We start from the raw sequence: 72,089 nt of genomic DNA on the forward strand, positions 1-72,089 counted from the left end.
GTTCGTCAGTATCATGCATGAATGAGTTCTAAAGAGCGAATTTTATTCCTTTTTCTTATCGGTTTGACTTCACAATGCAAAATCATTACAGCTGAAGGAAATTGGTCCGGCAGTGGATGATGGTGGTCCTTCGGAGCAACTCAAACAGGGGGTCTCTATAGATTCTACTCCGCCATCCTCCCAACAAGATTCGCAAGACAACACAAGGCTGGATAGTCAACATAGCTGTGTAGATGATGAGCACATCTCCCCTACTCCACCATCACAGGTGCTTGCTCTAACTTGACACTATTATATGTGGTTGCATGTTGCGTATGATGTCTAGCTTGTATTGCTTCTAACTTGAATTGCATCTGCTTACTTTACACATAATGCCTGTGAATATGACACGTTGTTGGTGTCAAAACCGGCGGATCTCGGGTAGGGGGTCCCGAACTGTGCGTCTAGGCGGATGGTAACAGGAGACAAGGGACACGATGTTTTTACCCAGGTTCGGGCCCTCTCGATGGAGGTAAAACTCTACTCTTGCTTGATTAATATTGATGATATGGGTAGTACAAGAGTAGATCTACCACGAGATCAAGGAGGCTAAACCCTAGAAGCTAGCCTATGGTATGATTGTTGTTCTTGTTGTGTCCTACGGACTAAAACCCTCCGGTTTATATAGACACCGGAGAGGGCTAGGGTTACATAGAGTCGGTTACAATGGTAGGAGATCTACATATCCGTATCACCAAGATTGCCTTCCACGCCAGGGAAAGTCCCTTCCGGACACGGGACAAAGTCTTCAATCTTGTATCTTCATAGTCCAGGAGTCCGGCCGAAGGTATAGTCCGGCTATCGGGACACCTCCTAATCCAGGACTCCCTCAGTAGCCCCTGAACCAGGCTTCAATGACGACGAGTCCGGCGCGCAGATTGTCTTCGGCATTGCAAGGCGGGTTCCTCCTCCAAGTACTTCATAGAAGATTTCGAACACAAGGATAGTGTCCGGCTCTGCAAAATAAGTTTCCACATATTGCCATAGAGAGAATAATATTTACACAAATCTAATCTGCTGACGTATTCCGTAGCGTGACATCACACCATGACCAAGCCCTTATTCGAATCGTTTTATTGTCCCACCTCAGCGCGTTTAGCGAGGCGGTTTCCTTGGCACGTCTTGTCGAAGCAGAGATCGTGTCCCCTTATTTCGGGATTCTCATCAATACGGGCGTGGGTAACCCAACTGCGCCATTGATTACGGCGCTTGGGAGATAAGCGAGTTTTACCAGGCTGGTGGGGACGCATAGTTGCGTCCGCCCATATAAGGGGATAAGGATCCACCTTTTTCATCCACGCCTTCTTCCTCCTTTGCTCATCCATTTCCGCGCACTCGAGCTCCAGCACCCAAGTCCGCACTTCCCACCTCGACCTTCTCCAGCCATGTCTGGAGCGGGAGGCAGGTGGATGGTCTCCTCCGTTACGGAGGGACACATCAAAAAGCTGAGGAAGGCCGGATACTTGTCCAACGACATCACGCACCGGCTTCCCGAAGAGGGGCAGCTCATCCCCACCCCAGGCCCCATGAGAGGGTGGTGTTCCTCCCCCATTTCTTCCGCGGACTGGGCTTCCCTCTCCACCCATTTGTCTGGGGGCTCATGTTCTACTACGGCCTGGATTTCCACAATCTGGCCCTGAACTTCGTCCTCAACATCTCGGTGTTTATCGTCATGTGTGAGGCCTTCCTCTGCATCCGTCCCCATTTCGGCCTATGGCTCAAGACTTTTAATGTCAAGCCAAAGGTGGTGCGCGGCAACCAGGCGGAGTGTGGAGGCGCCATGGTGGGCAAGATGCCCAACGTCCTATGGCTCGAGGGCTCCTTCGTGGAGACCCTGAAGGGGTGGCAATCGGGGTGGTTCTACATCACCGAGCCGCGTGACCTTGAATGGGTCACAGCGCCCGAGTTCCGATCTAGAACCCCTACGCGGCTCACCTCCTGGAAGGAGACGGGCCTGTCGTGGGGTGAAAAAGAAGAGGTGACCGGACTGCAAACATGCATCCAAAACCTGGTGAGCAAGAAGCTCAAACTCATCAATGTAGTCCAGGTCATGCTCGTCCGCCGGATCCTCCCGTGCCAACAACGGGCCTTCAGCTTGTGGGAGTTCGACCCGGCGCAACACCGAACTCTAAGCAGGCTCTTCGAAACGACGTACGAAGATGCCTGGAAGGTGCTATTCAAGGGTGTCGAGGCTCCCGCATCCGCTACCGAGGATCGCGGATTCAGCGCGCAGCGTCAAGCCGGCGCGGTAAGTTGTTTTACCTTTTACAGGATATTTATCATTCATAATTTAACTCTATGCGGGATCTAAACTCCCGTGCCTTTGACAGGAATGGTTGGGGAAAGCCGAACAGATTAACTGTCCGGCCCCTCTGCCCGAAGACCCAGCCGATGCTCGCTTGGCGAAGCTGCTGGCTCCGGCCCCTTATGTGGTGCCGGAGAAGAAGGTCAAGAAGAAGACCACGGGGACTCGAAAGAGTGCCCGGCGCCTGGTGGTGTCGAACTCATCGTCCGACGACTCCGAGACGCACTCCTCCCATGAAGACGAGGAGGAGGAAGAAGAAGCCTCTCCCCCTCCAGCGGGGGGGGGGGGGGAAGAAAAGGAAGGCCGCCCCAACTGGGGAGGCCGAAGGGTCCAAGAAGGGGAAGACCCTTCCTCCGGACTACTCCACCAACGCCGACGACGGCGAAGAGGAGTGGCCGCACAGGGCCAAGCCCCTGGCGAAGTCATAAGTATCCGGATACTAGAGTGATTCATAGTATTCCTTTATTGCACAGCTTCCCCTGACGCCGAATAATTGTGCAGTCCGCCCAAAGACCGGCTCGACGTGTCGTCGAGCGGTTCCCTCGATTCGTCGGATGTGAATTCGCTTCCGATGGCTACCTCCCCCCACCACACGGACGACGCCAAAGTGTTGTCCCAACAGGTTCCAAGCCAGGAGAAGGTGGTCTTGGAGGCACCGCAAGGCGACCTCCCGGACTCCAGGCGTAAAGGGGATAGAACCCCCAAGGGCTCTAAGTCCGGCTTTGAGCCGGACACCGCACCGGAATCTTCAACGGTTCCGGACTGCGGCAGGCAACCTCCTTCCAAGAGGAGCAAGCCTACTGAGCCGGTGGCCCCCGTCCAACCGGAGGCACCGTACAATCTGCTAGAGGTGCTTAACGGTGCCTCCATCGACGAGGAGCACCGTACTGTGATGAGTACGGTGATCCAGAAGGTCCAGTCCGCCAGGAGCGGACTGACTGAAGCCTGTGCCAGCCTTTTAACAGGCTTTGAGGTAAGTAAAGAATATGTAAAAATATTACCGCATAGACAGTAGCCCCTGATGCTCTGTTTGGCGTTCGGAAAGAAAAGCCGAATAGAGGATCTAATAACATTTGCAGGAGTCTAACATAATCAATATGCGTATGCAGGCTTCACTGCTGGCCTCCGCCGCACTGACTGCGGAGGTGGATACGCTGAAGCAAAACCTCGCGCGGTCCGAGGACGAGCTCGGGCATGCCAAGAGGCAACTCGAGGAGAAGGAAGGTAAGTAATACCTTACGCAATTATATAGAGAAGATGTGGTTGCAAAAAATGACAGGATCAATGTGCTATTATAGGGGCCACGACCGAGGTGGCAACCCTTAAGGAAGCGTTGTCCGAGGCCAAAAACAGAGCGGCCGCGGAGCGCACAGAGAGAGAAAAGCAGGAGGCGCGGGTGGAGGAGGTGCAGAAAGAGCTCCAGGCTCTCGTGAAAAAACACGAGTTTGGAGCTTGACTCGAAGACGCAAGCGTCCGAGCTTGCGGCAGCCCTCGAAAGCGCAAAGTCTGCCAAGGCCGAAGCCCAAAAAGCCCTCCAAGAAATTGAGGCGATGAAGAAAATAGCAGCGTGTAAGGCATTCATTATGCAAAGCAAGCACGTGAAAGTGAATTACTTGTTACTTACCCGAGTCCGGAGCTCTCCAGGAGCATTCGCAGATTTGCCCCGCAGTGCGTCTAATGTCGCCGCCTACTACCAAGCCGAGGAGGGGAGCTCGACGGAGAAGGTTTTCTGGTCTCAGTATGCTGAGGCCGGACACCCGGTGCCTTTGAGCGACCAGCTGAAGCAAATGGTCGAGCTCCACAAGGTGGCCGAACAGGCCATGAAGGGCCTCATAGTTCGGCTTTGGCCTGGAGAGGCTCTACCTGGGAGCTACTTCGGGCTGGTGAGGCAGCTGGTGGATGCCTGTCCACAGCTTGAAGTAATCAAGCGCTCCGTCTGCATCGAAGGTGCCCGTAGGGCGCTTGCCCGTGCTAAGGTGCACTGGGGCAAGATGGATGCGGAGAAGCTGGTGAAGGACGGGCCGCCGCCGGGCAAGGAGCATCGCGTCTCGGGAGCGTATTATGAGGGCGTCCTGAAGGGTGCCCGCCTTATAGCGGATGAATGCTCCAAAGATGTAATTTTTGAGTAAACTCGCATTTGTGATCCTGTACGCTGAAAACTTGTTCATATGCGCTAAGCAACACTTTTGAATTTAAAATATTACCTTCTGTGCGGCCGTTTATCAAATTTGAGAGATGGCGAGTCGTCGGCTTCTGCCCCCATGCCACTAGTGCTGGGGTGTTCGGGATAAACCTGAGCGCTCTTTTTTCTATTTTTGGGTCCTTCTAGGGAGGCGCTCAGCACAACGAACAAGGCAATCAGACTATAATGCTTGAACACTCTCACTTAGCCATAGAATTCTATAATTTTAAATTTCGACGAAGCCCCTAGTATCCGAAAGACCGAGTTCGGAGCGCTATCCACGCCTAGGCCGGACAAAGTCGACTCCTCGCTCTAAGCGGCATAAGTCTTGAGGGACTCGAAAACCTCTCGAACAGCGACCAGCTCGTGCCTCATCATGACGGTCAGTTTTAGCTTTCTCTACTGAGGTGCTTAGCCCAGCTCAACTGGGGCACAATCGCAGTAGTTCTCCTAGTGCTACCTTAGCCGATATAGAGGAATGTAAGGTACCAAAACATAGGAGCCGGGCAAACCCAACTATTGACCCAAGACATGATTCAGAGCCGATGCATATAATGCTATAAGTTCGGGGTGCCGCACTTGTGAAAGTGTTCGGACTTCTCACTCCATATTGTGGGTACTTAAGCCCCTGGCGTATTGGCCGTACCAAAGTGTACGGGTGCAATATGTCATTAATGAACATATATTCATAAAAAAGATTAATGCAATAATAGACAAAAGGCTATGCATTGTTTATTTGAAAAAGCTGCGATCAAAGCAGAACGATACAAATAGTGCGATAAGCAAAAGGTGGGATTATTTAACATGTCCTTTCCAGGGGCAGGCTGCGGAATGGTATGCGAAAAAGGTATACTGCTCGTTATAGAGACCACCTGGGAGTTCCATAATGCGGCGTAGCTTTCTGCTTCCCTGGTTCTTGCATCGTTTGTGCGGCAATTGTACTGCCGGTTAGGCCTTCCGAAGAATGGAGTCCTGAAAGTAAGAGAAAATGAAGAAATCGGCAGCCTGTAGTGCGGTTTAAGCCGTGTTTCGAGCGTGCCGTGATGGTGCCCCTCCCCCTGTGCCCATGGTATTTCCAGAGCGTAGTTATGTACGCGCAGCACTGGTTTCGCAATTTCGCGAGAGCTGGGGTTGGGGCCGCATTGCTACGCCTGCTCGGAACGTGCCACGCGGTCTTGTTGTAGGTTACTCCGGGCGCGCTTGACGGTGTCCGGACATTTAATGGCCGGACTGGAGAATTGCCTTGAGAGGCTGCTTTGTACTTCCGCTACGAGAGCCGCCGTATGCTCCTCCGTTCGGAGAGAGCGTTCGGTGTTTCCATTGACCGTAATGACTCCTTGAGGGCCTGGCATCTTGAGCTTAAGGTATGCGTAGTGCGGTACCGCATTAAACTTGGCAAATGCGGTTCGCCCGAGTAGTGCGTGATAGCTATTGCGGAACGGGACTATGTCGAAGATTAACTCCTCGCTTCGGAAGTTATCCAGAGATCCGAAGACCACTTCAAGTGTGACTGAGCCTGTACAGTTGGCCTCTACACCTGGTATGATGCCTTTAAAGGTCGTTTTAGTGGGTTTAATCCTCGAGGGATCGATGCCCATTTTCCGCACTGTATCCTGGTAAACCAGGTTCAGGCTGCTGTCGCCGTCCATAAGGACTCTAGTGAGGTGAAATCCGTCAATAATTGGGTCTAGAACCAATGCGGCGAATCCGCCATGACGGATGCTAGTGGGGTGGTCCCTTCGATCAAAAGTGATCGGGCAGGAGGACCATGGGTTGAACTTTGGGGCGACTGGCTCCATCGCGTATACGTCCCTTAGCGCACGCTTCCGCTCCCTCTAGGGGATGTGGGTTGCGTATATCATGTTCACCGTCCGCACTTGTGGGGGAAAACCCTTCTGTCTATTGTTGTTCGGCGGCCGGGGCTCCTCCTCGTCATCGCTATGCAGCCCCTTGTCTCTATTTTCGGCATTTAACTTGCCTGCCTGCTTGAACACCCAACAATCCCCGTTGGTGTGATTGGCTGGCTTTTCGGGGGTGCCATGTATCTGGCACGAGCGGTCGAGTATTCGGTCCAAACTGGACGGGCCCGGAGTATTTCTTTTGAATGGCTTTTTCCGCTGACCGGATTTAGAGCCTCTGAATCCGGCATTAACTGCTGTATCCTCAGCATTGTCGCTGTTAATGCGGCACTTTTGATTGTTGCGACGCGACCTGCCACTGTTGTCCTTGGTATCCAAATTACTAGGGCTCTTGGTCATGTTATTGCTACGAGCCAGCCAGCTGTCTTCTCCCGCGCAAAAGCGGGTCATGAGTGTCGTGAGTGCTGTCATAGATTTCGACTTTTCCTGTCCAAGGTGCCGGGCAAGCCACTCGTCACGGATATTATGCTTGAAGGCCGCTAGGGCCTCTGCGTCCGGACAGTCGACGATTTGATTTTTCTTGGTTAGGAACCGTGTCCAGAATTGCCTGGCCGATTCCTCTGCCTGCTGAATTATGTGGCTTAGGTCATCGGCGTCTAGTGGTCGCACATAGGTGCCCTGGAAATTGTCGAGGAATGCGGCTTCCAGGTCCTCCCAACAACCAATTGATTCTGCTGGCAAGATGTTAAGCCAATGTCGAGCTGGTCCTTTAAGTTTGAGTGGGAGGTATTTGATGGCGTGTAGATCATCGCCGCGGGCCATGTGGATATGAAGGAGATAATCCTCGATCCATACCGCATGATCTGTTGTGCCATCGTATGACTCAATGTTTACGGGTTTGAAACCCTCGGGGATTTTATGATCCATTACTTCATCTGTGAAGCATAGTGGGTGTGCGGCGCCTCTGTACTGGGCTATATCACGACGTAGCTCAAATGAGCTTTGTCTATTGTGTTTGGCCCGGCCGGATTTACTGTATCCGGCATGACGATTATCGTCTCGTGTCGTGGGGCGCCCACGCGATCCGTAGATCGATCTTGTTTGCCTTGCCTTGTCCTCCAATATATCTCGCAGGTCTGTCGCACTTTCCCGTGCCTTGGTGTGTTTAGAGCGACGTCGGGGTGCGGCTTGAGTGGAGGGCCGAGAGGCCTCTCTGTCGCGGCCACGAGGTGGCCGGTCGGCCGCATCATGCGCTGGTGATGTAGGTGCTTCCTCCTCCAATCGGGGTAGCAACCTGCGCTTTGGGTAGCTCTTGGAGGGGCGTTCGAGTTCATACTCTTCGGCCGGAAGGACTTCAGTCCATCTGTCAGCTAGCAAGTCTTGATCAGCTCTAAGCTATTGCTGTTTTTTCTTGAGGCTACACGCAGTGGCCATAAGCCTGCGCTTGAAGCGCTCCTGCTCGACGGGATCCTCAGGCACGACAAATTCGTCATCGTCAAGGCTTGCCTCGTCTTCGGAGGGAGGCATGTAATTATCGTCCTCGACCTCTCTATCTGCCGCTCTCTCATGAGGGCTGGCTTCTCCATCCTCTTGTGCTGAATCTTGCTGGAGGGGGTTTTCTTCGGCACTATCCGGAGTGTTATTATCTCCTGTGCCGGAATCACCATTTTTGCTTTGGCGGGATTTAGAGCGGCGGCGCTGACGCTGACGCTTAGGCTGTTTCTTGGAGGGGTCATCCTCCGCTGTTCCATCACCATCGCCTTCTTTTGGGGTGTCCACCATGTATATGTCATATGACGAGGTGGCTTTTCAGTGCCCTATAGGCGCTGATTCCTGATCGTCTCCTGCATCGGCGTCCATACCGTCGATGTCTTCGGAGTCGAAGTCGAGCATGTCGGTTAAATCATCGACAGTGGCTACAAAGTGGGTGGTGGGTGGGCTTTGAATTTCTTCATCATCCGCATCCCAACCTTGCTGACCGTAGTCCGGCCAGGGCTCTCCTGATAAAGAGAGAGACTTTAGTGAATTTAGAATATCGCCGAAGGGCGAGTGCTGAAAGATGTCCGTGACGGTGAACTCCATAATCGGCGCCCAATCGGATTCGATCGGCATGGGCGCGGGGGGCTCGGAGTCCGGAGAGGAGTCCGGCACCTTGGAGTCACGGGCTTCGCAGGGGACAAAGCTGGTGTTCGGCTCGATAGCCGTAGAGATTGCAGCCTCCGAGGCGGCATCCAACCACCCGTCCTCGATCGGCGCAATTGGCTCCGAACTAAGGGTCGGAGCTGATGCGGGTGCGGCCTCCAGGACACTGTTTGGCGGCAGAGCTAAATCATGCCCTTTGTGAGAGTGCGGCGCGCTCGGCTGTGGCTCGAATCTGTCGAAGATCAAGTCCTCACGGATGTCAGCCGTGTAGTTCAGACTTCCAAATCTGACCTGATGGCCAGGGGCGTAGCTTTCAATCTGCTCCAGATGGCCAAGTGAATTGGCCCACAGTGCGAAGCCGCCGAATACGAAGATCTGACCGGGGAGAAAAGTCTCACCCTGGACAGCGTCGTTGTTGATGATCGGAGGAGCCATCGGGCCTAAAAGTGACGACACAGAGGAACTCTCAATGAAAGCACCATTGTCGGTGTCAAAACCTGCAGATCTCGGGTAGGGGGTCCCGAACTGTGCGTCTAGGCGGATGGTAACAGGGGACAAGGGACACGATGTTTTTACCCAGGTTCAGGCCCTCTGATGGAGGTAAAACCCTACTCCTGCTTGATTAATATTGATGATATGGGTAGTACAAGAGTAGATCTACCACGAGATCAAGGAGGCTAAACCCTAGAAGCTAGCCTATGGTATGATTGTTGTTCTTGTTGTGTCCTACGGACTAAAACCCTTGGGTTTATATAGACACCGGAGAGGGCTAGGGTTACACAGAGTCGGTTACAATGGTAGGAGATCTACATATCCGTATCGCCAAGCTTGCCTTCCACGCCAAGGAAAGTCCCTTCCGGACACGGGACAAAGTCTTCAATCTTGTATCTTCATAGTCCAGCAGTCCGGCCGAAGGTATAGTCCGGCTATCCGGACACCCCCTAATCCAGGACTCCCTCACACGTGTTCCTGTTTCTAGAACATACGTGTACATGATGAGCACATCTCCCCTACTCCACCATCACAGGTGCTTGCTCTTACTTGGAACTATTATACGTGGTTGCGTTTTCCGTATGATGTCTAGTTTGTATTGCTTCTGATTATGTTGAATTGCATCTGTGTAGCTTACAACTTATACCTGCAACGATCACTTACCCATAAGACACATTTAACTTGGGACTATGATGTATGTTGCATCTTGCATTGTCTTCTAGCTTGTACTGCTTCTAATTTCTTGAAATGGCACTTATGACGAGACATTTTTTACCTGATAGAGTGATATTGGTTGCATGTTCATATGGTGCCTAGCTTTCATTTCTTCTAATTTTGTTGAAATGCCTTCCGCTTACTGTTTTTTCATACATATTCCATCCTCCTATCATACGTGTGAATATGAAAGGCTGTCTTTTTGTATATATTCCATCCTCCTATCCTGCGCTTGCCTTACATCAAAGTAGTGTTCGTCTGTATCATGCATCTACCAGTTATGCAGAGCTAATTTTATTCATCTTCTTGTGGTTTTGACTTCATAAGGCAATATTAGAAAATAGGAAGGAAAAGAGTAAGTTAGGGGATGTTGGTGGTCCTCCGCACCGACGCAAACAGAGACTCTCTAGATTTGCCACTGCTACTGCTAATGAAGTTGAAGTCCCAAGTCTACATGATGAGTTCATCTCCCGTACTCCACCATAGCAGGTGCTTGCTCTAAGTTGACAGTGTGATAATTGGTTTCATGTTGCATATGTTGTCTAGCCTATATTTCTTCTATTTAGATTAAATTGCACCTGCTGAGTTTATACGTTATACATGTGCATATGACATGGCTTTCTGTGTCTAGAATACACTGCATCTATCTATCATACCATGTTCTTACATCAAAGTACTGCTGTTGTGTATCCCGCATCAGTCACTCATGATTGGACGCTTTTAACATGGCAGTTTGATAGTGGTTGCATCTTGCATTGATTTCTACGTTGTACTGCTTCTAATTTTTTGAATTGCCACTTATGACAAGACACTTTTAACTTGGCAGAGTAATATTGGTTGCATCTTTCATATGGTGTCTAGCTTACATTACTTCTATTTTCTTGAAAATCCTTCTTCTTAGTTTGCACATCGTAGCTGTGAATATGTCATGCCATCCTATTTTTCTTACATATTCCATCCTCATACGGTTGTCTTACATCAAAGTATTGCTTATCTGTATCATGCATCAATGAGTTCTGAAGAGTGATTTTATTCTTTTGTGTTTGGGTATAGCTTGACATGGCAAAGTCAAAAAAGAGCAAGGAAAATAATATAGTAGGGAGTGATGTTACTCGTCGGGTGAAATGGAAAAGGTTTTGCCGTCGAGATTCTGCTGGTACTTATAGTGCAATAGAAGGTCCAAGTCCACCAGCTAAATATACAAACACAGTATCACCTGCTCCACCAGCTGCAGCATCCGCTTCAACTGTACCAGCATCTCAACCAGTTACTCGTTCGTTTGCTCCGGAACTGGCCAGTTCCCAAGCTGCCTTCACACCTAACACTACTTCCGAAGCACTGCTGACACAATAGGACTTGGCAAGATTAGATGAACCTCATGAGCATCAACACCAAGACGGTACCTGACCAAGTCAACTTGTAGTTGCATGCTTCTTTATATGTACTCTCATAGTTTGATGTACACTAACACTTTCCATATTCGTTGTTGAACTAGCACCACGACGCAAGCGGAAACAGACATCAGGGATAATGCTTGACAGATTAACAAAACCTAAAGGAGGAAGAATGGAGATCCATTTTGAGGCAGGTTTAAAAAGGCCACGTGATGCTACAGAGTCAGCCAAGTTAGTATCAGAGGCAGCCGTTGCCGTTAGGTGTCATGCACGTATCCTCCCAACGTGGATCCAGTACAGGAATGAGAAAGACAATGCCCAGTTTAACACCTTCCTTGACCATTTATCCGTAAGTAATGTTATTCATCGCAATTAGTAATATTGTCTTGCTTTGTCCCATACTTTCTAGCTTCCGCCTAATAAGACTCACATTCTTTTTTCAACAGATGAGGTTCAAGTTGGATCCGAAAGATGATGCAACTAGACAAGCATGCACTCATGTTTTTCAGTCTGCTCTGCGAGAGTATCGGTACCACCTTAGAAAATCTCACTTTGAAGGCAAGGCTAACAATGAAATCTCCCAAACATCTCCAGTGGAATATATTACAGATGAAGACTGGACAGCCCTTGTTAAACACTGGTCTAATCCAAAGTATCAGGTAGGCTATAAGTATTTGATCAGACCACATATTGAATTTGTATTTATGTATGTGCCTTAAAAGTGTATCTTCTTCTAGGCTAACTGTTTGAAGAACAAAACCAACCGTTCTAAAGTGAAATTCCAACAGACAACAGGATCTCGTAGCTATATTGCACACTGCGAGGCTCTTGTAAATAGCTGCTACTTCCTTATTTTTTTTGTGCCATATTATCGTACCAATATTGACTTGTTCCAAATACAGAGGAAATCCTGTGCGGACCAAAAAGAACCTGAACCGAATGCAGTGCAAATCTTCAAGGATTGCCACACCAGCAAGATGAAGGGCATGAGCACACCAGTGCAAGCCGCTGTTGTAAGTCCTTACTCCTCCTGCCTTAAACTGATTGGTACTGTGATGTGTTCATTTAACTACTTGGTTTGCAGCCAATGTCAGTTACTCTGTTCACTTTTATTCACAGTTGTCTTAACGTATCATTTCACCTTACATGGTTTAAAAGAGATGAAGGATATTCTTTTGGTCTTGATCTGTAATCTAGTTGTTATGTTCACGTGCGCACACAATGATAAAATAGCCTGTTTGTTTTATATCTGTTTGCCCATGATATGAATGATGTCATACTATGTTCATCCTACTTTAAACCATGTCTCTTTATCCTTAGATGTCAATGAATGTGAGGAAATAGACAATACAGTAGGCATTCTACATGGACATATGTTCCGAAAGTGATTTTATTATGTAGTTGGCACTACAATACATGCTAATGTATTACAGTAGTTCACCAAAATAAGTTATGTATAAACGTTTAACCTACTTTGTTTGTTTTTGTCTCATTAGTAACTTATCTGGTACACTAATCTACAAGTTCAAACTTTCAGGAAGCTATGGAACAAATGATTGAACAGCCACAACCACCTGAAGGTGACGAGGCTACTACAGGCACAATGTCACCTCTTGCTGCAGTGCGTCAGTATCTCTCCACTAACAGTGCAAAAAGCACCTTCCTGCGTAATTCTGGGTTGGTTGTCAAGGTAACCTCGTCCAAATCGCCTATTGAACAAAATCTTCCTGCTGGACAAAGTGATATATCTGTGCTCCAGACACAAGTCCAATCCCTAATGGACGTTGTTTCAGAAACAAGAATAGTGGTTGAGAAATGTCGTCAAGATATGAATGGTTTTGAAACCAGACTATCAGACATTCGCTTCGTTGTTCAAGAGCAATGGCGGAAAAAAGGTGGAGATCATGCTGCTCCATCAGATTCTACAGCCTGAAACATTAGCACTCAGGTCAAATGATCTGTGCTTCTATACATCTGATGGTGCTTTTATCTGGAAGGACTGTAAACTTTATGCCAACAGGCCTTTTGTTGTATGGTTGGAATTTATTTTGTTGTGATACAACATTTATGATGCTGCCTCAGGCTGCAGTAATTACGATGTTATTTTTGTATAGTGTAGGTTTATTTTAGTAATGTATTCGGCCAAAAGCTTCGTAGGAGCCCAACATGCCAACATTCGTCGGGCCCATTCCAATTGGGCTAAAAATGATTATGGGCCGAAATTGGCATGTAGCCCACTAAAAATATCTGGGCCTAAATCAGCATAAGCTTTCATATTTTTCTAGTAGGCCTGTGCCCATAGTGGGCCTTTAACAGGCCTAAACATAATTTGGGCCCTCAGTAAAAATAGGCCGTTTACAGGTGTAAATATCTCGAGCCCATAAAAAACATGGGCCTTTAATAGACCGAAAGTGAGATTGGGCCCTGATTGTGCCAAATAACCCACTGGACTTAGTAGGCCGAAATGGTGGCCCATTTACGATGCGGATCTTTGACAGGCTGAAATTCGGACGGGCCATAAATGCGCCGACCTAATACACAGGCCTTTAATAGGTCGGAACTTCGGTTGGGCTAGATTATCGTCATTTTTATATGGGCCGTTAATGGGCCCGATATGACGTTGGGCCACATATGGCCCGTGGTTTACGTCCGGCGTTAACAGGCCGAAAATGACAACAGGCCGAAAGTGGCCCAAAGCTATAGTGGGCCTCTAACAGGCCGAATGTCAGACATGGCCGAATATGACCCAAATCCTTCACAGTCGTTTATGGGCCGAAAGTTTTGATGGCCTGTAAATGGGCCCAAATGAAGCCGGACCTTTAACAGGCCGGAAATACACCGGGCCGTAATTCGGCCCAATTACTTAGCGGACTATTAACGGGCCAGAAGTGACCATGGGCCACATTGATGACAAGTTTAGGACAGGCCGTTGATGGGCCGATTTGATAGAGAATGTTGGGCCTTTAGCTGGGCTGGCCCATTATGGTCGGCAGAATCTTGTGGGCCTTTAGCTGGGCCGGCCCATTGTGGTCCGCAAAATCTTGTGGGCCTTTAGCTGGGCCGGCCCATTATGGTATGCAAAATCGTGTGGGCCTTTAGCTGGGCAGGCCCATTGTGGTCCGCTAAATTTTGTGGGCCTTTAGCTGGGCCGGCCCATTATGGTTCGCTAAATCTTATGGGCCTTCGGTTGGGCCGGCCCATGTAAACTTTGTGGGCCACTTTTGGGCCGGTCCACGTGTCAACAGATCATAGGCCCATCTCGACCGTTGGATGAGTGACACCTGTGCCAACGCGGAGCTGACGCATGGATCCGTCAGCCAATGAGAATTTTACACGTGGAAAATCGGCATTGGTCATGGCTGTTAACGGGTTATCGGATCCAAAATCCGACCCGATAGCTTAACGGCGTTCCGTTATGGTGGACGCCACGTGTCGGTCACCCTTGACGAAAGCACTTCTGTGACGCGCGATTTATCGTCATGGAAGTGGACACTTCCGTGATGATAATTTTGGCAATGTCATGGAACACTTCTACGACAGCACAGGTATGACTATCTTGATTCTGTCATAAATTTGTCATGGATGTACATGCATGATAGAAAACGCGACCTATTGTGACAAACACGTATCATCACGGAAGTGTATTTTTTTGTAGTGAGTATAGTGACACAGTGTGTAATAATAGCCCATAATGCTATAAATATCAATGTGAAAGCATGATGCAAAATGGACGTATCAACTCCCCCAAGCTTAGACCTCGCTTGTCCTCAAGCGGAAGCCGATAATGATAAATATGTCCACATGTTTAGATATAGAGGTGTCGATAAAATAAAATACGGACATAAATGCATCATGATTATTCTCATAACAACAACATATGTGGATATTGTCATATGATTTCTTTTGCTCAAGTGATAATCTATTCACAATGTTAAGTGTGAATCAGAAACTTTATTGAGAACTAACAAACTATAATCTCAGTCATTGAAGCAATTGCAATTTATCATAACATCAGAAAGAGTCTATGTCAGAGCTTTTAAGCAAGTCCACATACTCAACTATCATTTAGTCTTGCACAATTGCTAACACTCACGCAATACTTGTGGTTACAGAGTTTTAATCGGACACAGAGAAAGATAGGGGCTTATAGTTTCGCCTCCCAACCTTTTACCTCAAGGGTAATGTCAAAAATAATAGTTCATGCTAACTTACAATCCAATTAGATATATATATCAGGATCTTTCCAACACACTGTGCTTGCCAAAGGATAAAATGTAAAAAGGAAAGGTGAAGATCACCATGACTCTTGCATAAGGTAGAAGATAAAAGTAAAAGATAGGCCCTTCGCAGAGGGAAGCAGAGGTTGCCATGCGCTTTCAGGGTTGGATGCACAAAATCTTAATGCGAAAGAACGTCACTTTATATTGCCACTTGTGATGTAGACCTTTATTATGCAGTTCGTCGCTTTTATTTCTTCCACATCACAAGATCGTATAAAGCTTATTTCCTCCACACTAATCAATCATACATATTTAGAGAGCAATTTTTTTTGCTTGCACCGATGACAACTTACTTGAAGGATCTTACTCAATCCATAGGTAGATATGGTGGACTCTCATGGCAAGACAGGGTTTAACGGTATTTGGAAGCACAAGTAGTATTTCTACTTGGTGCAAGGAATTTGGCTAGCATGAGGGGGAAAGGCAAGCTCAACATGTTAGATGATCCATGACAATATACTTTATTTCAAATATAGGAAAACATAACCCATTACGTTGTCTTCCTTGTCCAACGTCAACTCTTTAGCATGTCATATTTTAATGAGTGCTCACAATCATAAAAGATGTCCAAGATAGTATATTTATATGTGAAACCTCTCTTTCTTTATTACTTCCTATTAATTGCAACGATGACCAAAGCTATGTTTTCCAACTCTCAACAACTTTTAATCATCATACTCTTTCTATGTGAAGTCATTACTCTTCATAAGATAAATATGATCTCTTTTTGTTTCTTTTTATTCTTTCTCTTTTCTTTTATTCCCTCAAGATCATAGTAAAATAATCAAGCCCTTGACTCAACACTAATCTTTATTAAATAGCTCACGGACTCGATTACATAAAGGGGTCATAAAGCAAAACTCAAAACTAGATCATACTAAAACTTTATTCTACTAGATTAAGATATTACTAAAAGGATCGAACTAAGAAAAACGGTAAAGATAGAGATGTGATGGTGATACGATACCGGGGCACCTCCCCCAAGCTTGGAAGTTGCCAAGGGGAGTGCCCATACCCATGTGATTATGTCTCCTTTCTCAGGGATGGTGATGTGATATTCTTGGCGATGATGCCCCTCAGGATACGATTCTCCTCCTCGAGCTTATTGACTTGCTGCTTGAGGTCCATTATTTCCTTTCGAAGCTTTCCTATAATGGCCAAAGCTCCTTGCACCCAAGGGTGTTGCATAGCTGCGGGAGAACAAGTGACACTCTTCTTCATATTTTCATAAGAAATCTAACATTGGAAGGGGTAACCGAGTTTGGAATAGCCGAGCTCTGTAGTTCCCCCATTGTGAATCCAGCTCGAAAGCGAGAAGTGACTTCTTGATCCTCCTCCATGGCATCTATCCTCTTCAAATCAGCCTCCATCTCTTCCTCCGTTGCTGGCCCAAAGGGGTCAGCATTGCTGTTTGTCCTTGATCTCGATGCTGGATGAGACACCTGTCTCTCCCCGACTGAGTCTTGAGAAGACATCTTGCTATAATCTGTAGCAGCAACAGCTCGAAACACAAATAGAGGATAATTGCGTGATGCGGGAGACAAAACCTTCGGGAGATTATATAATGAATTTTTACCGACCAAAATACGTATCGTGCAAGAAAGCGGAGTACGGAGAGCACACGAGGTGCTCATGAGGCAGGGGGCGCGCCCAGGGGGATATGGAGCGCCCTCCACCCTTGTGGTGCCCTCGTGTCCTTCCCGGACTGCTTCTTATTTTTCTATTTTTCTAAATATTCCAAAACGGAGAAAAATTGCCATTAGAACTATTTTGGAGTCGGTTTACTTACCGTACCACATACCTATTCCTTTTCGGAGTCTGAAACGTTTTGAAAAGTGTCCCTTATGTATTCCTCTGGGGTTACGGTTTCAATAACATTGGTTTCAACATTTATAGGATTACCTGAGATATAATGGTTGATTCTTTGACCGTTTACCACCTTCGGATTTGTGCCTTCGAAGTTGTTGATTTTTATGGCACCGGAACGATAGACCTCCTCGATAACGTAAGGACCTTCCCATTTAGAGAGAAGTTTTCTTGCAAAAAATCTTAAACGAGAGTTGTATAATAATACATAATCACCTACGTTAAACTCACGCTTTTGTATCCTTTTGTCATGCCATCTTTTAACTTTTTCTTTAAACAATTTGGCATTCTCGTAGGCTTGGGTTCTCCATTCATCAAGTGAGCTAATGTCAAATAACCTCTTCTCTCTGGCAAGTTTGAAATCATAATTGAGCTCTTTAATAGCCCAATATGCCTTATGTTCTAGTTCGAGAGGTAAGTGACATGCTTTTCCATAAACCACTTTATACGAAGACATACCCATAGGGTTTTTATATGCAGTTCTATAGGCCCATAATGCATCATCAAGTTTCTTGGACCAACTCTTTCTAGATCTATTAACAGTCTTTTGCAAAATTAATTTTAGTTCTCTATTACTCAATTCTACTTGACCACTAGACTGTGGGTGATAAGGAGATGCAATTCTATGATTAACATCATACTTGGCAAGCATTTTACGAAAAGCACCATGAATAAAATGTGAACCACCATCAGTCATTAAATATCTAGGGACTCCAAACCTCAGAAAAATAACTTCTTTAAGCATCTTAATAGAGGTGTTATGATCAGCACTACTAGTTGGAATAGTTTCTACCCACTTAGTAACGTAATCAACAGCAACTAAAATATGTGTATATCCATTAGAGGCAGGAAAAGGTCCCATATAATCAAAGCCCCAAACATCAAATGGTTCAATAACAAGTGAATAATTCATAGGCATTTCTTGACGTCTACTAATATTACCAATTCTTTGACATTCATCATAAGATAAGACAAACTTACGAGCATCCTTGAAGAGAGTAGGCCAATAAAAACCGGATAGCAATACCTTATGTGCAGTCTGTCTCCAGCGTGGTGTCCTCCATAAGCCTCGGAGTGACACTTGCGTAGGATCTGTTCCTGTTCATGCTCAGGTACACAACGTCTAATGACACCATCTACTCCTTCTTTATAAAGATGTGGGTCATCCCAAAAGTAATGTCTCAAATCATAGAAAAACTTTTTCTTTTGCTGGTATGTGAAACTAGGTGGTATAAATTTTGCAACAATGTAATTAGCATAATCAGCATACCATGGAGGAGTACGAGAAGCATTTATGACATTTAATTGTTCATCAGGAAAATTATCATCAATAGGTAGTGGGTCATCAAGAACATTTTCTAACCTAGACAAGTTGTCTGCAATTGGGTTCTCAGCTCCCTTTCTATCAATAATATGCAAATCAAATTCTTGTAGCAAGAGAACCCATCTAATAAGTCTAGGTTTAGCATCTTTATTTTCCATAAAGTATTTAATAGCAGCATGATCAATGTGAATAGTTACTTTAGAATCAACAATATAAGGTCTGAACTTATCACAAGCAAATACAACTGCTAAGAATTCTTTTTCAGTAGTAGCATAATTTCTCTGGGCACTATCTAGAGTTTTACTAGCATATTGGATAACATTTAATTTCTTATCAACTCTTTGCCCTAGAACAGCACCTACAGCATAATCACTAGCATCACACATAATTTCAAAGGGTAAATTCCAATCAGGTGGCTGAACAATAGGTGCAGAGATCAATGCTTTCTTAAGTATTTCAAATGCTTCTACACAATCATCATCAAAGACAAATGGCATATCTTTTTGTAATAAATTAGTCAGAGGCCGAGAAATTTTTGAGAAGTCCTTAATGAACCTCCTATAAAAGCCGGCATGACCAAGGAAACTTCTTATACCTTTGATGTCCTTGGGACATGGCATCTTCTCAATAGCATCAACTTTAGCTTTATCGACTTCAATACCTATTTTAGAAATTTATGCCCCAAGACAATACCTTCATTAAACATAAAGTGGCACTTTTCCCAATTCAAGACAAGATTAGTTTCTTCACATCTCTGCGAAACTCGATCAAGGTTGCTCAAGCAATCATCAAAAGAGGATCCATAAACGGAGAAATCGTCCATGAAAACCTCACAAATCTTTTCACAAAAGTCAGAGAATATAGCCATCATGCATCTTTGAAAGGTAGCATGTGCATTACATAAACCAAAAGCATACGTCTATAAGCAAAAGTACCGAAAGGGCAAGTAAAAGTGGTCTTAGCTTGATCATCTGCTGACACAGGTATTTGAGAGAAACCAGAATAACCATCTAGAAAGAAAAAATGTGTATGTTTGGATAATCTTTCTAGCATTTGATCAATAAAAGGTAAGGGGTAATGATCCTTTTTAGTAGATTTATTTAATCTGCGGAAATTAATTACCATCCTATAGCCTGTAATAATTCTTTGAGGAATCAATTCATCTTTATGATTAGGAACGACAGTAATACCTCCCTTCTTAGGGACACAATGGACAGGACTTACCCACTGACTATCAGCAACGGGATAAATTATACCTGCCTCAAGGAGCTTTAGTATTTCCTTTCTTACCATTTCTTTCATCTTAGAGTTCAAGCATCGTTGATGATCAATAACTGGTTTGGCGTCTTTCTCCAAGTTTATTTTGTGTTGACATAGAGTGGGACTAATGCCCTTAAGATCATCAAGAGTATATCCAATAGCAGCACGGTGCTTCTTCAGAGTTTTCAATAAGTTTTCTTCCTCCTTCTGTGAAAGGTTAGCACTAATAATAACAGGATATATCTTCTTTTCATCAAGATAAGCATATTTAAGAGTATCAGGTAATGGTTTAAGCTCAAACACGGGATCACCCTTGGGTGGAGGAGGATCCCCTAGAATTTCAACAGGCAAGTTGTGTTTCAGAATAGGTCCCTGTTTAAAGAACACTTCATATATTTCCCTTCTTTCATTCATAAACATATCATTTCCATGGTCTAGCAAATATTGTTCTAAAGGATCACTAGGAGGTAGGGCAATAGAAGTAAGACCAATAATTTCATCTTTACTAGGCAGTTCCTCTTCACGGAGTTGTCTACGAAATTTAGAGAAGTTAAACTCATGAGACATATCACCTAGAACAATAGTAACAACATCCTTTTTGCAGTCTATCTTAGCATTAACAGTGTTTAAGAAGGGTCTACCAAATATAATGGGACAAAAGCTATCTTGTGGGGAACCAAGAACAAGAAAATCAGCAGGATATTTAGTTTTCCCACACAAGACTTCAACATCTCTAACCATTCCAATTGGTGATATAGTATCTCTATTGGCAAGCTTGATTGTGACATCAATATATTCTAACTCAGCAGGTGCAATATCATGCATAATTTCTTTGTATAAGTCAATAGGTATTGCACTAGCACTAGCACCCATATCACACAAGCCATGATAACAATGATCTCCTATTTTAACAGAAATAACAGGCATGCCTACCACATGTCTATGTTTATCTTTAGCACAAGGTTTAGCAATTCTAGCAGTTTCATCACAGAAATAAATTACATGCCCATCAATATTATCAGCCAAGAGATCTTTAACAATAGCAATATTAGGTTCAACTTTAACTTGCTCAGGAGGTGTATAAGTTCTAATATTGCTTTTATGAACCACAGTTGAAGCTTTAGCATGATCCTTTATTCTAACAAGGAAAGGTGGGTTTTCAACATAAGCAGTAGGAACGATAGGATCATTATAAGTGATAGTCTTTTCTTCAACTTTAATAGGTTCAGCTACTTTTACTTCTATGGGAGGATGATATTTAAACTACTTCTCCTTACGGAGATCAACATGAGTAGCAAAAGATTCACAGAAAGAAGCTACTATCTCAGAGTCAAGTCCATATTTAGTGCTAAATTTACGGAAAACATCGGTATCCATAAAAGATTTAACACAATCAAACTTAGGTGTTATACCTGGCTCCTTACCTTCATCGAGGTCCCAATCTTCAAAGTTGTGTTTAATTCTTTCCAATAAATCCCATTTGAATTCAATAGTCTTCATCATAAAAGAGCCAGCACAAGAAGTATCGAGCATGGTGCGATTGTTATCAGAAAGCCGAGCATAAATTTTTTGAATAATCATCTCTCTTGAGAGCTCATGATTGGGGCATGAATATAACATTGATTTAAGCCTCCCCCAAGCTTGAGCGATGCTTTCTCCTTCTCGAGGCTAAAAATTATATATATAGTTGCGATCATGATGAACAAGATGCATATGATAAAACTTCTGATGAGATTCCAATTTCAATCGTTTGTAGTTCCATGATCCCATATCATCACAGACCCTATACCATGTCAATGCATCTCCCTTCAAAGATAAAGGGAAGACCTTCTTCTTGATAACATCATCGGGCATACCTGCAAGCTTAAATAATCCACAAACCTCATCCACATAGATTAGGTGCTCATCAGGATGTAATGTTCCATCTCCTGCAAAAGGATTAGCTAGCAGTTTTTCTACCATACCCGAAGGAATTTCAAAGTAGACATTTTCTTTTTCAGTAGGTTCAGTAGGTTGAGGAGCAACTCTTTGCTCTACTGGTCGAGGTGAAGATACCCCGAACAAGCCCCTCAGAGGATTACTTTCCATAGTAACATGTGACAGTAAATTTCATCACACCATATAAATTTTTCCTTACCAAATTCCACCTACCAAAGGCGCTTCACTCCCCGGCAACGGCGCCAGAAAAGAGTCTTGATGACCCACAAGTTTAGGGGATCTATCGTAGTCCTTTCGATAAGTAAGAGTGTCGAACCCAATGAGGAGCAGAAGGAAATGGTAAGCGGTTTTCAGCAAGGTATTCTCTGCAAGCACTGAAATTATAGGTAACAGATAGTTTTGTGATAATATAATTTGTAACGAGCAACAAGTAACAAAAGTAAATAAAGTGCAGCAAGGTGGCCCAATCCTTTTTGTAGCAAAGGAAAAGCCTGGACAAACTCTTATATAGAGAAAAGCACTCCCGAGGACACATGGGAATTATCATCAAGCTAGTTTTCATCACGTTCATATGATTCGCGTTCGGTACTTTGATAATTTGATATGTGGGTGGACCGGTGCTTGGGTGCTATCCTTACTTGTACAAGCATCCCACTTATGATTAACTCCTATTGCAAGCATCGCAACTACAAAAGAAGTATTAAGGTAAACCTAACCATAGCATGAAACATATGGATCCAAATCAGCCCCTTATGAAGCAACGCATAAGCTAGGGTTTAAGCTTCTGTCACTCTAGCAACCCATCATCTACTTATTACTTCCCAATGCCTTCCTCTAGGCCCAAATAATGGTGAAGTGTCATGTAGTCGACGTTCACATAACACCACTAGAGAAGAGACAACATACATCTCATCAAAATATCGAACGAATACCAAATTCACATGACTACTAATAGCAAGACTTCTCCCATGTCCTCAGGAACAAACGTAACTACTCACAAAGCATATTCATGTTCATAATTAGAGGAGTATTAATATGCATAAAGGATCTGAACATATGATCTTCCACCAAATAAACCAACTAGCATCAACTACAAGGAGCTATCAACACTACTAGCAACCTACAAGTACCAATCTATGACTTAGAGACAAGACTTGGATACAAGAGATGAACTAGGGTTTGAGAGGAGATGGTGCTGGTGAAGATGTTGATGGAGATTGGCCCCCTTCCGATGAGAGGAGCTTTGGTGATGGCGATGGCAATGATTTCCCCCTCCCGGAGGGAAGTGTCCCCGGCAGAACAGCTCCGCCAGAGCCCTAGATTGGTTCCGCCAAGGTTCCGCCTCGTGGCGGAGTATCGTCCCGAAAGCTTGCTTCCTATTTTCTTCGGACAAAAGACTTCATATAGCAGAAGATGGGCATCGGAGGGCCACCAGGGATCCCACGAGGCAGGGGGCGCGCCCAGGGGGTAGGGCGCGCCCCTACCCTCGTGCTTGGTGGGTGGACCCCCTCTGGTATTTCTTCCGCTCAATATTTTTTATATATTCTGAAAATAACTTTCGTGGAGTTTCAAGACTTTTGGAGATGTGCAGAATAGGTCTCTAATATTTGCTCCTTTTCCAGCCCAGAATTCCAATTGCTGGCATTCTCCCTCTTCATGTAAACCTTGTAAAATAAGAGAGAATAGGCATAAGTATAGTGACATAATGTGTAATAACAGCCCATAATGCTATAAATATCAATATGAAAGCATGATGCAAAATGGACGTATCACTCATCGGCTGTGAAATTAGAGCCGTTGTCGGTGATGATGCTGTGTGGGACACCATAACGGTGCACAACACCGGATATGAAGTCAATCACCGGGCCGGACTCAGCCGTTTTGACCGGTTTAGCCTCTATCCACTTAGTGAACTTGTCCACCATAACCAGCAGATATTTTTTCTTATAGCTTCCCCCTTTAAGGGGTCCAACCATATCCAGGCCCCAGACCGCAAAAGGCCAAGTAATGGGGATAGTTTGCAAGGCAGTTGGGGGCATCTGGCTTTGGTTGGCAAAGAGCTGGCATCCGACGCAGCGTTGGACAAGGTCCTGTGCGTCCGCTCGGGCTGTCGGCCAATAAAACCCAGTGCGGAAGGCTTTGCTAACGAGGGCTCGAGCTGCGGCGTGGTGTCCGCCGAGGCCAGCGTGAATTTCCGCTAAAAGCTGCCGCCCCTCTTCTTCAGAGATACATCTTTGAAGTACTCCGGTAGTGCTTTTCTTGTAGAGCTCTCCATCGTGAACCTTGTAGGCCTTCGAACGCCTGACAATGCGGCGAGCCTCATTCTGGTCATCGGGAAGCTCCTTCCTATTAATGTAGGCCAAGAAGGGTTCGGTCCATGGGGCAGTGACTGCCATAATGAGATGGGCCGACGGTGTTATTTTGGCGGCTGAGCCCCCGGCGTTGTCTGTATGTTCGGGATTTGAGGTTGTGTTCGGATCTGAACTGTGGTCGCCACCCTCCCCTTACCACACCACGGATGGATTGAAGAGCCTTTACAGGAAGATGTTAGGTGGGACGGGGTCGCGGTTAGCGCCGATGCGGGCCAGGACGTCCGCTGCTTGATTGCTTTCTCAGGCAACGTGATGAAATTCATGGCTGTCGAACCGAGCCGACATTTTTAATACGGCATTGCGATAAGCTGCCATCTTTGGATCATTGGCGTCAAAGTCGCCGTTTATCTGAGATATCGCGAGGTTCGAGTCCCCGCGCACCTCCAGGCATTGTATGCCCATGGATGTGGCCATCCGAAGACCATGCAGTAGGGCCTCGTATTCAGCTGCGTTGTTGGAGTTTGTGTATAATATCTGGAGTACATACTGGACGACGTCTCCGGTGGGGGATGTTAATACGACTCCCACTCCTAGTCCTGCCAACATTTTGGAGCCGTCAAAGTACATGACCCAGTTGGAGTATGCGCCATACTCTTTAGGGAGTTCGGCCTCTGTCCATTCGGCGACGAACTCGGCCAGTACTTGAGATTTGATGGCTCGACGTGGCTTGTATGTTATGTCGAATGGAAGTAGCTCTATGGCCCATTTGGCGATACGTCCCGTGGCATCGCGATTGTCTATTATGTCATTGAGTGGGACCTCAGAAGCCACCGTGATTGAACACTCCTGGAAGTAGTGGTGTAGCTTGCGGGATGCCATGAAGACCGCGTATGCTATCTTTTGGTAGTGGGAGTACCGATATTTGCATGGTGTGAGAACAGTAGATACGTAGTATACTGGTTTTTGAAATGGGAATTTGTGTCCGTCCTGTTCTTGTTCGACGACGATCACGGCGCTCACCACCTGATGTGTTGCCGATATGTATAGCAACATGGGTTCACCTGTGTTTGGTGCGGCCAGGATTGGATTGCTTGCTAGGAGGGTCTTTATTTCCTCTAGTCCGGCAGTCGCCGCGTCTGTCCATTCGAAGTTATCAGTGCGCCGTAAGAGGCGATAGAGCGGTAGTGCCTTTTCTCCTAGTCTGGAGATAAAGCGGCTTAGTGCTGCCACGCATCCCGCTAGTTTTTGGACCTGTTTGAGGTCTGTTGGTGTAGCCAACTGTGACAGAGCTCGGATTTTAGCCGGATTTGCTTCGATTCCTCTATTGGAAAGGATGAAGCCCAGTAGTTTTCCAGCGGGGACGCGAAGACACACTTTTCCGGGTTGAGCTTAATGTCATATGCCCGAAGGTTGTCAAACGTAAGACGTAAGTCGTCTATTAGTCGACATGCCCAGTTTTGATGACGACGTCATCGACATAAGCTTCTACCGTTTTGCCGATCTGTTTCTCCAGGCATGTTTGAATCATGCGTTGGTATGTCGTGTCGGCGTTCTTGAGCCCGAAGGGCATAGTGTTGAAGCAGAATGGCCCGTATGGGGTAATAAATGCTATTGCACTTGATCGGATTCCTTCATTTTGATTTGATGGTATCCGGAATATGCATCGAGGAAACACAGTGAGTCGTGTCCTGCGGTGGCGTCAATGATTTGATCAATGCGGGAAGGGGAAAAGGATCCTTGGGGCAAGCCTTGTTGAGATCCTTGAAATCGACACATAGGCGCCGTGATTTATCCTTCTTTGGTACCATCACCAGGTTTGCCAGCCAGTCCGGATGCTTGATTTCTCTGATGAATCCGGCCTTGATAAGCTTGGCCAGCTCCTCCCCCATGGCTTGTCGCTTGGGTTCGGAAAAGCGCCGTAGTGTTTGCTTGACTGGTTTAAATCCCTTTAATATGTTGAGGCTATGTTCGGCCAACTTGCGTGGGATCCTTGGCATATCCGAATGGTGCCAGGCAAATATGTCCCAGTTTTCGTGCAGGAATTCTCATAGTGCGGCGTAAACTGTTGGGTCCAGTTGAGCTCCGATGGATGCTGTCTTCTTGGGGTCCATTGGGTGGACCTGGAATTTGACTATTTCCTCTGCTGGTTTGAATGAGGTGGATTTGCGGCGTTTGTCGAGGATCACATCGTCCTTGTCCACCGTGGAGCGTAGTGCGATAATTCTTCGACCGTGAGGGCTTCGGAAAGCGCCTCCAGGGCCAGGGATGCGGTTTTGTGTCCGGATCACTTACAAGAGTGATTATACCGTTTGGTCCGGGCATTTTGAGCTTCATATACCCGTAATGAGGTATAGCTTGAAAGCGTGCAAAAGCATCCCGCCCCAACAGGGCGTGGTATCCGCTGCTGAAAGGGGCCACTTGGAAAGTTATTTCTTCGGACCGATAGTTCTCCGGCATGCCGAATACCACGTCAAGTGTGATTTTGCCCGTGCATGGCACCTCCCAACTGGGAATAATTCCCCGGAAGGTTTTGTTACTTTGCTTAATGCGGCTCCTGACTATTTCCATTTTATGAAGTGTATCCTCATAAATGAGATTTAGTCCGCTGCCGTCGTCCATAAGGACCTGGTGAGTCGAAACCCATCCATGATGGGACTGAGGACTAACGCGGCTGGCGCTCGTACTGCTCTATACTTTGGTTCGTCTCCGGCGTTGAATGTTATAGCCGTGTCGTTCCATGGGTTTATTACAACAATTTGGCAGACTTTGTTGAGCTGCCCTTTTGCGCTTGTTGTTTGAAGCGAATGTCTCAAAGACCGTCAATACTCTTGAGTCGTCATCTTCTGGGAGATGTTGTTCCGGGGTATCCTTCATAAGGATGTCCTCGCCGCTCTTGGCTACCTGTCGTAGTATCCAACATGCTATAAGGCTGTGGGTTGCCACGGTATCTGTTGTTGTATGTATTTTGCATGGGCCATCGAGCCACCCCTCCAGAACGGTGTCGTGTCGCATAGCGGCTTTGTGTTTCTTGACTGTTCGACTGGGCATGCCACGAGGGTGCGCCCTTTTCGCCTGTAGGGGGAGTTGGGTTGGGACTGACGGTTCCCAGCGAGCTGCCCGAGTTTCCCAGGCATTCTCCATCGTGCTGTGCTTTTGTACGATGGTTGCTAAGTCAGCAAATTTTAGTATGCGGCAGCAATTGATGGCGTTGAGGATTCCTTCGTCCGTGCAATTTTTGCAGAACGCTCATATTGCGTCCTCGTCACGGCAATCTTTTACTTTGTCCTTGACAAGGAGGAATCTGGCCCAAAACTGGTGGACCTTTTCCTGAAACTGCTGTTTTATGCTTATGAGAGCATCTATGTCTGCGTGGGTGGGTGGAATTAAATCCGAACCCCGTCCTGACCGATTATCCGGAGTCTGACGACCTTCCGGGCTTGACAATCCGGGTTCCGGAATATCTTTTGATTGTTTGGGACCGTCGTCCGATGCTATGTTCGGAGGGCTGATCGCATCCTTTCGCGGGTGAGTATCCGACTCTTCATGAACGGCGATCCGAACATAGTCCGGCTTCGATATAGAAGAAGACTCGCCGTCCTGCTCCACGACTACCGCAATCTGGTGGGTGACCGGTGGAGTTTCGGTTTCTCCCTGATCCATGTTCAGCATGAAAAGAATTTTCATGTTTTAGTTGGTTTAGTAGTGGGCAAGCACATAGGATAACAAATTTAACCCCTTTAAAAAAGAATGGAGGCTTGTTGTCTACATTTTAATTTGGTAGGAGAGTCCCATTTCAAGACCATGTCATGTTGAAAAAAATGTGTATTTTTCAGAACACCATATGCGCTTTGAAAGTACTCCATTTATCAGTAGGTTTAGTTTTGAGCAAGCACGTATGGTAACTATTTTAACCACTCAATATAAACAAAATGAACAGAAGCTTGTATCAGGGTAACCAAAGTTCAAAAGAAAAAAGTGTTGTGTGTGCTGGATTTCTGATGATTTAGGTCTTGGAAGACCTGAACAGGCAAGCATAGTATTGCAAGAAAATGTGAAACATTGCTAATAACTTGCCTCATATACATGACAGTTTTAGGTCATACAAGCAGCGGGTTAAAGAAAAACAGTCTATATGTGATGAACCAAGCCTAAGTCAAATAGGTAATGCCAATACAACCAAATTCATTACAATAGATGGATTTCAGTCCTAACACTGGAATGTAAATAAGCATAACAGAAGTGAATCATATAACGTGGTTTATACAAAGCACGATAGTCTTCCTGTGAGTACAACTTCTACCACACATAGCCTGTAAACAAAAGAAAAGATAACCATGAGTTATTTGTACTTATAATAGAGCAACATCACAACAGTTCTAGTTATCCGCGCTGTTACGTTGCATATATATAAGAGAAGCCATGCATGTACCTAGCTAGAACGAATCAGCCCATAGCATTTTTCAGACTCATTTCGTGTCCTCGGTTTCTCAATGCTGCTCTAACTGTAGCATCTTATCTCTGTTTTCACCGCGGGTATCATGAATCCTTTTGCTTACATAGCAGCAGGGTCTTCCGACATGGTCTCATGTAACAGCCGTACGGCTGTTTTATCTCCAAAAGATGATATTGCTGTATGCAAATAAACAGTCAAGCACATCATGCAACTGTCACATTTTGCTTCGATACTCAGCCACTGGTAGGCCAGAAGTTTGTAGAAGAATATCCAACATCATCATGTGAGGTATTTTCACCATCGGTGGAGCACCCTGTAGGTTTTAATGACATGCCGTAAATTTGCAGAATTTACAGGGAAACCTAAGACATTTTAGAAATTACTTCATACCTAAGACATAGAACAATTGGCATGCCGTCCTCAAACTATATTCTTTGTAGTCACAATAAAAGCTATCCAGTGTGGAGAAATAGGTATGCTGATTTATAAGACGCTCGCCACAAAATTTGATTATTAGTAGATGATCCAGGACCCAGGGAAAGCTGATTACACATTTGTTGACTGTCTATTGACCTGTGTTGTGATGATAGCATAGAATGACAATCAGAGTAATTGCTTAGCACTATTATTAGGTCTCAGGCTTCTCCTAGGTGTGTACCTATTTCTGAAACGTACATAGGCTAGAGAGGGAATCCATGATAGAACGAATATAAAAAGTTATAGTCTCCTTTGTCCGAACATCAAAAGTAAATTAGTTAAAGAAGGATTCAGAGAGCACCTGCTAATAAGCAATTGCATCTATCATGGTAAATAAGCACATCACATAAGGGACATCCAACATCTGTTTTTATAAGCTGCAATCATAGAACTGATTCTCATCCATCATCATCAAATTGAAAGAGAAATTACCTGTTAGTCGCTGGACAGCCGCCGAGGTTGTATCATGGGTTCTGAGCAAGAAAGGAGGCGAAGGATCCATGTATGGTTTCGTCTGGTCGACAGGAAGATATATATAGTAAGAAATGATACAGCTGAATATATATATAGAAGGCCCACTATTCGATCCAGCTGAAGCTTGTAATGAGCCTGCAGGCATCATCCAGACATATGTATAGTAAGCAATGATATAAGTTTATCACAATATCTCAAGTAACAAAGAACTGGTGAACCGATGATTTAATGAAAAATCCTTGAATGTGCAGATCCAAACAGTAATAGCAAGTTAAAGATCAAGTTGGACAGGGTAACGTCTAATTGGCATCACCCTTTTTATAAAAGTCAAAAAGATCTTAATGGCCTCGTGACTGAATAAGATGTGTAGATGGAGAAACCATGCGTATGAAGCTGCTCAGTACAACTTAACTGAATTCACTGACTTGAGGTAACGATGAAGAAAGAATAAAACATTCATAAAATGCAGATTCTCTCTTCTTTGAACATATTACATGACTCGGCATCTTCTTGTAGGAAAGAACAAAGCAAATAAAGAAGGATAAAATAAGAACAAAGCAATGAACAGAGCATCAAGGAATCAGTAGAACAATTTCAGCTCACCATGTCGCGTCACCCCGCGGCTGACCTTCATGTTCAAATAACCAAGTATATCACATCATTTCTGGTTCATATACCCCTGGAAAACACAATGACATCAGTTAATGGCGTACACATATTTAAAAAAACTATGAGCATATTTTCACTAACAATACACACACCAACACCAAAATCAGAAGAAACAAAATTGAGAATATGGCAAGTGAACTTGGCACCCGATAAATTTGACAGGCCAATGTATGACAACTTGTCATGTCCATATGGCAAAAAGCAATACTTGACACAAATTAATTTATCTGTAAAAATGACATAAGGAATGTACTCAATAAGCATGCTAAGATACAGTCAAGCGTCGAATGGGTTACTTCGATTCTGATATAGCAATTACACAAAAAATATAGTTCATAACAGCATGACAAGTGAGGTGAAAGCATTGATATATCTGAACACTTCATCATTTTACTGAAAATTAATATTTGTATGCCTTTTCTACTTGTGAAATATTTGTATTGTTTGACCATGATGTATTTTGTCTAAGTAGACGATGATATACTGAACTTACTGACAAGTGTCAAATTCTTGATTTATTAGACATCTAACTAAGGGATATACAGGGACAGTTAACAACATTTACCGCTGCAATGCGCATGTACTGCATTTAGACAACAAGTGCCGATCATCAGTCCCAACACTGAAGATTCATTTCATTTTATCATCATTTTATCTAGAATAGATAAATGCAACAAATGATAGGAGTTGGGCATCGAATGGCGCCAAATGGCACAGTGTCCATGTCAAACCAAGAGTAATTGAAAATAAATGCTTGTCAATTTGGCAATACCAACGATCCTTTTAGTAATGAAAATTGAAGGTTCAAACTATGCAATAGAGTTTTCAAAATGCAATCGTAAATTCTCTCTATACAATTTTCTGTGTTAGCTCAAAGTTAAAAAGGCCTATACTGATTTGATATATATATATACCACTTTAATTAAAATAAGTAAGCTTGTTCTGTACAATAAGATGTAGATGCACATTTTAATTCAGTACCTCGCGTTGGTAATATATTTATTTTTCACTAAGCTTTTGATTGATATATCTTATTAAGGCGCAATGCCCAAATTCAATCCTGGAGTATTCTGAAACAGTTTGTGTTTCTTTAATATCTTTTCAGTTTTAGAAATTTAGGTGCTTGGTAAGAATTAGCAAAAAGCCCCCATTCGGACAGTTAGGAGAGGATGCTGCAATTTCCAAACTAAGTACAAATAGATATGTGATACACATGAAATAAATCATTATAACTCAGACCACACTAAAGTAGAACGAATCAAAGGTATGGACATAATAAAACTGAACTTCAGTTATACAAATATGCATCAACACAGTAGCCATTCAGTTCATAGTTTACAGGGGAAAGGAATAAACAACTGCATTGCTTGCCGGTTCGCTAGTGTTGTACAATGACAAATGCCAATACCTTGTTTCTCCAGGACCAGCAGCATGGTGGGGTCGGATGCACTCATCATCACTTCATGTGTGCGGAGCTCCCCAAGCCACACCCGTGGTCACCTCTCTTGCTGCCTATCCAACTCGCTGCACCATGCTCCGTGCTCACCGGTGCTATCCGTCGACCCGCTTTGGTCGAGGCACTACCAGGATGCTCGATTTCGCACGGGTCTCCGTTTCCTTGTCTAAATCCCGTCCAGAAGCTTCCCTACAGAGAAAGAAAGAGCATCACTGCTGTAGCTACCCAGGGTACTATAAATAGATGGATGGAAGCAAGACTAAAAATAAAAAAATAGAGCAGATAGTTCATTTAGTATAGCACTTTCCTTTTTCTTTTTGAAGGATCTAGAACAGCAGTTAGGACCAATAGAACTCCATTTTGCCGATCAGGTGTTAGCAAAAGGATAATCCCTCGAAATGCAATACATGTTGCAAAACAGTCAAGATCATCTATAAAAATACGAAGAAAAAAATACACATCTTACCCTTCTGCTTGCACTCCTCGACGGCCTGCTGCTTCTCCCTGTCATTGGCCGCCTCCCCTCCCCTGCAGCCACACCCCAGATCTGGAACATTAAAATGATCAGCAGACCAAGCACCATGATAGCACGCACATAAACAATAATACGCATGTACCTAGGAATTAGAGCAGCTAACCTTGACGAGGAGAACAGAGATGCAACAGATTGAGAACCTGCAAAACAAATGGGAACGATCTGGTCAGAGCACAACCATGGTACAGTACATACAAGCAAAAGAACACTGCACAAATAAAGGACCAAAACTGGACATATAGAATCTCCGGAGGTGGCAGTTAGATTCTGGCACAAGAGAGAGATTTCATCGCCTCCAGCTAGAGCTTGCCTGCGGGCTGTCTTACATTGCGTCCGACTCAAAGGCAAGGTGAGGAGGCAGGGGAGGGGGAGCAAAAGGGTTGGGAGGAGGACCTGCGAGGGCGACGACATCGTCCTTGCCTACCTTGTAGGAGAGGACGCTTCTGGAAACTCATGCATTGCGCTCACCGGCGCTCGCTGTCGCCCAGCCGACGAGTCTCCCCCAACCTCCGACCCCGCCCACATCCGCCGCTCCTTCAACCCATGCTGCTTCCGCCCGCAGCCGCCGTGCCCTTCATGACCTGCGGCCCTGCCCCCTCTTCCTCGGCCAGCTCTCATGTCTTCCATCGCGTCGTCGATCTGGGATGTCCGATGCATCATGGTCGTCATCGCGCCGTCCTCCTCGATCTATGGCCGCAGCGAGGATGCCAGATATGAGGTGGAGACGAGCGGCGCAAGAGGGCCGCGTGAGACGAGCGAGGACGGGATTGGGTGCGGCGCACGCGGAGAGGATTTGGGCAGGGGCGGCGCGGATCTGCTGAATGGAGTAGCCCTCATCGTCCACCTCCCCTGTCCATTCATCCCGCCACCGAGCTCGCAGGGGCGGCGAGGAATAGCAAGCGGCGGCGAGGCTCCGGGGGAGGCCGTGGCGAGGCAAGGAGGAGGGATGGAGGAGGCGAGAGAGGCTGTGGGGATCGAGGGGAAAGGGGGCTAGGGTTTGGGTGGTGGCTGGTGCGGGAGTGGGACGAGGCGAGGATGGATTGGCTGCGGGATGCGCGGTGCGAGGTGCGGATTGGCCAAAACCTCATGCACGCGGCCACCGCCAACCCAGCCAACAAGCGCGCGAGACGAGGCCACTCGTCATTGGCCGGTCAAAACAACTGCGAGGTGAAAATCGTGTTTGACCGTGAGGTGAAGATCTGACGGCTCAGACACGCCAGAAAGCCAGATCCGACGGCTGACGAAGACCGAATCGAGGGAGCCTCCTGGGAGCGAGTTGGCTAGGCTCTGTTTTCTTTTAAATGTGTGTCCTTTCCGGACTAACCCCTCCGGTTTATATAGACACCGGGGGAATCTAGGGTTTACATAGAGTCGGTTACATAAAAAGGAATCTTCATAATTGGCCGCCAAGCTTGTTTTCCACGCCAAGTAGAGTCCGATCCGAACACGGGTTCAGTTTCGGCCTTCATGTCTTCACAGCCCATCAGTCCGGCCCACGGATAATAGGCCGGACGCCCGAGGACCCCTTAGTCCAGGACTCCCTCAGTCCGCACGGCAGATTTGGTGGGGAGGAGACCGATGATGACAAGCAGCATGTGGTCGGGGAGGCTGCTGATGAAGTCCAGGCTCGCCAGATGCGGTTTTGGCTCGAGCCGCCTCCGCTTGTTGCTGCCTCGCCGTTCAACTCAACTGGCGGAGTCGCCGGTGTACACGTGTGCTGGTGTGTGTTTGTGTGCTGGGTGTGCGCGAGTGCGTCCTTCTGTGCATGCCCCCGCGCAGTGGTGAATTGTGCGCGAGTGCGTCCTTCACGCGGAAGAAGAGTGTCCTCAGTGCGCCCTCAATTTACTAACGTGCGGGGTGCTACCCTGAGTGGTTTCAACTTTGTTTACTTCACCGCGTGTCAGATGGGCCTCTAGTTTACTTATTTTCACCCACTGCCACATGGGCCAGCACATGAAGATACAGAACACGAGCTGACAAGGCAGCATGTGGACTGGTTGACAGGTCAACTAAACAATATACGGAGCTATACGCTGACACAGTGAGCGTATAATCCGTCGATATAGAGTGTTCGTGTGAGAGGGGAGGCCCGTGAGAGATAGTAGAGAGAGAGAGAGAGAGAAAGAGCTACTCCCTCCATTCGATAATGTAGTTCCAACATTTTTTTAAAAGTTAAACTTTTGACCAAGTTTATAAAGAAATTACTTATATCTACAATACCAAAGATAAATGATAGTATGAAGTAAGTACATGTTGTGATGAATCTAATGATCGTTCCAGATGTAAATGTTTTTCTCCACATATACCTCGTCAAAATTTTCTGAGGTTTGACTTTTCAAAACATCCATATGCTTATGGACGTGAGAGAGTCCGTAACTAAAGAGAGAGAGAGAGTGAAAAAAGTGTGCGTGCGTGTGTGAAAGAGACATAGACAACACTCGATAGAAGTCGAGAAAAAACATGTGTCTTATGCAAACATATCACACATGCATCTTCGACAACGAAAGCAAGGTGAGGAGATAGTGTGTGGTTGTTTGCAACCGAGAGAGCAAGACCCCTAGCACGTGGCCAAGAGGGGTCTGACAAACAAGGGAGAGAGGTTGAGAGAGACGTACGGAGAAAATGCAGACATGGGGAGGAGAGAGTGTATGTTTGTCATAGAGAGATCCCCTGGAGATCGTGATGGGACTACATGGGTGGGAGATCGAGTGACAAGGTGTGTGCATGATAGAAGATACCCGAGAGATATCGAGATAGACGTATGGATGGAAGGAGACAATACGTGTGTTCCTAATGGCTAGTGAGAGATAATAATACTTAGGGAGGGGGTGCTTGCGCCTATGATGGAGTGAGGGATTATGGTATTTATTAGGGGGGTGCGTGTCACATAGAGAGAGAACAAGGGCGGAGGGTGTTGGATGGGTCTATATGTATAGCGCGAGCGAGACATGTGTATGTTGAACCAGGGAGATATAAAGTTTGAGAGAGATTGAGGAGCCCCGATAAGGCTGAGTGGTGCGTCAGATAGCTGAGAGGGGGAAAGAAATATTCCATCTGCTCGATAATGCAGTGTATGCAATTTTTTTAAAAGTCAAACTTTGGAAACTTTGATCAGGTTTACAAAAATGTTATTTATATTTTCAATACCAAAGATACATCATATGAAACTACATCTCATGGTGAATCTAATGGTATATGTTTGCCTTTCTAGATGTAATTGTTTTTCTCCACGTACATTGTCAAACTTTGTGATGTTTGACTTTTCAATAAATCAATATGCTATGGACCGAGGAGAGTGCCTAAGTCGAGAGAGATCAAGTGCGTGTGAAGGAGAATGAGTAAGTGTGCAAAAAGAGTATGTGTGTGAAAGAGAAAGTGACAACAAATGATAAATTAGAGAGAGAGTGTGCTTTTTTTTGTTTCTTAGGCGAACATATCACGCATGCATCTCTAAGATAGAAAAGTGAGGTGAGGAGATACACAAAGATAGCTAGTGTGTGATTGTTTGCAATGAAAAGAGACACCCCTATAGCACATGTCCAATAGAGGTCTGGCCAACAAGGAACAAAGGTCAAGAGGGACACATGGAGAACATGGACTCATGGGGAGGGCGAGAGGTGTGTTTGTGATAGAGAGACCCCCTCGAGATCGTGAGGGGACTATATGGGTGGGAGATCGGGAGGTGCATGCGCGATAGAAAGATGCCCTGAGAGAAATCGAGATAGACCATGCACATGTTTGTGATGAAGACTAAGATTAGCTAGTCATATACATATAGGGGGACTGCATGTGCCTACAATTGAGTGAGAGACCATCATACTTGGCTAGCTAGGCATGAGATTGTGTGTGTGTGCGCGTGTGAGATGGAGAGAGAACAAGGGAGAGAGATAGAGTTTTAGATGGGCCTATCGAGTGCGAGTGAGATATGCATGTGTATGTGTGACCCAGGTAGATGGAGAGTTTGAGAGAGGGGGGGAAGAGCTCCGAGACGACAAAGTGGTGCGTGCGAGAGTTACGGTCAATGAGCCAAGGAATTTGTGTGCGTACGATGAGTACACCCAAGATATCTAGCTTGGACTAGAGAATCATACATAGTGTGCGAGAGAGACCTATAGATGAAGTATATATGCATGCGAACTAGAAAGACCCCCGCACACACACAAAGAGAGAGAGAGAGAGATGGAGAGAAAGCGAGAGGGACCAACAAGGTTTGTGTGTTGGATGCGTGTGACAGAATTGAAGATTGTCGACGAGAGAGAGAGAAAGGGAGCAGGAGTCCGGAAGAGGGTGAGGTCGCGTTTTATGTATCAAAGACCGATATAAACCATGTTTCAATATAAACTTGCATTCAAATATTTAAATTGGAGAACATGTTGTCTGCAATCCACACATGAACGAATATATTCGTATATCAAACAGGTGCATTAATTTGACTTTCAATATGTTCATGGAGTACTATAATACTGTACAACATACTACTCGATTGAGGTGTTCAATTTCAGATTCAGTTCACTATTTTGACTTGATGAACGAGCTATTTCATTGAATCAAGATATTTCATTTTGGGTTTGATTCCCATTTTTGAGTAGATCAGCTATTTGCCATATAGTAAATCGCTAGCAACGAGCATGTAAAAACACATTACTCCCGAGCATCATCTCTCTATCTAAAAAAGAAGTGGCAAGCTAATATTTCAAAAGTTGATTCGACTTGGTAAGGTAGATGTGGATGCTCGTTCTCCCAAATTTTGAACGAACCATTAAACATCCTCTGCTCGGTGGAATTTGCCTGAGCAAATAAATGGGAGACGCGAAATTACCGTCCTATATGGGACACACATTAATTGGCCCGTTGTACATCGAGGGTAGGTTCGTAACTTCATCCAAGCGCACCTTCTCCTCGGCCTAAATGACATGTGCCGAATAATTCATAAACCATGGTCGTCAAAACACGCTCTCCTCGCCCGAAATAGCTCGTGCCCACTATTTCAAAACACGCTCTCCTCGCTCGAAATCGCTTGCGCCCATTATATTTCAAAACACGCCCTCCTCGCCCGAAATTGCTCCCACCCACTATTTGGGGAGAAGCAAAGTTACTCTACTATCCCCAACCCTCAATACACAGACCCAAGCCGAGAAGCCTAAAGGCAGGGGTAGAACTGTAACCCCCCCTCACATTTTAGACAAATGCATCCGTAAAACATGGTTCCACTCCCCTCCCAATCCCCCCCCCAATTCATACCTCGTGGGCACCAAATCACCTTCTCCTCGAAAGCTCCCTTCTCCCGAGCCGTGAAACCTTAGCCCCTCCTCCATGGCGCCCCCACCGCACCAATTTCACAGCCACCCTCCTCCCTAATGTTGGAGACGTTGTCCATTTGCCGTCGTGCACTGGGCCGTGTGCCTCTTACTCCGTGTTGCTGGAGCTGCCTCGATGACGGCCGCGTGAACTGTACCAGAGCCGATTCACCCCCGTCGTTGTTCACGGTGCCGGAGTGGCTCCAACTTTGGATCCGTCCAGAGTCCCGACACTGCTTCCCGGTAGCCGTCGACCGTCGCGACATCGTCATTTCCCTACTGCCGGTCGCCACCGCAACTGCGCCGGCCTCACCGACTCGGCAGCTGGACCTGTCTACTTCACCATGCTGCCAGATAGGTCGCACCCTCATCTCAAATCACTTTATTTAGGCGTCAGTTGTCTGAATTTTTATTCTGGGCCAATCGATTCCCAATGGGAAGCAGCACCCCTTGAGGCGGCGGAGCTCCTAGGCTGCCGGTTGGCTGGTGTCTAACGTAAGGGTGTGGGGCTGCAAGTTCACCGTGGAAGCAGCGCTTAGATGGCTATCTTAGAGTTGCATGGGTTGAAGGTACTACCACCGCCGGATCTGGATGACGGGGAGTCTTTGTGAATTGGCCCGGGGGCGGTGCAACCACGACAGTGCGGTGGGGCGGGGAGCGGGGTTTTGCCCGGGGCCACGGATGGCGGAGGCAGGCTGCTCTGCCATTGGTCGCTGGCTCTTCGGGGAAGATTCCTAACAGTGTCAGCCGGGAGGCACAAGATGGCCATCAAGCCATCCGGCGTAGATCGGATAGTACCAAAATAAAATAAAATCGTGTGACCCCAATTTAGTCTTCAGTCAACAGACGTGTGAACACTCCCGTACCTTGCTGTTGATCTCTTAGTGTATTTCTTCAGATCAAAGAGATGTGTCGTTCTTAACATTATGCGTTATCTGCATCTTCATCCACACCGTCTTCCGACTCACCGCAGCTGCTCCAACAAGGGAAGCATACACCAGAAGGGAGCTATAGTCCCCACTCAACAGTTCCCTGCATCGAATGCGTGTGCCCGACATGGACAGCCACAACAACTGTAGGGCCATCGACAAGTCAGCACATGATGCTCACTCCTATGGATGGCGGCCAGATAGGTTGTACCCTCATCTTACTTGTGTGCAACATTTATGGCTTTGTTATTCATCTAAGCATGGAAAATAGATTATCACATTTCACTGTATATTCATGCTGATCTCTTACGGGTCTTGTTCAACAGTTAACGTTGTTCCATAGTTCAGCTAAGATACTTGTTCTTTAGGTAACATTGTTCCATAGTTATCATCCATCAACCAATGCTATCCCACAAGCTGGTGATTATAGTATTATACCACTTCTAGTATTACCTATGTTGTTCTTTAATACTTTTGTGCGCCATCTAGTTAATTTTGAGTACAAACGATACATATTCTGTAGCTTTCATCTGTGTTCTCCCTTTAGTTTTTGAGACATGTTGCTGCTAGTTAACTCCATTCCTACTATTTATGTCGTGTCCTACAGGCACTCATTACATAAATCTAACTACTAGTTGTCTTCCATGCATGTCATATATAATTGCACACACTGATATATCCATAAGAACCTCACAGAGCAATGTAAAGGCCAATAAACTTGATGTCAATGATACCCAATATGATGGAACATGTAAAGGCAGTTCTTCGGAAGACTTGCAGAAAGTTGTTGAATCCTCTTCACCCCACAAGGTCCTTGCTCTAACTTGGCCCGTGATATGGGTACAACATGCATATAATGTCCTGGAGTGTATCTACTCTATTGCAATGCCATGTGCTTAGCATGCTGATCATGCATGTAAATATGTCATGCCTTCCTGTTTTTAGTACCTATTCCATTCATGATAACATGTTTTCAAATTCAAGTATTGTCATTCTACTCTATCGCAATGCCATCTGCTTAATTTGGACATCATGCTTCTGAATATCTTATGCATTGTTATTCATCAGTATGTACTTCATTTGTCTACCATATCATGTTTTTTTACATTGAAGTGTTGTTCTAGTGCTCTGTTGCAATGCCATCTTAGTTTCCCAATCATACACATGTATGTTGCCTTAGTTTTTTCTAATTGTATTCCGCTAGCATACAATTTTACATTCAACTAGTTTTTTTACTGTGTTGTCATGTCGTATCCCTAGCTCTTACACCATACTCCCTCCGTTCGGATTACATGTTGCCGAAATGGATAAAAAAGGATGTATCTAGAACTAAAATATGCATAGACCCATCTTTTTTTCCGGATGGAGGGAATACATGTCAATATGTCATGCCTTTCTATTCCTCAGTACCTATTCCATCTCTCTTCTGTAGCATGTTTTATAATTGAAGCACCATTCTTCTATACAAGGCATGCAAGGGGAAGACGACTATGTTAGAATCTGAAGGGTTACAAACCAGGTCTTTGCAAAAGATCCAAGCGCCAGGAGATAATAAACCAACTCCATTTTTTATAGATACTGCTCTAGCACATAGAAACCCAACTCCTACTGATAATAAGCAGATTCCAGTGGCCAAAGAACTAGTCCGCTCCAGTCCAGCAAAAATATGTCAACTCCATTCTAAGAAGCATGTGCGTATCCTTTCATCATGAAATTTTATAGCATACTGATCATATTTTCTACATGTTTCTTACCCATCTCTCTTTTAGAAAATAAGCTTAACAGATAGAAGAATTTCTGCACTGGTATCGTTTGTGAGGAAAGATTCTTGCAGGAATTCTCTGTGCTCCAATGCAGATGTAAGTACCTGTTGTATATCACTATATTTTTACATCAGCATGTATTTTGTTAATCGACGTGAATCCAACCTTTATCTGATCTAAATTTAGTTGTAGCAAAATGTATGATTAAAGGCCACAATGTTGATTTTTGTAAGGAAAACTGCCTGGTAGTTTTGCATCCTGAGCTGCATGAGTGTACTATCTCATATCAGTGGGTTTGATTACTTTGATTCTGCAGTGCGTTTTTAGTGTTTTCTTTACTGTGTTGTCCTGTCATATCGCTAGCTCTTACATCATACTCCCTCCGTCCGGATTACATGTCGCAGAAATGGATAAAACTGGATGTATCTAGAACTGAAATACGCCTAGACCCATCCATTTATTTTTGGATGGAGGGAATACATGTCAATATGTCATGCCTTTCTATTCTTCAGTACCTATTCCATCTCTGTTGTAGCATGTTTTATAATTCAAGCACCATTCTTCTATATAAGGCATGCAAGGGGAAGACGACTATATGTTAGAATCTGAAGGGTTACAAACCAGGTCTTTGCAAAAGATCCAAGCCAGGAGATAATAAACCAGCTCCATTTTTCATAGATACTGCTCCAGCACAGAGAAACCCAACTCCCACTGATAATAAGCAGATTCCAGTGGCCAAAGAACTAGTCCGCTCCAGTCCAGCAAAAGAATGTCAACTCCATTCTAAGAAGCGTGTGCGTATACTCGCATCATGAAATTTTATAGCATTCTGATCATATTTTCTACATGTTTCTTACCCATCTCTCTTTTAGAAAATAAGGTTAAATGATAGAAGACTTCCTTCATTAGGATTGTATTTGAGGAAAATATCTTGTGGGAATTCTTTGTGCTCCAATGCTGATGTAAGTACCTGTTGTATATCACTATATTTTTACATCAGCATGTATTTTGTTAATCAGCGTGAATCCAACCTTTATCTGATCTAAAATTAGTTGTAGCAAAATGTTAAAGGCGCCAATGTTGATTTTTGTAAATAAAACGGCCTGGTAGTTTTGCATACTGAGCTGCATGACTGTACTATCTCATATTGTGCACATTACTGAATTGTAGTGCTGCTCTGGTTGCCCATCCATTCATTGTGTCAATGTTGCTTTTCGTATTACCTTACTTAGCCGATGATAGATGTGCCATATTGTGTTAATTTGGTGTTGGCTAGTTGCCCAAATGTTCGTTGTGCCAATGTTGCTTTCCTATTATCTGACTTGGCCAATGATAGCAATGCTAGTGTCTTAATTTGGTGCAGGCTGCTGAAGATAAGAAGACAAACTCTAAAAATAGCAAGGCAACACCATTGTTTCTTTCCAATAAATCTAGGCCACGTAATATGCCAATAACTCATGATTAATCTGTTTGGTTCCCCTCCTAATTTATGTTATGATGCAGTGGTCGAGACACTCTCCACTATCAATAATACAAGCTTGCCAAAATCGCCATCTGAATCTGTTCAATATCCTCTATCTCGAATGCAACGAAAAAAATGTATGTTTGTGAACCAATGAATGGCTGAAGGAATGATGGAAATGGTGGAGGAATCAGTGGTGCAGAGTCGTGCGACACAACAACTGATCAATGTTTTCAGAGACAGTGTAGCAAAGCAGCAAGAACTTGCCCACATGCTTATGGGCGTCATCCGTGCTGAGGTTGCAGATTGTGACGTTGTAGATCGTTAGGTTCCGTTCATTTATTTGCACCGCCATCAATCTTTGATTGCCCAGGGGATGTAATTTCCTATAATATATGCTAGATGTGCAACGTTTTTCCCTGTATGTCGTACATTTGCTTGACTGGTTTTGGTCATGTGCATAATTGCTCGTCGTAATGGGCTCAAATTATCTAATTTGTCCTAAAGACATGTACGAACTTTAGTGGGCCCATTAAGTTAATGGACCGTTACCAGGCTGAAAGTTAATGGTCGGCCCTCTTAACTCCCGGGTCGTTAACAGGCCGACATCGAAGTGGGCAATAGGTGGGCCCAATTGATTTCACGGGTCGTTAACAGGCTGTTACTAAGTTTGGGCTACATATGGCCCAACTATACTGTGGGCCTTTAGCAGGCCGAAAGAGACATCGGGCTTGTACTGGACCATGAAGAGCATGGGCCGCTAAGAGGCCGAAAGTCAGGTCGTATTGTAAATGGCCCAACTGTGTTGTGGACCTTTAGCAGACCGAAAGAGAAACCAGGCTGGTATTGGACCATGAAAGGCATGGGCCGTTAAAAGGCAAAAACTCAGGCCCGACTACAAATGGCCCAACTCATTTATGGTACGTTAACATGCTGAAAGGCACACATGGCCAGGAATTGGCCCAACACTTAAATGGTTCGCTAAAAGGCCAAAACTCAGGTCCGACTACAAATGGCCCAACAGATATATGGGCCGTCACCAGGCTAAAAGACACAACGGGCCGGAAATTGGCCCAACACTTAAATGGGTCGCTAAAAGGCTGAAACTCAGGTCTGACTACAAATGGCCCAACTGATTTATGGGTCGTCAACAGGCTGAAAGACACATCGGGCCGGAAATTAGCCCAACATTTAAATGGGTCGCTAAAAGGCCGAAAGATGTACATCGTGAAAATCGGCCCATCCACTAAATGGGCCGTTAACAGGCCGAATCTCATCGGGCCGATATTGAGCCCAAATATATAGCGGGCCGTTAACGGGCTCGAACTGAGATGGGCTGCAATGGTGTCAAATATTTAACGGGCCATTGACGGGCCGAATTGGCAGATCTCGTATGGGCCGTGGGATTAAATGGACCTGACACAAGTAGGCCTTATATAGGCCAGCCTGCTATTTTTTACTGGGTCGGCCTTTTTCACCGGAAAGGGCCACTGTTGGGCCGTGCCACGTGTCGACCTATCATAGGCGCCTCCTGTCCAATGAGTAGATGACATCTGTCCCAACGGTGAGGCAACACATGTTTCCTCCAGCCAATGATGATTTTACACATGGAAAATCCCCATTGGTCCGGGCTGTTAACGGGTTATCGGATCCAAAATCGGACCCGATAGCTTAACGGCGTTCCGTTACGGTGGATGCCACGTGTCGGTCACCCTTGACGTAAGCACTTCTGTGACACGCGATTTATCGTCATGGAAGTGGACACTTTCGTGATGATAATTTTGGTAATGTCATGGAACACTTCTACGACAGCACAGGTATGACTATCTTGATTCTGTCATAAAATCGTCATGGATGTACATGCATGACAACGCGACCTACCGTGACAAACATGTATCATCATGGAAGTGTATTTTTTTGTAACGTAGGGTTCGTCCGCCGGTCGTGTTGACCGACTGCCCTAGAGAGTCTTTTTCCCGAGCCCTTGCCCTGGGTTTTTCTCTCTCCCGCCGGTCATCTTGACCGGCATTTTTCTTTTTGGCTTTTTGATCTAAGCTTGATCGATTTGCGTCGCGCGCCGCCGTCGTTGACCCCCATGCATCTCTACTCCAACACCGGTGCAATCAGCCAGCTCCTGCACCGACCCGACAGGCACACGCGACAGGCGGCCCCTCACGGCCTTCGTCCGCACATCTACCCGCCCATCGCCCTACGCCGACCGTCGTTGCCCCGATCCGACTGGGAACTCTCTATCGCCACCTACCTCCACCGCTTCTGCACGGCGGCCTCGCGGTCTGCCTCACCGGCCTCGTCCCCGGCTGCGTCAAGCCGGCTGCGTCAGGCTTGTCGGCTGCCTCGAGCCGGCTGCGTCACCGCTCTTCTTCGGTTGCCGCCGCCGCTACCCCCGTAGTCACCACAGCCGCCCGTCCACCTCCTTCATGCTGGCAACACCGATGTGTGCCTTCGTCCATGGCATGTCCCTGGCCTAGCAAGCCTGGTGCGGCGCTTCATCAACTTCGTCTTGTCCATCTATGCATGCCTGGTGCTGGCAACACCCACACGTTTCCAGTCCGATCGTCTGCGGTGCTCCTGTTGTTCGCAACGGTACCGCTACGACTGCGGGGGGATGTCAGAGATATATTTGGGATACATGTATTTGGTAGTCTAGGATTTGTAATTTGTCTCCTACCTTATCTCCCAGAGAGGCTTCTTGCCCTCCAAGTCTTGCACTCAATATATGCTCGCCCTCGAGGCTCAATAATACATCCATCATATTATGCCAATCTCTCTATCCCTTCTAACAGTGTGCACGGTACCACCACTGATCTCCACTACCGCGCAACGAGCAGGATGCCCCGGCCATATCAGATCTAACTAGAGGCTAGACCACACATGCAGCCGACTCGTCCACACCCTTCACTCCCTCATCGCTGATACGAGGTCAGATGGCCTGCTGTCGCATAACCGGCCACCGCTCGAAGCAGGGCCGGCCGTCGCGCCTCCAAGACCCGAACGGCCACACCTCCTCACGCTAAGGGGCCCCGCACCACCCTCATGCCGCACGAGAGAGGGAGACCCACGCCACCACCGTCAGCCCTCGGGCTTAGCCCAGTGGTGTCCCCAAGCAGCGACGGATGGAGGGGAGGAAAGAGGTCACGCCCTGGAGGCTATGGTTGTCGCACCACCCGATTCACTTGAGCGGGGCGACGCAGGGGTCGGGTTGGAATGGAGAGAGAATGGTGAGAGAGTTTCGTATCTTCTCTCTATTGTGAAAAAGGTGGCTGGAGGAGGGAGATCGAGCGGCAGCGGCGGAATTTGCTGACCTAGGTGAGAGACGAGATCAAATGAGCTTCTTAGCGGGCGATCTTTGCCAAAGTATGGCGAGATTCATGAAAATGGTGAATTAGAAACCGGGGTATTGCTAACCTGATGAGCTTGCAAGATGAAATCTGCTACTCGATGGAGAAGCAAGACGGCTGCTAGCGCGTGGTGCTATCTGTTATTGTTTGCTGACCTAGGTGAGATATAATTTATCTTTTGAAGTCAGGTGAGAGAAGAGTTGAAATGAAATTATTTTCTTCTTCTTAGAGAGCAAGAATGTGGGGTGCATGCTACCCCTGATCACATGTGAATCGTACAGCGTCTACGCTGTTGCGTGAAATGAGGGAAGGCGACCAGGGCAACCACTGACAGTCTGTCCGTGAACAAAAAAACCAAGTTTGAATTACGAGTCTTCACTCAGGGGAACTGAAGCAAGTATGAGTGCATGTGTCTCTCGTGCCAGACATGCATATGCACCGAATAAGGAAACACATGCATTTTTCAACCAGTGGATCAGCCATGCACGAGAAAAAGGGCATTGACCAGTTCACCTCGCGCGTGGTAGAAGGCCCTGGTATTCAATAAAATCCCATGCTTGGCTCGGAGAGCTCGTCTTGATGTGCCTTTGAATTCCTTCACTGGTAGAAAAAGGGCCTATAGTCCCGGTTCGTAAGGGCCTTTAGTCCCGGTTCCTGAACCGGGACTAAAGTGTCGGTACTAATGCCCTGTACCTTTAGTCCCGGTTCAATCCAGAACCGGGACTGATGGGCCTCCACTTGGGCAATGCGCAGAGCCCAGGCAGGAGACCCTTTGGTCCCTGTTGGTGGCACCAACCGGGACCAATAGGCATCCATGCGTCAGCATTTCTGTGGCTGGGGTTTTTGTTTTTTTTTGAAAGGGGGGGTTGAGGGTTTTGGGGGGTTAATTTAGGTGTTTCATATATTGTGTTAGCTAGCTATAATTAATAGAGAGAAGTGTCCTCTCTTATGTCCGTGCTTGGTCGACGCTACGTACTATACATACATATAGAGAGGACTAGACACGCTAGTTAGCTAGTAAGCAAACGAAGGAAACAGAAGATCATCATGAACATATATGCATACAGAGAGAAGTGATATCGACCACCTCTCCTTCTCTGAGAGATTGGTCGAACAACAAGTTTTCGTATATCTATCTGACACTACCGGCTACATATATACAATAATTATCTCTTACAAATATAATCATACGGACTCATGGTCCACATAGTATTCTCCGTCTTCAGCGATCACTTGGTCAAGAAAGAATGCCGCCAATTCCTCTTGAATTGCTCGCATGCGAGCTGGTGCTAGGAGTTCATCCCGCTTCCGAAACATCTAATTTGAAGAAGGGGGTCAATACATATATATATATATGAATGAATGAAACTCAATACAAATGATGGTAATAAAATAAAATTGTGAATGTTGTTATTTACGTACTTCATATTGTTCGTCAGAGTACCCGCCCCGCTCACAGGTCGTGTGGCGGATGGACTCGCAGACGTAGTATCCACAGAAATCATTCCCTTTTTCCTGCCACAACCACTTTACAAGAAATAGAGGTCAATCAAACTGATAAGCAAGAATGCTAAATGGTATTGATGAAACTAGCGCTTGAATCATTAGGAGATGCGCGGAACATGCTACTATAGTACTTACTTTCGGGTGTCTAAATTCCAGCTCCTTCGGTAGTCCCGGAACATTTCTGGTGAATTTTCTCCAAAGCCTGCCGGACAAAGAAAACAATTACTTGATATCAGGAAATGAACAAAGTTGCTGATATGGTGGATAATGATCGATTTAACTTACTTCTTGAGGATTTTAGTCATGTCTGCATACTCCTGGGGATCTTTTCGTTTAGAGTCCAAGACGGTTACTACTCCCTACTCAAGCCTAATCTCGGGCGGTGTCCATAGTTTCTACAAATATTTACAACATGGCAATTATTATTCAAACATGACAGATGGATATATTAGTGCCAAACATAGAACTAGCTACCTAATCATAGTAAGGAATCATATATATTAATTAGTGGCCTCGACCCCCCCCCCACGTGTTGAAGCTATCGGGAGGGGGTATATATCGACAACGACGACACTACATCTATATGTCCCTCGACGACCCTCGTTCCCGATAAAAAAAGAGGAAGAAGAAGAAAAAAAAGAGGAGAAGAAAGAATAGAGGAGAAGAACTCCTCTATTCTTTCTTCTCCTCTTTTTTACTCCTCTATTCTTTCTTCTCCTCTTTTTTTCTTCTTCCTCTTCTTTTTTTATCCTGTTCTTCCTCTCATGTTCGAGAGGATCATCGAGGGGTCGGAAGGTTGCCTAGTGTCAAAGGATTCAACAAAACCATGTCTTCATCATTAGGCGAAAGTAACATGTGCATGATGGTACGAAGCTCTCCAAAGTTATTTTGGAACAGAGTCCCAAATAAGATAATTCGCTTTTTGGTACAAAGTTCAGCAACACCTTCCAAATATCGTTATTTGGAAGGCCTTTGCTGAAATTCATACAAAAAGGCAAATTATCCTATCCGGGACACCATTCCAAAATAACTTTGGAGGACTTCGTCATGCCCTGGTTACTTCCGGCTAATGATGAAGCCATGGATTTCTTCAATACTTTGACACTAGGAAAGTAACAGGTGCATGATGGTACGAAGTCTACAAAGTTGTTTTGGAACGGAGTCCCGGATAGGATAATTCGCTTTTTCGTACAAAGTTCAACAAGAGCCTTCCGAATATCCCTATTTGGAAGGCCTTTGCTGAAATTCGTACAAAAAGGCGAATTATTCTATCCGGAACTCCGTTCCAAAACAACTTTGCACAACTTCGTACCATCATGCCCCGGTTACTTCCGTCTAATGATGAAGCCATGGATCTTTAATACTTTGACACTAGGCAACATCTCGACCCCTCGACGACCCTCGAACCCTCGGTGACCCTCGAACCTCTACCCTAGTTCCCGACCCTCGCCCCTCGAACCCTCGGTGACCCTCGAACCTCTACCCTAGTTCCCGACCCTCGCCCCTCGAACCCTCGGTGACCCTTGAACCTCTACCCTATAGTTTTTGACCCTCGACCCTCGAACCCTTGGTGACCCCCCCTCATGTCGAAGTTATCAGAGAGGGGGTATATCGACCCCCCCCCACCCTCATGTAAGAAGAGGAAAAAAGATCGAAGAAGAAAATAGAGGAGAAGAAGAAAGGAATAGAGGAGAAGATCGAAGAAAAAAAAGAAGTCTTCCTCTTCTTATTTTCCTTTTTCCACTCCTTCCTTTTCTTCTTCTTCTTCTTCTTCCTTCTTCCTCTTTTCTTCCTTTTCCTTATTTTACTTTTTCCTCTACACTAACCTAAAATCGATATCTACTAATTAACAACCTAAATAAAAAAATGAATACATATACGAAAAAAAACATCATATGAAAAAAAAACATTTTTGACATATTTAGCATATTCTAAATTTTCCTAACTCTTTTACAACCAGAAAAATTACTCCAACTTCATGACAGTACCCACAATCCGTTTCACCAAAAACCTTCTGATCCATAGTTCAAAATTTTCAAATTTCATTCAAATGAAATTTGAATCGGATTCAAATAACTTGTTGAAAACCTATTCTAAACCTCTCCAAAAATTCTGAAATTTTGCCATCGCCTTTGTCTTGCATCAGTACCTCACCACAATTTTTTTTTAAAAATTCCAAAAATGCCCAAAGCCATCTAGCATTTCATCAAACACCTTCTATATGGACAAAAAAATTCAGAAATTCCAAAAATTCAGAAAAGTGGACAGCGCGTTGCTACTGCTCCACTTCTCCTCTCCTCTACTTCTCCTCTCCTTCTGCTCTTCAATGCATCGGGGCCGGCGGCGACCATGGAGCAGGGGCGGAGCAAGGGGCGCTCGGGCGCAAGAGTGGCACTCGAGAGGGGGGCTCACTTTGAGGGGGGCGGCGACGGCTGGAGTCCGGCGACGAGGACGGCGGGCTCAGGGCGGCACGCGGTGACGGGGACGGCAGCCTCGGGGCGGCACGCGGTGACGGGGTCAAGGAGGCGGGCTCGGGGAGGCACACGGCGACGGGGACGAGGGCGGCGGGCTCAGGGATGCCGGCGACGAGGACGGCGCGGGCTCAGGGAGGTGACGACGTGGTCCGGAGGGCTCGGTGGCGACGAGGACGAGGAGCAGCCTGGCGGCGTCGTCGGAGGAGAGGACGAGGAGATCGATCGAACTGAATCGAGAATTTCACAAGTGTTGGCTTATATAGCCAGAGCATTGGTCCCGGTTCGTGAAACCAACCGGGACTAATGCCACCTTTAGTCCCGATTGGTGCCACCAACCGGGACCAAATGCCAATTTTCAGCAGCCCAAAGGGCGGGAAGCGGCGGCCTTTGGTCCCGGTTGGTGGCACCAACCGGGATCAATGGCCTTGTGCTGCCCTGCGCCCAAAAGTTAAGTCCCACCTCGCTAGTTGAGAGGGCTCGGGAGTGGTTTATAAGCGCTGCTGCGCCCACCCTCCCGAGCTCCTGTCAACTACAGGCTTTCGGGCCTAATCTGTCACTACAATGCCTGTGGGCCTACTGGGCCTGCTGCGGGCCTGAATCCTAGCCCATGGTAGGGTTTCTAGTCGTATTCAGGCCGTGGTGGCCCAGTAGGTGGCATTTTTTGTTTTTTGCTTTATTTTTTAATTCTTTATGCTTTTAGTTTTAGAAAAATTATAAACTTTTTGTTAATGCCATTAGTTTTCAAATTTTATTTTGTGATTAACTTTACTATAAAAATAGTTTTTTTTCCTGTTTTTTTGATTTGTTTTTTGCATTATTTATTTTCTTTTGTTTTTTGCTTTAATTTTTAATTCTGTTTGCTTTTAGGTTAGCAAAATTATAAACTTTCTGTTAGTGCCATTAGTTTTAGAAAAATTATGAACTTTCTGTTAGTGCCATTAGTTTTCAAATTTGAAAACACTTTTTTAGTTTTTTTGTTTTCTTTGTTGCTTTATTTATTTTATTTTGTGATTAACTTTACTATAAAAATAGTTTTTTCCTGTTTTTTTGATTTGTTTTTTGCATTATTTATTTTCTTTTCTTTTTTGCTTTAATTTTTAATCTGTTTGCTTTTAGGTTAGCAAAATTATAAACTTTCTCTATTAGGGCATCTATTTTCACTTTGAGAGGAGCTCAACAAGGCAGAGAGGGAAGGGCTTATAAACCGGTGTGAGCCCCCTTCGGTTGGCGAGGTGGGACTAAACTCGGCCCGCAACGAGGACCAACCCTTTAGTCCCGGTTTGAAAGTTGGCATGGGCCAGGGACTAATGGTCATGGTATTAGGAGGGCCGAACCATAAGACATGAAAGCATTTCAAATGAACTCTGAAAAAGTTGAAAGTTGGGATGGTATCATAATTTCACCCACATAGCATGTGCATGTACAAAACGGACAATGGTAGCATGTTCGTGTGTTACAAAGTTGCGGGAGAAAGTCTTCACTTTTTCTTCGCTTGTGTCATTTGCTTATTGCGCCGTAACCATGGATAATCTTCATTGTTTATCAGGATGCTTGGGTCAGCCTTGACATTGAAGGGAGGAATTTCATGAAACTTTTCATAATCTTCAGACATGTCTGTCTTGCCGTCCACTCCCAGGATGTCCCTTTTTCCTGAAAGAACTATGTGGCGCTTTGGCTCATCATATGATGTATTCGCTTCCTTATCTTTTCTTTTTCTCGGTTTGGTAGACATGTCCTTCACATAGATAACCTGTGCCACATCATTGGCTAGGATGAACGGTTCGTCAGTGTACCCAAGATTTTTCAGATCCACTGTTGTCATTCCGTACTGTGGGTCTACCTGTACCCCGCTGCCTAACAGATTGACCCATTTGCACTTAAACAAAGGGACCTTAAAATCAGGTCCATAGTCAAGTTCCCATATGTCCACTATGTAACCATAATATGTATCCTTTCCGCTCTCGGTTGCTGCATCAAAGCGGACACCGCTGTTTTGGTTGGTGCTCTTTTGATCTTGGGCGATCGTGTAAAATGTATTCCCATTTATCTCGTATCCTTTGTAAGTCAATACAGTCAAAGATGGTCCCCTGGACAACAAGTAAAACTCATCACAAACAGTGTTGTCACCTCTGAGACATGTTTCCAACCAACTGCTGAAAGTCCTGATGTGTTCACATGTAATCCAGTCGTCGCACTGCTCCGAGTGTTTGGAGCGCAGACTGTTCTTGTGTTCATCGACATACGGGGTCACCAAGGTAGAGTTCTGTAGAACTGTGTAGTGTGCTTGAGACCAAGAATATCCGTCCCTGCATATTATTGAGTCTCTTCCAAGAGTGCCTTTTCCAGTCAGTCTCCCCTCATACCGCGATTTAGGGAGACCTATCTTGTTAAGGCCAGGAATGAAGTCAACACAAAACCCGATAACATCCTCTGTTTGATGGCCCATGGAGATGCTTCCTTCTGGCCTAGCGCGATTACGGACATATTTCTTTAGGACTCCCATGAACCTCTCAAAGGGGAACATATTGTGTAGAAATACAGGCCCCAGGATGACAATCTTGTCGACTAGATGAACTAGGACGTGCGTCATGATATTAAAGAAGGATGGTGGGAACACCAGCTCGAAACTGACAAGACATTGCGCCACATCACTCCTTAGCCTTGGTACGATTTCTGGATTGATCACCTTCTGAGAGATTGCATTGAGGAATGCACATAGCTTCACAATGGCTAATCGGACGTTTTCCGGTAGAAGCCCCCTCAATGCAACCGGAAGCAGTTGCGTCATAATCACGTGGCAGTCATGAGACTTTAGGTTCTGAAACTTTTTCTCTGGCATATTTATTATTCCCTTTATATTCGACGAGAAGCCAGTCGTGACCTTCATACTGAGCAGGCATTCAAAGAAGATTTCTTTCTCTTCTTTCGTAAGAGCGTAGCTGGTAGGACCTTTATACTGCTTCGGAGGCATGCCGTCTTTTTCGTGCAAACGTTGCAGGTCCTCCCGTGCCTCAGGTGTATCTTTTGTCTTCCCATACACGCCCAAGAAGCCTAGCAGGTTCACGCAAAGGTTCTTCGTCACGTGCATCACGTCGATTGAGGAGCGGACCTCTAGGTCTTTCCAGTAGGGTAGGTCCCAAAATATAGATTTCTTCTTCCACATGGGTGCGTGTCCCTCAGCGTCATTCGGAACAGCTAGTCCACCGGGACCCTTTCCAAAGATTACGTAGTGTAAATCATTGACCATAGCAAGCACGTGATCACCGGTGCGCATGGCGGGCTTCTTCCGGTGATCTGCCTCGCCTTTGAAATGCTTGCCTTTCTTTTGACATTGATGGTTGGTCGGAAGAAATCGACGATGGCCCAGGTACACATTCTTCCTGCATTTGTCCAGGTATATACTTTCAGTGTCATCTAAACAATGCGTGCATGCGTGGTATCCTTTGTTTGTCTGTCCTGAAAGGTTACTGAGAGCGGGCCAATCGTTGATGGTCATGAACAGCAACGCCTTAAGGTTAAATTCCTCCTGTCTGTGCTCATCCCACTTACGTACACCGTTTTCATTCCACAGCTGTAAAAGTTCTTCAACTAATGGCCTTAGGTACACATCAATTTCGTTGCCGGGTTGCTTAGGGCCTTGGATGAGAACTGGCATCATAATGAACTTCCGCTTCATGCACATCCAAGGAGGAAGGTTATACATACATAGAGTCACGGGCCAGGTGCTGTGATTGCTGCTCTGCTCCCCGAAAGGATTAATGCCATCCGCGCTTAAAGCAAACCATACATTCCTTGGGTCCTTTGCAAACTCATCCCAGTACTTTCTCTCGATTTTTCTCCACTGTGATCCGTTAGCGGGTGCTCTCAACTTCCCATCTTTCTTCGGTTCTCACTGTGCCATCGCATCAACTTGGCATGCTCTTCGTTTTTGAACAGACGTTTCAACCGTGGTATTATAGGAGCATACCACATCACCTTCGCAGGAACCCTCTTCCTGGGGGGCTCGTCGTCAACATCACCAGGGTCATCTCGTCTGATCTTATACCGCAATGCACCGCATACCGGGCATGCGTTCAGATCCTTGTATGCACCGCGGTAGAGGATGCAGTCATTAGGGCATGCATGTATCTTCTCCACCTCCAATCCTAGAGGGCATACGACCTTCTTTGCTGCGTATGTACTGTCGGGCAATTCGTTATCCTTTGGAAGCTTCTTCTTCAATATTTTCAGTAGCTTCTCAAATCCTTTGTCAGCCACAGCATTCTCTGCCTTCCACTGCAGCAATTCCAGTACGGTACCGAGCTTTGTGTTGCCATCTTCACAATTGGGGTATAACCCTTTTTTGTGATCCTCTAACATGCGATCGAACTTCAGCTTCTCCTTTTGACTAATGCATTGCGTCCTTGCATCGACAATGACCCGGCGGAGATCATCATCCTCGGGCACATCGTCTGGTTCCTCTTGATCTTCAGCAGCTTCACCCGTTGCAGCATCATTGGGCACATCGTCTGGTTCCTCTTGATCTTCACCAGCTCCCCCCGTTGCAGCATCACCGTATTCAGGGGGCACATAGTTGTCGTCGTAGTCTTCTTCTTCGCCGTCTTCCATCATAACCCCTATTTCTCCGTGCCTCGTCCAAACATTATAGTGTGGCATGAAACCCTTGTAAAGCAGGTGGGAGTGAAGGATTTTCCGGTTAGAGTAAGACCTCGTATTCCCACATTCAGTGCATGGACAACACATAAAACCATTCTGCTTATTTGCCTCAGCCGCATCGAGAAACTCATGCATGCCCTTAACGTACTCGCCGGTGTGTCTGTCACCGTACATCCATTGCCGGTTCATCTGCGTGCATTATATATAATTAAGTGTCCAAATTAATAGAAGTTCATCATCACATTAAAACCAAAGTGCATACATAGTTCTCATCTAACAACATATAGCTCTCCAGAGCATCTAATTAATTAAACCATACATTGAAACTATGTAAAACATTTCAATGCGGAAACAAATGCGATCATAATCGCAACCAAGGTAACAATTGATCCAACGGCATAATGATACCAAGCCTCGGTATGAATGGTATATTTTCTAATCTTTCTAATCTTCAAGCGCATTGTATCCATCTTGATCTTGTGATCATCGACGACATCCGCAACATGCAACTCCAATATCATCTTCTCCTCCTCAATTTTTTTTATTTTTTCCTTCAACAAATTGTTTTCTTCTTCAACTAAATTTAACCTCTCGACAATAGGGTCGGTTGGCATTTCCGATTCACATACATCCTAGATAAATAAAATCTATGTCACGTTGGTCGGCATAATTTTCATAAACAATAAATGAACCAATAGTTATAAAGATAATATACATACCACATCTGAATCATAGACATGACGAGGGCCGACGGGGGCGGATACCAAAACCATTGCACTATATAAGATGCAATAATAAATGTAAGAAAATGATACAAGTATCTATCTAAACATACAAGTAAGAATATTTTTCCTTTCAGAAAGAAGATAAGAACAAGAGGCTCACCACGGTGGTGTCGGTGATGAGATCGGCGCGGGTGATCGACGGCGGTGAAGACGGGGACGGGGCGTGACGGACCGCTAAATCTAGACAAATCTCGAGGAAAATGGAGCTTGGAGGTCGAGCTTCGAGAGGAGAAAGCTTAAGTAGTGTGGCTCGGGCATTCCATCGAACACCTCATGTGCATAGGAGGTGAGCTAGAGCACCACAAAGCCCTCTCCCCCTCGGCCAGAAAAAACAGAGCAGTGTGCTCTGCTCTTGCGCGAGGGGGTATATATAGGCACCTCATTGGTCCCAGTTGGTGACATGAGCCGGGACTAAAGGGGAGCCTTTGGTCCCGGTTCAAGCCACCAACCGGGACCAATGGTGGTGGGCCAGGAGCAAGGCCCATTGGTCCCGGTTCATCCCACCAACCGGGACCAAAAGGTCCAAATGAACCAGGACCAATGGCTCACGTGGCCCGGCCGACCCCCTGGGCTCATGAACCAGGACCAATGCCCACATTGGTCCCGGTTCTAGACTGAACCGGGACTAATGGGCTGACCCGGCCTGGACCAAAGCCCTGTTTTCTACTAGTGCTTGGAATCCGGGATGATCTCGTTTTTGCATTATGGGCGCGGGGCGCTGCATGCCTGACAGTGTCGGCTGGGGGAAAAGGTTTTGTCACAAAAAAAGCTGAAGGAAAAGGTTTTCTTTTTTCGGGGAAAAGGTGTGGTTTGTTAGGGCTTGATCTGTTTGTTGACTAAGTAACTGAATGCTAAACTAGCTCTGAAATGTCTTGGTAACTCGAGAGGCATACATAGCGTGGCCACCTACAGGCATAGATGAATGCATGTGTGTCGCAACATAATTGGGAGCTAAAACGTTGTTGTTTTATGACATATTGATGCTAGGCTTTGACAAATGTGTTTCCATGCAATAACATACAGACTTGACAAGAACAATTAATAGTGATTCTGTCTTGACCTAGACATGGTTAATATCTGGAGTTCATAGTATCTTGGCTATGGTGTTTTTCAACAACACACTCATGGGGCGCACTAATTCTACGAAGACTTAAAAAAACACATTCATACCGGTCAGTCTCTCGACCATTTCAGACTGAAGATTTCTTTGGGGTCAGGATTTTAAGCCTGATACAGCCGAAAGGCCCACCAGCCTTTTCTTGCCCACGATGAGAGGATTGTGTATGGATGAACGAACATGCATCATAATAATACGATCGATACACGTTCCGTGTAGCACATGACGGATCCACACTTCATAACAGTGATAAAGATGGCAGCTTGAGTCATCCAAAAAGCATCTTACAAAGCGGTACATTTCACAATAGGATGCTGTCAGGGAGGAAGAATAAAAACATGATTAATTAGGACTAGGAGGTTGTCGGTGTCAAAACCGGCGGATCTCGGGTAGGGGGTCCCGAACTGTGCGTCTAGGCGGATGGTAACAGGAGACAAGGGACACGAAGTTTTACCCAGGTTCGGGCCCTCTTGATGGAGGTAAAACCCTACGTCCTGCTTGATTAATATTGATGATATGGGTAGTACAAGAGTAGATCTACCACGAGATCAAGCAGGCTAAACCCTAGAAGCTAGCCTATGGTATGATTGTTGTATGTTGGAGTTGTCCTACAGACTAAAACCCTCCGGTTTATATAGACACCGGAGAGGTTTAGGGTTACACAAAGTCGGTTACAATGGTAGGAGATCTTGAATATCCGCATCGCCAAGCTTGCCTTCCACGCCAAGGAAAGTCCCATCCAGACACGGGACGAAGTCTTCAATCTTGTATCTTCATAGTCCAGGAGTCCGGCTGAAGGTATAGTCCGGCTATCCGAACACCCCCTAATCCAGGACTCTCTCAGTAGCCCCTGAACCAGGCTTCAATGACGATGAGTCCGGCACGCAGATTGTCTTCGGCATTGCAAGGCGGGTTCCTCCTCCAAATTCTTCATAAAAGTTTGTAAACACCAAGAGTAGTGTCCGGCTCTGCAAAATAAGTTTCCACATATTGCCATAGAGAGAATAATATTAACACAAATCTAATCTGCTGATGTATTCCATAGCGTGACATCACACTACGGCCAAGCCTTTATTCGAATCGTTTTTACTTCCCCACCTCAGCGCGTTTTGCGAGGCGGTTTCCTTGGCACGTCTTGTCAAAGCAGAGATCGTGTCCCCCATTTATGGGATTCTCATCAATACGGACATGGGTAACCCGACCGCGCCATTTATCACGACGCTTGGGAGGCAAGCGAGTTTTACCAGGCCGGTGGGGACGCATAGCCGCATCCGCCCATATAAGGGGATAAGGATCCACCTTTTTACCTATGCCTTCTTCCTCCTTTGCCTATCCATCTTCTGCGCAGCCGAGCTCCAGCGCCCAAGCCCACACTTCCCACCTCAACCTTCTCTAGCAATGTCCGGAGCGGGAGGCAAGTGGATGGTCTCCTCCGTCACGGAGGGCCATGTCAAAAAACTGAGGAAGGCCGGATACTTGTCCAAAGACATCGCGCACCGGCTTCCTGAAAAGGGGCAGCTCCTCCCCACCCCAAGGCCCCATGAGAGGGTAGTATTCCTTCCCCATTTCCTCCACGGACTGGGCTTTCCTCTCCACCCATTTGTCCGGGGGCTCATGTTCTACTATGGCCTGGATTTCCACAATCTGGCCCCGAACTTCATCCTCAACATCTCGGTGTTTATCGTCGTGTGTGAGGCTTTCCTCTGCATCCGCCCCCATTTCGGCCTTTGGCTCAAGACTTTCAATGTCAAGCCGAAGGTGGTGCGTGACAACCAGGCGGAGTGCGGAGGCGCCATGGCGGGCAAGATGGCCAACGTCCTATGGCTCGAGGGCTCCTTTGTGGAGACCCTGAAGGGGTGGCAGTCAGGGTGGTTTTACATCACCGAGCCATGCGACCTTGATTGGGTCGCAGCCCCCAAATTTCGGTCCGGACCCCCTATGCGGCTCACGTCCTGGAAAGAGACGGGCCTGTCATGGGGCGACGAGGGAGAGGTGACCAGACTGCAAACATGCATCCAGTCCCTGGTGAACAAGCAGCTCAAGCTTGTCAATGTAGTCCAGGTTATGCTCGTCCGCCGGATCCTCCCGTGCCAACAACGGGAATTCAATCTGTGGGAGTTCGACCCGGCGCAGCACCCAACCTTGACCAGGCTCTTCGACACGACGTACGAAGATGCCTGGAAGGTGCTATTCAAGGGCGCCGAGGCTCCCGCATCCGCATCCGAGGATCGCGGATTCAGCACGCAGCGTCCAGCTAGCACGGTGAGTTATCTTTACCTTTTACAGGACATGTGTTTCTCATAGTTTGACTCTATGCGGGATCTAAACTCCCTTACCTTTGACAGGATTGGCAGGCGAAGTCCGGACAGATCGACTGTCCGGCTCCATTGCCCGAAGACCCAGCCGATGCTCGCTTAGCGAAGCTGCTGGCTCCGGCACCTTATGTGGTGCCGGAGAAGAAGGCCAAGAAGAAAAATGCCACGGGGACTCGAAAGAGTTCCCAGCATATGGTGGTGTCGGACTCGTCGTCCGACGAATCCGAGACACACTCCTCCCATGAAGACGAGGAAGAGGAAGAAGAGACCTCTCCCCCTCCAGCGGGGGGAGGAAAGAAGAGGAAGGCTGCCCCAACAGGGGAGGCCGAAGGGTCCAAGAAGGGGAAGACCCTTCCCCCGGACTACTCCGCCGACGCCGCCGACAACGAAGAGGAGTGGCCGGACAGGGCCAAGCGTCCGGCGGAATCGTAAGTATTCTGATACCAAAGTAACTCATGATATTCCTTTGTTGCACAACTTTCCCTAATGTCGAATATAATCATGCAGCCCACCCAAGGACGGGCTCGACGAGTCGTCGAGTAGCTCCTTGGATTCATCGGACGTGAATTCAGTTCTGCCCGCTGCCTCCCCTCGTGTCGCGGACGACGCCGAGGTGGCATCGCAACAAGTTGCGGGCCAAGGGGAGGTGGTCCTGGAAGATCCGCGGGGCGACCTCCCGGACTCCGGGAGTAAAGGGGACAAGACCCCCCAGGGCTCCAAGTCCGGCTTTGTGCCGGACACCGCGCCGGAATTCTCAACGGTTCTGGAATGCGGCAGGCGACCTCCTTCTAAGAGGAGTAAGCCTACTGAGCCGGCGGCCTCCGTCCAACCGGGGGCGCCGGACAATCTACTGGAGGTGCTTAAGGGCGCCTCCATCGACGAGGATCACCGCACTATTATGAGTGCGGTGATCCAGAAGGTTCAGTCCGCCAAGAGCGGACTAACTGAAGCTTGTGCCAGCCTTCTAACAAGCTTCGAGGTAAGTAAAAAATGTAAAAATATTACCGCATAGACAGTAGCCCATGATGCTCTGTTTGGCATTCGGAAAGAAAAGCCAAATAGAGGATCTATTAAATTTCGCAGGAGTCTAACAAAAAAGAGTCAATATGCGTATGCAGGCTTCGCTGCTAGCCACCGCCGTACTGACTGCAGAGGTGGGTGCCCTGAAGCAGGGCCTCGAGCGGACCGAGCAAGAGCTCGGCCTTGCCAAGCGGCAGCTCGAGGAGATGGATGGTAAGAGATACCTTATAGAAAAATATATAAAAAAGATGCAATTGCAAAAAATGACAGGATTGTACTGCTTATTGTAGGGGCCACGTCTGAGGTGGCGACCCTCAAGCAGGCGCTGTCCGAGGCCGAAAAGAGAGCGGCCACGGAGCGCACCGAGCGAGAGAAATTTGAGGCCCAGGTCGGCGAGGTGTAGCAAGAGCTTCAGGCTCTCATGAAAAAACATGAGAGTTTGGAGCTTGACTCGAAGACGCGAGCGTCCGAGCTCGCGGCGACCCTTGAAACTGCCAAGTCTGCCAAGGCCGAATCCCAGAAGGCCCTCCAGGAGTTGGAGGCGGTGAAAAAGATAGCGGCGGGTAAGGCATTCTTTATGCAAAGCAGACATATAAAAGTAAACTACTTGTTACTTACCCGAATCCGGAGTTCTCTAGGGGCATTCGCAGATCTTCCCCGCAGTGTATCAGATGCCGCCGCATTCTACCAAGCCGAAGAGGGCAGCCCGACGAAGAAGGTGTTCTAGTCTCAGTATGCTGAGGCCGGACACCCTGTGCCCTTGAGCGACCAGCTGAAGTAGCTGGTCGAGCTCCACAAGGCGGCCGAACAGGCCATGAAGGGCTTCATAGTTCGGTTGTGGCCTGGAGAGGCCCTGCCTGGGAGCTACTTCGGACTGGTGCGGCGGCTGGTGGAGGCCTGTCCAAGGCTCGAGGTTATCAAGCGCTCTGTCTGCATCGAAGGTGCCCGTAGGGCCCTTGCCCGTGCAAAGGTGCACTGGGGTAAGCTGGACGGTGAGAAGCTTGTGAGGGACGGGCCGCCGCCGGGGAAGGAGCATCGCAAGCCCGAGAACTATTATAAGGATGTTCTGGCGGGTGCCCGCCTTATGGCAGATGAATGTACCAAGGATGTAATATTTGAATGAACTCGCTTGTGTTATCCTGTGCACTGAAAACTTGTTCATATGCGCTAAGCAATGCTTGTTGAATTTAAAATATTACTTTCTGTGCGGCTGTTTATCAAAAAATTGAGAGATGGCCAGTCGTCGGCTTCTGCCCCCATGCCACTAGTGCTGGGGTGTTCGGGATAAACCTGAGCGCTCTTTTCCCCATGTTTGGGTCCTTCGAGGGAGGCGCTCAGCACAACGAACAAGGCAATCGGACTATAATGCTTGAACACTCTCACTTAGCCATATAACTCTATAATTTTAAATTTCGGCGAAGCCCCTAGTATTCGGAAGACCGAGTTCGGGGCGCTATCCACGCCTTGGCCGGACAAAGCCGGTTTCTCGCTCTAAGCGGCATAAGTCTTTAAGGACTCGAAAAACCTCTCGAACAGCGACCGGTCTCTCGCCTCATCATGACAGTCAGTTTTAGCTTTCTCTACTGAGGTGCTCAGCCCAGCTCAACTGGGGCACAATCGCAGTAGTTCTCCTAGTGCTACCTTAGCCGATATAGCGGAACGTAAGGCACCAAAACATAGGAGCCGGGCAAACCCAACTATTGACCCGAATCATGATTCGGAGCCGATGCATATAGTGCTATAAGTTCGAGGTGCCGCACTTGTGAAAGTGTTCGGACTTCTCACACCATATTGAGGGGTACTGAAGCCCCTGGCGTATTTGCCATACCACAGTGTACGGGTGCAACATGTTATAAATAAACATAAGTATAAAAAGAGGGTAATGCAAAAAATAGACAAAAGCTATGCATTATTTATAGAAAGGTTGCTATCAAAGCAGAACGATACAAATAGTGTGATAAGCAAAAGAAATTGGACTATTTGACATGTCCTGGCCAAGGGCAGGCCGCGGAATTGTATTCAAAACAGGTATACTGCTCGTAAAAGAGACCACCTGGGAGTTCCATAGTGCGGCATGGCTTGTCTGCTTTCCTGGATCTTGCATCGTTTGTGCGGCAGTTGAATTGCCGAACAGGCCGTCCGAAGTATGGAGTCCTGAAAGTAAGAAAAAATTAAAAAAGAATCCGGCAGCCCCTGGTGCGGTTTAAGCCGTATTTTGGGCGTGCCGCGATAGTGCCCCTCCCCCTGTGCCCATGGTATTTCAAGAGCATAGTTATGTACGCGAAGCACTGGTTTCGCTATATCGCGAGGGCTAGGGTTGGGGCCGCATTGCTACACTAGCTCGGAATGTGCCAGGCGGTCTTGTTGTAGGTTACTCCGGGCGCGCTTGACAGTGTCCGGCTTTTCGAAGGCCGGACTGGAGATCTGCCTAGAGAGGCTGCTTTGTACTTCTGCGGTGAGCGCTGCCGTGTGCTCCTCCGTTCGGAGGGAGCATTCGGTGTTCCCATTGATCGTGATTACTCCTCAAGGGCCTGGCATCTTGAGCTTGAGGTATGCATAGTGCGGTACCGCATTGAACTTTGCGAATGCGGTTCGCCCGAGCAGTGCGTGATAGCCACTACGGAACGGGACTATGTCGAAGATTAACTCCTCGCTTCGGAAATTATCTGGGGATCCGAAGACCACTTCAAGTGTAACTGAGCCTGTACAGTTGGCTTCTACACCTGGTATGGCGCCTTTAAAGGTCGTTTTGGTGGGCTTGATCCTCGAGGGATCTATGCCCATTTTCCGCACTGTATCCTGGTAAAGCAGGTTCAGGCTGCTGCCGCCGTCCATGAGGACTCTTGTGAGATGAAATCCGTCAATAATTGGGTCTAGAACCAATGCGGCGAACCCGCCATGACGGATGCTAGTGGGGTGGTCCCTTCGATCAAAGGTGATCGGGTAAGAGGACCATGGGTTGAACTTTGGGGCGACTGGCTCCATCGCGTATACGTCCCGTAGCGCACGCTTCCGCTCCCTCTTGGGAATGTGGGTTGCATATATCATGTTCACCGTCCGCACTTGTGGGGGAAAACCCTTCTGTCCACTATTGTTCGGCGGCCTGGGCTCCTCCTCGTCATCGCTATGCATCCGCTTGTCTCTATTTTCGGCATTTAACTTGCCTGCCTGCTTGAACACCCAACAATTCCTGTTGGTGTGATTGGATGGCTTTTCGGGGGTGCCATGTATCTGGCACAAGCGGTCGAGTATTCGGTGCAAACTAGACGGGCCCTGAGTATTTCTTTTGAATGGCTTTTTCCGTTGACCGGATTTGTAGCCTCGGAATCCGGCATTGACTGCCGTATCTTCGTTGCTGTCGCTGTTGACGCGGCGTTTTTGTTTGTTCCGACGCGACCTGCCACTTTTGTCCTTGGTATCCGAATTACCAAGGTTCTTGGTTAAGTTGTTGCTGCGAGCTAGCCAGCTATCTTCTCCCGTGCAAAAGCGGGTCATGAGTGTCGTGAGGGCTGCCATAGATTTCGGCTTTTCCTGTCCCAGGTGCCGGGCAAGCCACTCGTCGCGGATATTATGCTTGAAGGCCGCTAGGGCCTCTGCGTCCGGACAGTCGACTATTTGGTTTTTCTTTGTTAGGAACCGTGTCCAGAATTGCCTGGCCGATTCCTCTGGCTGCTGAATTATGTGGCTTAGGTCATCCGCGTCCGGTGGTCGCACATAAGTGCCCTGGAAGTTGTCGAGTAATGCGGCTTCCAGGTCCTCCCAAGAACCGATTGAGTCTGCTGGCAAGCTGTTAAGCCAATGCCGGGCCGGTCCCTTAAGTTTGAGTGGGAGGTATTTGATGGCGTGTAGATCATCGCCGCGGGCCATGTGGATATGAAGGAGATAATCCTTGATCCATACCGCAGGATCTGTTGTGCCATCGTATGATTCGATGTTTACAGGTTTGAAGCCCTCAGGGATTTTATGATCCATTACTTCATCTGTGAAGCATAGTGGGTGTGCGGCGCCTCTGTACTGGGCTATATCACGACGCAGCTCAAAGGAGCTTTGTCGGTTGTGTTCGGTCCGGCCGGATTTATTGTATCCGGAGTGACGATCACCGTCACGTGCCGTGGGGCGCTCGCGCGATCCGTAGATCGATCTTGTTTGCCTTGCCTTGTCCTCCAGTATGTCTCGCAGGTCTGGCGCATTTTCCCGTGCCTTAGTATGCTTTGAGCGGCGCCGGGGCACGGCTTGAGTGGAGGGCCTAGAGGCTTCTCTTTCCCGGCCACGAGGTGGCCGGTCGGCCATGACATGCGCTGGTGATGTAGGTGCTTCCTCCTCTAATCGGGGTAGCAGCCTGCGCTTTGGGTAGCTCTTGGAGGGGCGTTCGAGTTCATACTCTTCGGCCGCAAGGACTTCAGTCCATCTGTCAGCTAGCAAATCTTGATCAGCTCTAAGCTGTTGCTGCTTTTTCTTGAGGCTGCTTGCCGTGGCTATAAGCCCGCGTTTAAAACGCTCTTGTTCGGCGAGATCCTCTGGCACGATGAATTCGTCGTCATCGAGGCTTGCCTCGTCTTCGGAGGGAGGCATGTAATTATCATCCTCGATCTCTCTTTCTGCCGCTCTCTCATGAGGGCTGGCTTCTCCATCCTCCTGTGCTGAATCTTGCTGGAGGGGGTGTTCTTCGGCGTTATCCGGAGTGTTATTATCTCCCGTGCCGGAATCATCGTTTTTGCTTTGGCGGGATTTAGAGCGGCGCTGCTGACGCCGGCGCCTGGTCTGTTTCTTGGAGGGGTCATCCTCCGCTGTTCCATCGCCATCTCCATCTTTTGGAGCGTCCACCATGTATATGTCATATGACGATGTGGCCTTCCAGTGACCTACAGGTGCTGGTTCTTGGTCATCTCCTGCATCATCGTCCATACCGTCGATGTCTTCTGAGTCAAAGTCAAGCATGTCGGTTAAGTCGTTGATAGTGGCTACGAAGTGGGTGGTGGGTGGGCTTTGAATTTCTTCATCGTCCGTATCCCAACCTTGCTGACCGTAGTCCGGCCAGGGCTCTCCTGATAAAGAGAGAGACTTTAGCGAATTCAGGATGTCGCCGAAGGGCGAGTGCTGAAAGATGTCCGCAGCGGTGAACTCCATTATCGGCGCCCAATTGGATTCGATCAGCAGGGGCGCGAGGGGCTCGGAGTCCGGAGAGGAATCCGGCTCCTCGGAGTCACGGGCCATGCGGAGTGCTGGGCTGGTGTTCAGCTCGATCGCCTTCGAGATCGCAGCCCCCGAGGTGGCGTCCAACCGCTCATCCTCGATCGGCATAGTAGGCTCCGAACTGAGGGTCGGAACCGGTGCGTGTGCGGCCTCCAGGGCACTGTTCGGCGGCAGAGCTAGATCATGCCCATCGAGATAGTGCGGCGCGCTCGGCTGTGGCTCGAATCCGTCGAAGATCAAGTCCCCGCGGATGTCCGCCGTGTAGTTTAGACTTCCAACCTGACCTGATGTCCAGGGGCATAGCTTTCGATCTGCTCCAGGTGGCCAAGCGAATTGGCCCGCAGTGCGAAGCCGCCGAAGACGAAGATCTGTCCGGGGAGAAAAGTCTCACCTTGGACCGCACCGTTGTTGATGATCAAAGGAGCCATCGGGCCTAAAAGCGACGACACAGAGGAACTCTCAATGAAAGCACCAATGTCGGTGTCAAAACCGGCGGATCTCGGGTAGGGGGTCCCGAACTGTGCATCTAGGCGGATGGTAATAGGAGACAAGGGACACGAAGTTTTACCTAGGTTCGGGCCCTCTTGATGGAGGTAAAACCCTACGTCCTGCTTGATTAATATTGATGATATGGGTAGTACAAGAGTAGATCTACCACGAGATCAAGGAGGCTAAACCCTAGAAGCTAGCCTATGGTATGATTGTTGTATGTTGGAGTTGTCCTACGGACTAAAACCCTCCGGTTTATATAGACACCGGAGAGGGTTAGGGTTACACAAAGTCGGTTACAATGGTAGGAGATCTTGAATATCCGCATCGCCAAACTTGCCTTCCACGCCAAGGAAAGTCCCATCCAGACACGGGACGAAGTCTTCAATCTTGTATCTTCATAGTCCAGGAGTCCGGCTGAAGGTATAGTCCGGCTATCCGAACACCCCCTAATCCAGGACTCCCTCAGAGGTGCTGAGCTGAAGTAATTAGGATATATTTCCAAGAAAAGGATTAACTAAGATTCAAATGGAGAGGCAAAGATATGCAAACGATCCAACTACACTAGAAAACAAACGAGGAAAAAACGCATGCACCTTCACCATGCATGGAACCGAACAAACATTGCGTACCTTTCGTGGGCTCAGAACCTTTGGCACACGGCCCGAACACTGACGCGGGGTAAGGCGTGCCAGCCTAAGGGCTGGGCCTAATGCCTATTCACATGCAAAAGTGGGCCAAGATCATCTCAAAGAGGATATAAAGTTTAGACATAAAAAATGATGAAAATTCAAAGAGGGAAAGGGGGTGGAACAGATCCCAATGCTTGCATGTGGCTCGGATAGCACTCTCTGCTAAGAAACACATTAGCCATGCTTTTCCCTATGGCTTCTACACAGCATCTCCATCATCATTATCAGTACATCCTACGCAGGTGAGTTAGGATGCACTTGATCCCAGAAAGGTATCTATCCTTCAAACCAGAGGAGTGCTTCAAACTAACAACAGTACATAATATCCAACAAAAGAGGGTCATGCTATAGCAGCGGGATACATGGCTTAGTCTAGATATCAGTACGAATCAAGTTGTGCATATTTACTGTTGGCACGAACCACATCGCCGCATGTCGATGAAAGCACAAGTGCTCCCTAGGTGGTTTTGGTAATTAATGTCAACATATCTCTTGTTGGACTAACATTTTTATCTAGTATGTTTCAGATAAGTTCAACAATGGAATGGCATGGACTAAAGGATGTGGGAACTCCTTCAACATGCTAAGGACAAAGGATTGGCAAAAGCTTCAAGCTCAAGACTCTTCATTTTACATTTTAGTGATCCAAGATCACATTGAGTCTATAGGAAAAGCCAATACTATCAAGGAGGGATGAGGTGTTGCTTAATGAGCCTCTTGCTTCATGTGCTTAGTGATATGCTCCAAAACCCTCAGCTACTTTCCCACTTCCACATATGACCTAAACCTAAAGTCAAACTCGGACCTACCGATTCTTTCAATCCGGCGCCACCGAGTTTCACATGTCATAGCCACTGCCACAAACCCTAGCAAATCGGTATCACCGATAGGGATCTCGGTCTCACCGAGATGGAATTGCAATCTCACTGTGTATGTCCATTGCCACAATCGGTCTCACCGAGTTTGAGCAATCGGTACTACCGAGATTACAATGCAAATCCTCTGGTTAGCTTATTACCAAATCGGTCCCACCGAGTTTGTGTAATCGGTCTCACCGAGTTTGCCTGACCAACTCTCTGGTTAGCTTATTACCAAAATCAGTCCCACCGAGTTTGTGTAATCGGTCACACCGAGATTACGTTATGCCCTAACCCTAACCATATCGGTCCTACCGAGTTGCATGTCAGTCCCACCAAAAATCACTAACGGCCACTAGGTTTACTAAATTGGTCCGACCGAGTTTGTTGATTCGGTCCCACCGAGATTGGTAAATTGTGTGTAACGGTTGGATTTTGTGTGGAGGCTATATATACCCCTCCACCTCCTCTTCACTCGTGGAGAGAGCCATCAGAACACATCTACACTTCCAACTCACATGTTCTGAGAGAGAACCACCTACCCTTGTGTTGAGCTCAAGATATTCCATTCCTACCATATGAATCTTGATCTCTAGCCTTCCCCAAGTTGCTTTCCACTCAAATCTTCTTTCCACCAAATCCAAATCCTGTGAGAGAGAGTTGAGTGTTGGGGAGACTATCATTTGAAGCACAAGAGCAAGGAGTTCATCATCAACACACCATTTGTTACTTCTTGGAGAGTGGTGTCTCCTAGATTGGCTAGGTGTCACTTGGGAGCCTCCGACAAGATTGTGGAGTTGAACCAAGGAGTTTGTAAGGGCAAGGAGATCGCCTACTTCGTGAAGATCTACCGCTAGTGAGGCAAGTCCTTCGTGGGCGATGGCCATGGTGGGATAGACAAGGTTGCTTCTTCGTGGACCCTTCGTGGGTGGAGCCCTCCGTGGACTCGCGCAACCGTTACCCTTCGTGGGTTGAAGTCTCCATCAACGTGGATGTAGGATAGCACCACCTATCCGAACCACGCCAAAAACATCCGTGTCTCCAATTGCGTTTGAATTCTCCAAACCCTTCCCTTTACATTCTTGCAAGTTGCATGCTTTACTTTCCGCTACTCATATACCCTTTGCATGCTTGCTTGATAAGTATTGTGATCATTAAACTTGTGCCTAAACTCCACCTAAACTTAAGAATATTAAAAACTGCAACTTTTTGCACTTAGTGTCTAATCACCCCCCTCTAGACACCTCTTCTCGATCCTCTCAATTGGTATCAGAGCTTTGGTCTCCATTGCCTTTGTTTAAACACCTTTGGAGGAAGATGGATGTGTCTACTTTAGGGAGTCTTAGACATAGAGTGCCCATTCTTGATGCCGAGTATTTTCATGAGTGGAAAAATGAAATGCTTGAGATTTTCAATGAATATCATTTGAACAAGTACATTGCTAGTCCTTGTGCACCTCATATTGATCCTTTGCACCCTACCCTAGATGAAGATATTGACATGATTCACAATCTTAGAACTGTTGAGCTCATCATTAGAGGATTGCCCAAAAATTTGATTGCTAGTTTGCCTACTCTCAAATGTGCCTACACCATATGGAAATTTCTTGAGGAACGATTTCCCGATTATTCCTTGAAAAATTTAGACGAAATTCTCCATAAATCTATTGTCTTGAGTAAGATGAACTCTAGTGATCCTAGTTTTGGTGATTGTCTATTTGAGCTTACCAATCTCATGCATGCTAAAGGAAATGTTGGAATCATTAGTGATATCATATCCGAAGCTATAAGAATTCATAAAGGTAACCACTTTGATGATCATGTACCTAATGAATTACCTTCTCTAGGAATTGATCAATCACAAAATGATGTTGAACATGGATATTATGATGAAGATGATGATAGTGACTATGATCTTGATGATGCAATGAGACATTTTGGACTTATGGCAAATCTTCGCGGCTACATGGCTGGAGGAAAGGAGTGGGTCCTTGATAGTGGTTGTACTGATCATATGACCGGAGACAAAGATATGTTCAATGAGCTTGCTGAAAATGACGGCCCTCGAAAATATGTCACCTTTGGTGATAATTCAAAGGGTAAGGTGGTTGGCCTTGGTAAGGTGGCCATCTCACAAGATAGCTCCATACAAAATGTCATGCTCATTGAATCTCTTGGATACAATTTACTTTCAGTATCTAGACTTGCTGATTTCAGTTTCAATGTCCTATTTACTAAAGTAGATTGCCAAGTGTTTCGTAGAGACAATCATAAAATGGTCTTTACCGGTATACGTAGAGGTGATCTTTACATTGTTGATTTCACTAAAAAGGCTCAACCTAAAACTTGCTTTATTGCTAAATCCTCAAAAGGTTGGTTGTGGCATAGACGACTAGGTCACGTTGGCATGAGAAACCTTGACAAGCTTATTAAAGGAAATCATATCCTTGGAGTTAACGATGTCATATTTGATAAGGATAGACTTTGCAGTGCTTGTCAAGCAGGTAAACAGGTTGGAGGAAGGCATCCCGTGAAGAACATCATGACCACAAGGAGGCCACTCGAGATACTTCATATGGATCTTTTTGGTCCCAACGCCTACAAGAGTCTCGGTGGAAATTCTTTTGGTCTAGTTATAGTTGATGATTTTTCAAGATTTACGTGGGTGTTCTTTCTTGATGATAAATCACAGGTCCAAAAGATCTTCAAAAACTTCGCTAGGAAGGCCCAAAATCAATTTGAAGTGAAGATCAAGAAGGTTCAGAGTGACAACGGAACGGAGTTCAAGAACGCAAATGTGGACACCTTTCTTGACGAAGAAGGGGTTTCACACGAGTTCTCGGCTACGTACACACCTCAACAAAATGGAGTTGTTGAGCGGAAGAACCGGACTCTTATCGAGATGGCAAGTACGATGCTTGATGAGTACAAGACGCCAAAGCACTTTTGGGCGGAAGCGGTTGAGACAGCTTGTCATGCAACAAATCGCTTGTATCTTCACAAGCTACTTGGCAAGACGGCATACGAGCTCCTCACTGGTAACAAACCCCAAGTTGGATACTTTCGAGTATTCGGCTCAAAGTGCTACATTCTTGATAAGCATCGTTGTTCTAAATTTGCTCCTAAGTCTCATGAAGGTTTTCTACTTGGTTATGGCTCAAACTCTCACACTTACCGTGTCTACAACAATTTCACCCGAAAGGTTGAAGAGACGGTGGACGTGAAGTTTGATGAATCTAACGGCTCGCAAGTAGAGCAAATGCCAATTGATGTAGGAGACAAAGACCCTTCGGAAGCAATTCAAGACTTGTCCATTGGCAAGATTCGTCCAACGGAAATGAAGGAGAGTACCTCGTCCGTCCAAGTGGAAGCTTCTACATCACGTCAAGGTGAACCAAGAGTTGATACGGGAGCATCCACAAGTGGGACACGTCAAGATGAAGAAAACGAGGAAGTACACCAAGATGAACATCAACAACCTCCTTCTCCACCACGACAAGAGAACAACAACGTCAACAATGGAGAAGAAGGCCAAGAAGAAGAAGAACAAGATGAAGAGGATGTTCCACCCCGACCCAAGCAAAAGCTCTCACGAGTTCGAGCAAGAATTGCCAAAGATCATCCCGTCGAGCAAATCTACAAAGATATCCAAACTGGGAGAATCACTCGCTCTAAAACTCGTTTAGCTAACTTCTGTGAGCATTACTCATTCAAATCCAAAATTGAACCTATGAAGGTTGAAGAAGCACTGAAGGATCCGGATTGGATAAACGCTATGCATGAAGAGCTACACAACTTCGAGAGAAATCAAGTGTGGACATTGGTCGAGAAGCCCGACAACAACCACAACATCATTGGTACCAAATGGGTGTTTCGCAACAAGCAAGATGAAGATGGACAAGTGGTTCGCAACAAAGCACGTCTCGTCGCCCAAGGTTATACACAAGTTGAAGGTATGGACTATGGTGAGACATATGCTCCCGTTGCTAGACTTGAGTCCATTCGCATCTTACTTGCCTATGCTAATCACCATAATATCACCTTATACCAAATGGACATTAAAAGTGCTTTTCTAAATGGCAAAATTGAGGAGGAAGTTTATGTTAAGAAACCTCCCGGCTTTGTTAATCCTAAGAAACCTAATCATGTTTACAAACTTCACAAAGCCCTTTATGGTCTTAAACAAGCTCCTAGATCATGGTATAAATGCTTGACCAAGTTCCTTACTGAAAAAGGCTTTGAAATTGGTAAAATTGATTCTACTCTTTTTACTAAAAGGGTTAATGGAGAACTATTTGTGTGCCAAATTTACGTTGATGATATCATAGTTGGTTCTACTAACCCTCATTTTAGTGAAAAGTTTGGAAAGCTAATGTCGGAGAAGTTTGAGATGTCTATGATGAGTGAACTCAAATTCTTTCTCAGTTTGCAAATCAAGCAAACTAAGGAAGGTACATTTGTCTCTCAAACGAAGTACACCAAAAACTTATTCAAGAAGTTCAATATGCAAGAATGCAAAGGTATGCCTACACCCATGCCTACTAGTGGACATCTTGATTTGACCAAAGATGGTGAACCGGTTGATCAAAAAGTTTATCACTCTATGATCGGTTCATTGTTATAATCTATGTGCCTCACGTCCCGATATTATGCTAAGTGTGTGCATGTGTGCACGATATCAAGCTGCTCCTAAAGAATGTCATCTTAAGCTGTGAAAAGGATAGTGAGATACTTAATTCATACACCAAATGTTGGCATTTGGTATCCTAAGAGGTCCTCTTTTGATCTTGTTGGCTATTCCGACTCGGATTATGCCGGAGACAAGGTTGATAGAAAGTCCACTTTGGGTACTTGTCAATTTCTTGGTAGATCTCTTGTGTCTTGGTCTTCCAAGAAACAAAACTCGGTATCCTTATCCACAGCCGAAGCGGAATACATTGCCGCTGGTTCATGTTGTGCTCAATTACTTTGGATGACCCAAACTCTTAAAGATTATGGGATCTATGTGAAACATGTTCCATTGCTATGTGACAATGAAAGTGCTATTAAGATTGCTCACAATCTTGTGCAACACTCTCGAACTAAGCATATTGAAGTTCGTCATCATTTCATTCGAGATCATGTTGCCAAAGGGGACATTAACCTTAAGCATGTTCGCACCGATAAGCAATTGGCGGATATATTCACTAAACCACTTGATGAGAAAGTGTTTTGCAGGTTGAGAGGTGAATTGAACATTATTGATGCTTCGAACTTGGAGTAGGAACTCCATTGGATACATGCAAGACATGAGCTTATGACTAATCCTTGATATTTCTCTTATGATGCTATTCATATGTCTTGGATATATTTGCACCTTGCATGTTATCTAACCCGTGTAGGTACTTGGTTGAATCCAATTCTATGGGATTGCAACTCACTCACATCTTGAGCAATCTCTACATCACCAAGTCTTTACACAATGGTGGTTGAAGACAAGGAAGCACAAAACCATTCAAACATATCCTTTGGCAAATTCTATGTTGAGTCTCATGATTGTCATTTTGGATACACAAGTGCTCTTCCTTGCAAGACTAACCCATGTAGGTAGATGAACTCAAACTCCAAGTGGTGCTCCCAACTCTTGATGATCTACATCAACCTTGAGCACCCACACAAGTTCAACCACATGAGCAAGATCCACACCACTACCCAAGGTATGTTATTCCATCTTAGAGAAGCTTTACTCCAAGTCATGAGTCAAAGCAACTCAACAAGATGTGAATACATCAAGATGCTTAAACGAAAAATGGTAACCCCATTTTGAGCTTAAACGATGAGTATGACCTATGATCAAGTGCTCTCACTTGACTCCTAGGTCAATATACTCTAACATAGGTGACTATGTCACCGCCCAACTCTAGATGAAGTTCTCTTGTGTTCTTTTCCGTGTTATTTCATTTGTCTCATGCATATTTGTTTTCTTTTTCTTTTTTTCAAAAACTTCATCTAGATCTTTCAGTTTC

At 46.3% G+C, this 72,089-nt stretch overlaps 1 protein-coding gene across 12 annotated transcripts; it reads right to left on the reverse strand.

The window, feature by feature from the left end:
- Positions 1-28,242: 28,242 nt before the first annotated feature.
- LOC125516526 (uncharacterized) lies at positions 28,243-33,306 on the reverse strand. Of its 12 annotated transcripts, none has more exons than XM_087524369.1 (9): positions 32,596-33,302; positions 32,275-32,311; positions 32,103-32,183; positions 31,589-31,825; positions 30,115-30,190; positions 29,470-29,646; positions 28,951-29,038; positions 28,537-28,873; positions 28,243-28,417 (listed from the first exon to the last, which is right to left on the reverse strand). In XM_087524369.1, the coding sequence occupies exons 1-4, from the start codon at positions 32,838-32,840 to the stop codon at positions 31,637-31,639; spliced, it is 552 nt and encodes a 183-aa protein (XP_087380495.1). In that variant the 5' UTR covers positions 32,841-33,302; the 3' UTR covers positions 28,243-28,417; positions 28,537-28,873; positions 28,951-29,038; positions 29,470-29,646; positions 30,115-30,190; positions 31,589-31,636. The 12 variants fall into 12 exon arrangements, with proteins under 12 accessions (XP_087380495.1, XP_087380491.1, XP_087380513.1 ...); XM_087524365.1 differs by having other exon boundaries at positions 28,951-29,133; XM_087524387.1 differs by lacking the exon at positions 28,951-29,038 and having other exon boundaries at positions 29,470-29,551; positions 32,596-33,306.
- Positions 33,307-72,089: the final 38,783 nt, after the last annotated feature.

Source organism: Triticum urartu, chromosome 1A (assembly GCF_056163025.1).
Source record: "Triticum urartu cultivar PI428250 chromosome 1A, HENAU_Tu73, whole genome shotgun sequence".
NCBI classification, from domain to species: Eukaryota; Viridiplantae; Streptophyta; class Magnoliopsida; order Poales; family Poaceae; genus Triticum; species Triticum urartu.

Bases quoted from the DNA above. Each gene is read 5' to 3' on its own strand.
- LOC125516526 (XM_087524387.1), bottom strand. From the start codon at position 32,840: ATGACGACCATGATGCATCGGACATCCCAGATCGACGACGCGATGGAA. The intron at 32,312-32,595 runs GTAGGCAAGGAC...TTTGTTTTGCAG, and splicing joins GAAGCGTCCTCTCCTACAAG to GTTCTCAATCTGTTGCATCT. The intron at 31,826-32,102 runs GTAAGATGTGTA...CTTTCTCTGTAG, and splicing joins CGAGGAGTGCAAGCAGAAGG to GGAAGCTTCTGGACGGGATT.